Below are 72,089 nucleotides of genomic sequence, written 5' to 3' on the forward strand. Positions count from 1 at the left end.
CAATATTGTGTAGTATGCTTCTGAGGAAAATCCCCCCATATGCAAGCACAATAAATTTAAATAAAAATGTAATTAGAATGAAGTTAAGAGTCATGAGACATTTTGAAGATTTGATACAAATAAGTATGATAAATTTAGTTTTTGAAAAAGTTTTGCATTTTGGGTCCAAACACTGTAGGGATGAATTTTTACAATAAATAATGTATGCTAGGTCTCTTCCTTTGAGGCTGAGCATATACAATTATTTTGCAAAAGGCAGTATAGTCCAGGTGGTCCAGGTTGTTGGCATCAATTGTGCTGAACTTGGACATGTGAGTGCTCAATTTCCATATAAACAGACGACTGTTTCTTGAGCACACAAAAGGCTAACTCATGTCACAATGAAGTTAGATGTAGAAAAGTATGGAAATCAGTAGATGAGGATGATGGGACTGATAACAACAAGGCACTACTTGCAGGTGCGCACTGGTTACCAGAAATACAATCTTGTGCTTTTATCACATGAGCAGGTGATGCCATTTCATGTGCTTATGGAGTGACGTAGTTCCTATTCAATGTGTGCCAGGATGTCCATAGCTTATTTTCCAATAGCAGAGCCTGCCTACTGCAATAGACTGGTCATCTGGCTACATGGATAAGAATTATAACACTCAAGATATCCTTGTAAGGCCGGGATCACACATGCGAGAAACTCGGACGAGTCTCGCATGTTAATACCCGGCAAAGCCACCAGCACTCAGATCGGAGCGTGCGGCCACATAGCACTATATGCAGCCACACGTTCTACTCCCAAGTGCGAGTTTCTCGCATGTGTGATCCCGGCCTAAGGGATGGACCGTGACCGTGTAAATACTCCCCCCTTATTTATATTTGTATAAATGTATATTTATGTATGGGGGAATATCTTACCTTTGACTACTGCTATTGTGTATGTTTCTGCTTTCTATAAGAAGATGTTCATAGGGACAGTGTAGTACCTAAGTTTAGCCACAAGATGGGGTACATTATAGTTTCACTTATGCACTGTAAATAGTTAATTTAGGAGGGGTCACTGTACACAAGTCAGGAGGTTTTCCTGAGTTTAGTCAGTTGGGGCCTGGGCACCCATTTAGCTCGGGTGGGCTATATAGCCTGGGCATAACCAGACCACTTAACGTTATTAAGAATGAAGCCCAGCCATCCAGTACCAGTGGGTCTGAACACCGACAGCAACAGCAGTGACAGCAGTGGTAGCAGTGCAGCAGTAGTGGAAATTGTAGCTACAAGGGAAGTCACAGCATTGTAGGCAGGTCGCTCATCATGTGGCAGCTTATTGCATGGGCTGATGCCTTCAGAACCAGAGCAAAATGGCTGAAGGAACTCCCGAACGAAGTAAGTCTGGACATGGAGGACACTGAGAAGCCAAAATATACGGTCTGACCTGGGAACGTGCTAAGTGACAGAGAGAGAAGGACAGGGAAAGAGGAAGAGTTGCATTGCGTGAATTCTGATGTTGATGCTGTACCAAACATGGATATGCTGTGTGAGAAGATCAGTAAAGTTGTTTATTTGAAAGTTAAAATGGACTGTGGCTCATTTTGTATGAAACTGGACAGAGGAAACTTCCAACAACATAGTGAAGGCCCTGACGGTGCAGATGATGGAGCCACAGGTATGCAGAGTGATGGACAGTGTTTGCATGTGACGTGAGGCCAGGGTGTGCTAAAACAAATATTTTTCAGCCATGACTGCTGCCCTGGCCGACCCTCACACCTTCACAAAATAATTATTATCAACATGCAAAACTGCTCCCTGAAAAGCTTTTTGGCTGTATATTGGCTCTGCTTTTTAATGCAGTCTTTACCCTCCCCATCAGATGACATTCATTCCTCAGCACACCTATTTGGTTCCCAATCATCATCAGCCTTATCCATCACTTTTCTCACAGCTGTTCTATGTGGAAAATGGCTGTCAGCGCTTCCTATACTGTATATACAGTCCTTGTTCAATGCTGTGTATACAGTGATTGTGAAGGCAGAGATGGTAATGAAACATCTCTGCCATCTCTATGGGAAGTCTGGCTGTGTCTGACATCCGGCTCCTTGTTCCTGTAGCAACATCATCTTGCGCAGCCACTTATTCTGTAGAGTAAAATGTGGACAGTACAGACGTGTATACACATAAGGAAAAGGCTGACAGCACTCACTAAGGAACCCACTTGGAAAAGTAGCAGCAGTCAAGGTAAATGAGGGCAGCTTTCAGTCCAGGTGAAGAAATTCAAAAGCAGCTTTATTCCGCCATGAAAATACAATGTTTCCACCTATAACAGCTCTTTATCAATTATACAGGATATCACAAAGGGCTGGCTTATATAGTGTGGAGACACAGTCTGCACCAATCACCATTGAATCACAGCCCACAGATATTTTGCAGATTATATGCAAAATCACAGAAAAAAATACACATAATCTTTCTCAGTGGTGTAAGTCATATATATATATATAGTGAGTTCATTAGAAATTAACACCTCAATAGGTCAATATACATATTGTTGATAAAATATTGCAATGCATGATCAGCCAATAGAAAGATGGCATCCCTGTCCGCATGGATACCAGAAGCCAATCATCAGAAAAGGGGGGCCCATGTATATGAATAGTCCTATTACAGGAGTCCAATCAGGATCTCCTATAGGAAATTCGCCAAAATAATGAGCCCGTGTATCAGTCTATCATAGGCTTTCACACAGTGAAATCCTATTGAAGCATAACTGTCTGCAAACAGCAAGCTCCCTCTCATCTCACCACAGCCGAGCTGCGTGCATGTCACCATCTGACATCATTGTGGAGAGGTCAATTGACTCGTCACGTGACCAGACACTTCATGATGTACGGCCTTAGTGCGCTCGCGCGTTCAGCGCATAGAAACAAGTCACAGCAAGGGGCGTGATTCCGGCCATATCCATAGCAACGGTACCGCCATGCGGAAACTAGGGAGCAACCCCTCTAGGCCACATGATCTCAGCATAGAACGGACAAATAGCTCATCACACACATGGCCACCATAGTTCATAAAAAAACAATATATTTAAAAATTGAAGGAAGGGGTAGAACCAGACGGTAGGGGGAGAGAAGAGAACAACCAAAAAAGAAATGTCTATAATATGGAACAAAATAGCATGTTTATCAAAATATTCCAAAGTACGTCTTCAATCGATCTCACTCCCCATATTCTCTGGCTTTTCCTAACGGTAAGAAGACCCACTAAAAGGAAAGAAAAATAAGAAAAATTTGTGATTAAAAACAAACCGATGTAAGAAAACACAAAGGAGACTAAGTTAAACAGGTATGTAAATTATATTCAATGTTGAGACCTGTGGGTTGTAAAGTACCCAGTAGAGAAATCCATCTCAACTCCTCCTTAAGCATTTTCGACCTATCTCCACCTCTCCTCTGTACAGGAACACTGTCAATGACTCTGAATCTTAAAGGGAATCGGTCACCCCATTTTTGGCCTATAAGCTGCGGCCACCGCCTTCAGAGGCTTATCTACAACATTCTGTAATGCTGTAGATAAGCCTCTGATGTAACCTGAAAGATAAGAAAAACAAGTTAGATTATACTCACCGGGGGGGCGGGGGTGGTGGGTGTCGCGGTCCGGTCCGGCGCCTCGCATCTTCTAGAGATGACGTCCTCCTTCTTACTTCTACTGCGGCTCCTGCACAGGCGTACTTTCTCTGCCCTGTTGAGGGCAGAGTAAAGTACTCCAGTGCGCAGGCGCCAGAAAAGGCCAGAGAGGGCCAGCGCATGCGCACTGCAGTACTTTACTCTGCCCTCAACAGGGCAGATAAAGTACGCCTGCGCAGGAGCCGTGGCAGAAGTATGGAGGAGGACGTCATCTCTAGAAGATGGGAGGCGCCGGACCAGGCCACGACACCCATCGGACCGGACCCGGGACCGCCCCTGGGTGAGTATAATCTAACTAGTTTTTCTTATCTTTCAGGTTACATCGGGGGCATATCTGCAGCATTACAGAATGCTGTAGATAAGCCCCTGACGGCGGTGGCCGCATCTTATAGGCCAAAAATGGGGTGACAGATTCCCTTTAATTGATTCACTGAATGTCTATTGTCAAAAAAATGTTTAGGAACTGGTAATTCTGGTAATCCCGTTCTAATAGTACTTTAGTGCTTACTGATGCGGGCCTTTACCTCCATCGTTGTCTCACCCACATACACCAACCCATAGGGACATACAATCAAATATACAACAAAACTGGACATACATATGAATCTTTCTCTCAATGAGAATTTTTTACCCGTGTGAGGGTGATGAAAAGAATCACCCTTCAACATGTTTCTACAACATGCACTCTAGGCGGCATTTATCTAGTGGTGAGGTACATTAGTTGGAGCACAGAGACAACTTGAATAGAGGATGGCTTTCAATTGTGGATGGCAATTTGGAGTGGTAGTTAAAGGCAAGGCATATCAGGTGGAATGAAAGGCTCTGATCACATGTCCAGTAGTTATTTCCATTTTTCATCCATTTTGTGATTCTAAAAATGGAAATAAAATGATCTAGTACAGGACTAATTCATTTGAATGGGATGAGAAGGGACAAGACAGGTCTTCAATTTGCCACTTTTCCAGATATCATCCAGATCAAAAAACGTAGCGTACAACTTTTTTGTCCAAAAAAAAAAACAATAGGAAAAGGATCGGTTTTTTTTTAACATTGAAGCCTATGTTGAGTGGATCATAATGGATGGTCATCTGTTATGTTATTCATTAATTTGTTAATTCTTCCATTTTTTAGCATTGCACATGCCCAGAATACTAGATCTGTCTACAGACTCCTCTATCTAAAATGGATCTGCTACAGATGAAAAATAGAAAGCAATGTGTCCACTTTAAAAGGGAACTTTTTGTTTTAAAGACAGATTTGTTCAAAACCCTTAAGTGTTTTATTTTTTCATCTATTTTTGCTCTGTAACAAATCCCTTTTTTTAATACTTAATCGATTATTACAAACAGACGACAATTGGACATGTGAACAGAGCCAAACAAAAGTAGATTCAGATGCAGGTTAAAGCATACAGTGCTGTGCAAATTAATTGGGACACAGCATTTTTTTAAGTAAAATCGTACGTTGGTTACCAGTCAGTGATTCAAACCAGTTTTAACTGCTTTGAACAGGTGTGAGTGCCTGTTAAAGGCAGTTAAAACTGATTTGAATCACTGTCTGGTAACCAACGTACGATTTAACTTAAAAAAATGCTTTGTCCCAATTAATTTCAACAGCACATTTCAGCAATTGCTGGCAAACTGGAATGGCACTTATAAAATCGATAAAAAATGCAGAGCTGGAAAAGAGCATACCAGGGACCGGTGGCTGGCACTGGAGCAGCACTCATTTACTGGCAAGATGTATCACCTAGAGCATAGAAACAGGGGAAACAAAGTCTACTGAATAGAACAAGTTCAGGGTCAAGCCATGTCAGAGAACCTATCAGAGAAATCAAGGAATTGCAAGAACACCATGGCACTAGAAGAACAGAGCAAGGAATGCTGTAAAGAATTTGGCTTAATTTTTTGACCCCTTGCAAGACTTTGTCCACATCTGAGCTTTGGATTTCTGCTGCATATCAAATGACATTAAGATGACATTTTATGGAAGTTTAATCTACACGTTGATAAGAAAACAATATTAATATTAGAAATTAATATTGTTACACAAATAATCACTTCGGTGCCTCTTTAATTATTGTATTTTACTTCATATACATTTCTGAACTATATAATGACTTCTTGTGACATTAATTATATATTCTTTACAAGCATTATTCTCATATTTGCTTTATTATAAAATTATTGAATAGAGTAAATATTTTATGTTGCATGTTCTCTATTTTGTGTTACTTTTTGAGGGCCATTAAAATGCAACCATACATAAAATACATTCGTCATTGTCTTCCTATGAGAGTAATATAGGAGAATGCAGATGTATTCCTTTCTGTGAATTTGCTTTGTTTGATATATTGAAGGCAGTCTCGGTCTCCAGACTTGTTGAAGTTCTGTATCCGGGGGAACAGATAAATAGACCTCCAGGTGTCAATTTTAAGACAAAGGGAGTTTGTGTCTCATATGCCCTAAGCCTGCACCGAACAGAGGAAAATCGGCAACAGTATCAGAAAAGGTTTCAAAGAAAACAGTTACTATTCAGCTGCCCCAAAGATATTTGTTCTCAATAAGTTTAGCTGGACTATGTGGGAATGGCACACCTACCAATCTATAACTTATACAGATCCTTAAAATTTTGTAGATCAAAAATCTATAATTACATGCCGCAATAAAAAAAGCAAAGAAACAAGCAAAAAGATAAAAAAAATAGGAAATCATTGCTATTAAGTCACCTCTAGTCTTTTCTGTACACCTCCATGTTACTAGTATAAGTTTGCTATGGATCCAAATATTGGTTTTATTATGTTTCTCCCATTCTTTCTCCCAAAACTTTCCTTAAAAGTTCACCAATTCCCAATGCCCACCCAAATACCTCATTTTTTTTGCTTCAGTCAAAACATTTATTTATAAAATTAATTTAGAATGCCTTGACAAAGAAATTCTTTGATGTATAAAGCCTAATATGCTTTGCTAGGACCTTGGCAACAGAGTGCATGTGTAGGGCTAAATTAACCACAAGTATACTCCGCCAGCTGCGGCAAATGTAACAAACCCCCATAAATTAAAAATGTTGTCTAATCTTTGCTAATGAGTGCACCAGTCCTATGCCAACTGGACTACTGCTTGTCGGGTAGCTGGTGTGATCCTGATGATTGACAGTTTAGACCAGCAGCATGGCCGTTCTGCTAGTCTGAACTATATGCTCTCCCATGCTGCAAGTAAAGTCAGCTTTGTGGCTGCAGCATTGGAAGAGAGTAGGGACACTGAAGCTGGCTGGATCCAGTGATCTGGCCAGCTTCGGAGATGGCTTTCAAATTGTATAGCAAATAGCTTGCAAATGCACATTTCTTACCTAGGAAATTGACCACCACTGATAGACTACGGAGGTGGACAGTAACCTAGACAATGAGCAGTAAGCAAAAATATTATTATTATTTATTGTTATAGCGCCATTTATTCCATGGCGCTTTACATGTAAGGAGGGGTATACATAATAAAAACAAGTACAATAATGTTAAACAATACAAGTCATAACTGGTACAGGAGGAGAGAGGACCCTGCCCGCGAAGGCTCACAATCTACAAGGGATGGGTGAGAATACAGTAGGCGAGGGTAGAGCTGGTCATGCAGCGGTTTGGTCGATCAGTGGTTACTGCAGGTTATAGGCTTGTCGGAAGAGGTGGGTCTTCAGGCTCTTTTTGAAGGTTTCGTTGGTAGGTGAGAGTCTGATATGTTGTGGTAGAGAGTTCCAGAGTAGGGGTGATGCGCGAGAGAAATCTTGTATGCGATTGTGGGAAGAGGAGATAAGAGGGGAGTAGAGAAGGAGATCTTGTGAGGATCGGAGGTTGCATGCAGGAAAGTACCGGGAGACGAGGTCACAGATGTATGGAGGAGCCAGGTTGTGGATGGCTTTGTATGTCATGGTTAGGGTTTTGTACTGGAGTCTCTGAGCAATGGGGAGCCAGTGAAGGGATTGACAGAGGGGAGAAGCTGGGGATTAGCGGGGGGACAGGTGGATTAGTCGGGCAGCAGAGTTTAGAATAGATTGGAGGGGTACGAGAGTGTTCGAGGGGAGGCCACTGAGCAGGAGGTTGCAGTAGTCAAGGCGAGAGATGATGAGGCAAGGACTAGGGTTTTTGCAGATTTTTGGTTGAGGAATGAACGGATTCATGAAATATTTTTGAATTGAAGTCGGCAGGAAGTGGAAAGGGCTTGGATATGTGGTTGAAGGAGAAATCAGCATCAAGGATTACCCCGAGGCAGCGAGCTTGTGGGACTGGGGAGAGTGGGCAGCCATTTACTGTAATGGATAGGTTCGTTGGGGGGGTCACGTGAGACGGGGGAAAGATGATGAATTCTGTTTTGTCCATGTTAAGTTTCAGAAATCTAGCAGAGAAGAAGGATGAAATAGTGGACAGACATTGGGGGATTCTGGTTAGTAGGGAGGTGATATCTGGTCCAGAGATGTAGATCTGTGTGTCATCAGCATAGAGATGATACTGAAAGCCATGAGATTCTATGAGCTGTCCCACGCCAAAGGTGTAAATGGAGAAGAGCAGGGGTCCTAGGACTGAACCTTGTGGGACTCCGACAGATAGGGGGCGAGGTGAGGAGGTGGTGTGTGAGTGGGAGACGCGGAATGTCCGGTCTGTTATGTATGATGAGATCCAGGATAGGGCCAAGTCTGTGATGCCAAGGGATGAGAGGGTCTGTAATAATAGGGAATGGTCCACTGTGTCAAAGGCAGCCGACAGGTCCAGGAGGAGGAGGACAGAGTAGTGTCGCTTGCTCTTGGCGGTTAAGAGGTCATTGGTGACCTTAGTAAGGGCAGTTTCAGTGGAGTGGTGTGACCTGAAGCCAGATTGTAAGCGGTCGAAGAGGGAGCAAGAAGAGAGATGTGAGGACAGTTCAAGGTAGACGTGTTGTTCCAGTAGCTTGGAGGCATAGGGGAGAAGTGATATAGAGCGATAGCTAGATACAGAGGATGGGTCAAGAGAGGGCTTTTTGAGGATAGGTGTGATGGAGGCATGTTTAAAGCTTGAGGGGAAAACACCAGTTGTTAGTGATAGGTTGAAGAGATGGGTTAGGGTTGGGATGAAGACTGTGGTGAGGTTTGGGATGAAGTGGGATGGGATCGGGTCAAGTGCACAGGTGGTGAGATGTGATCTTGAGAGTAGAGTGGAGAGTCGATCTTCTGTAATGGTGGAGAAGTTGGTTTTGGAGGTGGAGGGCTGGGAAGTCAGGAGGAAGGGCTCTGGGGGTTGTTGACCAAAACTGTCTCTGATGTTATCAATCTTCTGCTTGAAAAATGAGGCAAAGTCTTCAGCTGAGATGAGTGGGGAGGGAGGAGGTGCTGGGGGACAGAGGAGAGAATTGATGGTGTTGAATAACTGTTTAGGGTTGTGAGACAGGGAGGATATGAGAGATGAGAAGTAGGTTTGTTTAGCTGTGGCGAGTGTGGTCTTGAAAGTAGTGAGGGACTGTTTGAATGCGATGAAGTGCTCGTTGGAGTGGGATCTTTTCCATCTGCGCTCAGCAGCCCTGGAAGCTCGCCTCAGTTCTTTGGTCAGGTTGGTGTGCCAGGGCTGTCTGTTGATTTTGCGAGCTTTGGTATGTGTAAGTGGGGCAGCAGATTCCAAAGCTACAGCTATTGTGGTGTTATATAGAGCAGCAGCGTCATCCACATTGTGTAAGGAATTTATATCTGTGAGAGGGAGGAGGGATTCAGAGAATGAGTGTAGGTCAAGGTGTTTAAGATTTCTGCGAGGGTGTGAAAGTTTGTGGGGTGGGGATTGTAGACATGGAGTGGAGAGGGAAGAGAATGTGAGAAGGTTGTGGTCAGAGAGAGGAAGAGGTGAGTTAGAGAGGTTAGATAGGGAGCAGAGGCGGGTGAAGATGAGGTCCAGTCTGTGGCCATCTTTGTGGGTGGCTGTAGAAGACCATTGAGTGAGGCCGAAGGAGGAAGTGAGAGATAGAAGTTTAGTGGCAGCTGAGAGGGAAGTGTCAGTGGGGATGTTGAAGTCACCCATGATGATAGTAGGGATGTCCGCGGAAAGGAAATGAAGTAGCCAGGTGGTGAAGTGGTCAAAGAAGGTGGTGGCTGGCCCTGGGGGGCGGTAGATGACAGCCAGTTGGAGGTTGGAGGGGGAGTAGATGCGCACAGAGTGCACCTCAAAGGAAGGGAGGGTAACAGAGGGTGGCAGTGGGATTGGGGTGAAGGAGCAGGTATCTAAAATATAAACAATCGGTTCAATCTTCAGACTAGAGAGGATTTTTTCATAAGAGGTATATTGTAAAGTTGCTCTTTTTCACAAACACTTTATAATTTTGCCCATTTCAAAAGTTGAGACAACTCCTTTAACCCCCTAAGGTATTTTCGCTTTTGCGCTTTCGTTTTTTGCTCGGCTTCTTCCCAGAGCCATAACTTTTTTTATTTTTCCCTCAATATGGCCATGTGAGGGCTTGTTTTTTGCGGGACGAGTTGTACTTTTGAACGACTCCATTGGTTTTACCATGTCGTGTACTGGAAAATGGGAAAAAAATCCAAGTGCGGTGAAATTGCAAAAAAATGTGCAATCTTACGGTTGTTTTTTGTTTTGCTTTTTTACTACAGTATGTTCACTAAATGCTAAAACTGACCTGCCATTATGATTCACCAGGTCATTATGAGTTTATAGACACCAAATATGTATAGGTTCTTTTCTATCTATGTAGTGAAAAAAAAATTCCAAACTTTGTTAGAAAAAAAAATTGCACCATAGCATATTCATTTTTCATGATCATGGGTTGGGTGAGGGCTTATTTTTTGCGTGCCAAGCTGACATTTTTAAAGATACCATTTTGGTGGAGATTAGAGTTGAGCGACTTTTGGTTTTTTAGGGTCGCATTTCGTTTCGTGAAACCCGACTTTTCCAAAAGTCGGGTCGAGCAAGATCGTCCGATTATAGGGAAAAGTCGGGGTCGTCCCGAAACACGAAACCCAATGTAAGTCAATGGGGAATAAAAGTCGGCAGTGAGAGGAGGACAGGAAACACACCTACAGTGCCCATTTGAATGCCAAAAGCATCAATTCTTCTTACTTAAGCTTGTCAACCTTAATTAACTTCATAATACAAGTTACGCACTGAAAAATGGGGGTTATTTGGCTAAAGTTGTGGGGGGGTAGGGCTGGCTCCAGGTTTTCATGTGCCCTGGGCGAAAGAGCGCCCCTTTAACACATACCACAACTCATCATGCTCCGATACGGCAGAGAAATAGCGGTATAGTACAATGAAAAATACTTCACTTTTTACATCTCATGACGAGGCCCATCTATTTCTCCATACAGAATCATTGGTCCCATATAATGTTTGAAACAATATATGATGAGCTCCACATAATGCTACAGTATATGTTGGTCCCCATGGATGAAGCTCCACTGTCTTATGGGCCCAAATAATGCTCCAAACATAATGGGCCCCATTTCTAATGCTCTAGTGTATAATGGGCCCTGTAAATGCTGCTCCAGTGTCTGATGTCCACCTTTGGAATGTTCCAGTGTATGGTGGGCACCATCTATCATTCTCCAGAGTATAGTGCTCCCCAAAAATTGCTGTCCCAACATTGAAAACAATCAAATAAGTCTCCTCGCTAGGGAATCCCTGTACTTGTCTGGACTCCTCGTCGTCCCCATCTTCCATCTCACTGCACAGTATTTCAACTTTGCAAGTGCTGTGATCCTGAGCAAGCAGGGGGGGGGCCCACTCGTTGGCGACGGCACTGGCACAGGGCCCCTGATAGTACGGTGGTGTGTCTGATGGCGGGTGGGCCGAACCTGCACTTTCATCTGCAGCTTCCTCTTTGTCACCGTGTAAGATGGAACTGTATATGGGAAGGGTAACCTGAGTTTCATCAGGGTCAGATTCAGGCCGTGTAGCGTGCAAGGGGAATGTAGTGGTCTGGGTCAATTTACCAGCAGATTCATCGAGCAGTGGCTGGGCATCAGTGCACTTGTGTCGCCCCCAGGAGTACGGTCGCCACAGTGGCATTACCTTCTTCCTAGGGAGTGTGATGTCATGCTTAGGAGCAACGAACGATCTCTCTAGCAGGTTAACTGATTGGGCGGCGTTATTCCCACGAGTCATGACCCTCCAAACAGCGTTCATGAAGGCAAAGTGTTTGTTTTACGTGGGCAGTATGGTTGCAAAGCTGAACCTTAAAGGAATGTCAAGAAGGGCACCACCAGGAGTGGAGCCTACGGTTAAATTCGACTCCACCTGGGAAACCTCAACCATGCCAGCTACAGAACAGATGCACACATTGCAAGCTTAATTCCGTTAACGAACGAGACTCCGTCATGCCCCGCGGTCCGAATCCGGCTTACTAGAGGGACACGTGAGGCTCTGGCACATGAGATTGGCCAATAACTGGTGTGTCATGCCATTACATGTCCGTGGCTGCATGTGCGCTACACTGAAAAGGCCAGCGTTTGTCGCTTACAGGTGCAGATAACCCGCTGAACAACGTTAGTGATGGGGATCACTGATGACAATTATTACCCGCGAACAATGATTTCCCAGTAAGTGCAGGTCAACCGCAGTTCCGGAATTAGGCCTAACCGTCATTCCTGAAAAAATGAAAAACTTACGTGTGCAAACCACAGGTGCTGTAGCTTGCTTAACAGCTCGCCAGCCGTTCTCACGCCCAGTATGGATTGCACGTGAGTGCACAAAGGTTAGAAAGGGTACCGTATCCCCGGATAACATGTATGGATAGCGTACACATTCAAAATATATGTCTGTACATCAGGAGGCAGGCTCAGACGGTGTTGGGCCCAGTATGGATTGCACGTGATTGCACAAAGGTTAGAAAGGGTACCGTATCCCCAAATAACATGTATGGATAGCGTACACATTCAAAATATATGTCTGTAAATCAGGAGGCAGGCTCAGACGGTGTTAGGCCCAGTATGGATTGCACGTGATTGCACAAAGGTTAGAAAGGGTACCATATCCCCGGATAACATGTATGGATAGCGTACACATTCAAAATATATGTCTGTACATCAGGAGGCAGGCTCAGACGGTGTTGGGCCCAGTATGGATTTCACGTGATTGCACAAAGGTTAGAAAGGGTACCATATCCCCAGATAACATGTATGGATAGCGTACACATTCAAAATATATGTCTGTAAATCAGGAGGCAGGCTCAGACGGTGTTAGGCCCAGTATGGATTGCACGTGATTGCACAAAGGTTAGAAAGGGTACCGTATCCCCGGATAACATGTATGGATAGCGTACACATTCAAAATATATGTCTATACATCAGGAGGCAGGCTCAGACGGTGTTAGGCCCAGTATGGATTGCACGTGATTGCACAAAGGTTAGAAAGGGTACCGTATCCCCGGATAACATGTATGGATAGCGTACACATTCAAAATATATGTCTGTACATCAGGAGGCAGGCTCAGACGGTGTTAGGCCCAGTATGGATTGCACGTGATTGCACAAAGGTTAGAAAGGGTACCGTATCCCCGGATAACATGTATGGATAGCGTACACATTCAAAATATATGTCTTTACATCAGGAGGCAGGCTCATACGGTGTTAGGCCCAGTATGGATTGCACGTGATTGCACAAAGGTTAGAAAGGGTACCGTATCCCCGGATAACATGTATGGATAGCGTACACATTCAAAATATATGTCTATACATCAGGAGGCAGGCTCAGACGGTGTTAGGCCCAGTATGGATTGCACGTGATTGCACAAAGGTTAGAAAGGGTACCGTATCCCCGGATAACATGTATGGATAGCGTACACATTCAAAATATATGTCTATACATCAGGAGGCAGGCTCAGACGGTGTTAGGCCCAGTATGGATTGCACGTGATTGCACAAAGGTTAGAAAGGGTACCGTATCCCCGGATAACATGTATGGATAGCGTACACATTCAAAATATATGTCTGTACATCAGGAGGCAGGCTCAGATGGTGACAGGCACAGTATGGATTGCACGTGATTGCACAAAGGTTAGAAAGGGTACCGTATCCCCGGATAACATGTATGGATAGCGTACACATTCAAAATATATGTCTGTACATCAGGAGGCAGGCTCAGACGGTGTCAGGCACAGTATGGATTTGACGGCCCAGATTACACAGCGGAGGAGCAGGGAGAGGTAAAGATTGCAAATGCTGGGGCCCTGCCCAAGCAAGGGGGGCCCACTCGTGGGCGTCGGTACTGGCACTGGGCCCCTCATAGTACGGCGGTGTGTCTGATGGCGGGTGTGCACCACCACCGTCAGAGACACTTGATTGCACTATGAGGGACCCTGTGCCAGTGCCCGCACCCAAGAGTCGGCCTACCCACCTGTCCAGGGCAACGGCACTCGCACGGTGTCGTGCGCTAGGTGGTGACCCCGGCCATGGGGGGGGAGGCAGCACAGTTAGGGAGTTTTAGAAAGTGGCATATGTTGATGTTGGACATTCAGCTGATGCAAAAGGCGAAATAGGTGAAGTCCCAGGAAGAGGTGGACCAAAGCAAGCCATTTTTCTGTCACCCTATGTGTCATCAGGGGAAGGTGGGACAAAATCCTTGGAAACCCATGCATGGTTCATTTTAATGAAGGTTAGATCATCCACATTTTGGGTTGACAGACGGGTCCTTTTTTCTGTCAGGATTGATCCAGCTGCACTGAAGACTCTTTCCGATAGCACACTTGCAGCTGGGCAAGCGAGCTCCTGTAAGGCATATTGGGCCAATTCAGGCCAGGTGTCCAGTTTAGCGGCCCAATAGTCAAAGGGGAATGACCTGTGTGGGAGAACATCGATATGGGAGGAAAAGTAGTTTGTAACCATAGTTGACAACTGCTGTCTCCTGTCACTTTCCATCGATGCAGTATTACCAGTTGTGTGAGCGGTATTTGAAAAATCAGTCCACAACATTGTCATGAAACCCCTGTCTCCAACGCCACTTCTGCTGTGTGCACCACGAACACCTCTGCCAAGCTGCCCCCAGCCCGTACGGCTCGTGTGAGAACCATCACCGCTGCTGTGTGCTGAGAATGCCTCAAGCAACCGATTTACCAGAGTTGCTTGTTTATTAGCCAATATTAGGTCAAGGTACTCCTGTGGCATGATGTTTTGTAATTTGCCTTTATAGCGTGGATCCAGGATGCTGGCCAACCAGTAGTCGTCATCGTTCATCATTTTGGCAATGCGTGGGTCCCTTTTTAGGATCTGCAAGGCATAATCTGACATGTGGGCCAATGTTCCCGGTGTCAATGATGCACTGCGAGTGCTGGTTGGAGGAGCACTTTCTGGCAAATCCACATCCCTCCAGTCACGCACAAACCCTGTACCAGACCTTGCCACGCCAACATTTTCACTTGCCCCACGAGATGCATCCTCCTCCCCTAAGTAATCATCCCCATCATCCTCCTCCTCCTCCTCTTCTTCCTCCACCTCGTCCAGGAGAGGTCCCTGAGCAGACAATGGCTGAATGTCATCAAGGATTCCCTCCTCCTCCTCCTCCTCCTCATCAACATTGGCTGCAGACGCCTGCTCCTTAAGGTGCGTCAAAGTTTGCATGAGCAGACGCATAAGTGGGATGCTCATGCTTAGGATGGCGTCGTCTGTGCTTACCAGCCATGTGCATTCCTCAAAACACTGAAGGACTTTACAGAGGTCTTTCAGCTTCGACCACTGCACACCTGTCAACTCCATGTCTGCTCTCAAAGTGCCTGGCCGTGTATCCTCCCACAAATGCATTATGGCCTGCCTCTGCTCGCACAGCCGCTCCACCATGTGCAGGGTGGAGTTCCACCTTGTTGCAATGTCGATAATGAGGCGGTGGTTGGGAAGGTGGAGCAATCGCTGCAGCTTCTGCTTACGAACGGAGTGTACAGGCGACCGGCGGATGTGCGCGCACAGTCTTCGCACCTTCTGGAGCAGGGCTGTTAACTCCGGATAATTTTTGAGGAAGCACTGCACCACCAGGTTCAAGGTGTGAGCCAAGCAAGGTATATGGCTGAGTTTTGAAAGGGCTATGGCTGCCACAAAATTACGGCCGTTATCACTAACTACCTTGCCTGCCTCAAGATGTACACTGCCCAGCCATGACTCAGTTTGTCGCTTCAAGTACTCGGCCAGCACCTCGGCGGTGTGTCTGTTGCCCAAACACATCATCTGCAACACAGCCTGCTGACACTTTCTACTAGCTGCTCGATAGGTGGACACATCGTGTGCAACAGTGGCAGCTGCAGATGGAGTGCTCGTACGACTGCGCTCTGTGGATGAGCTTTCGCTTCTGGAGGAGGAGGAGGAGGAGGGTCGAACGCCTACAGCCAACTGTTTCCTATACCGTGGGCTAGGCAGCACTGTCCTACCACCGCTGTCCCCTGTGGACCCTGCATCCACCACATTAACCCAGTGCGCAGTGATGGACACGTAACGGCCCTGGCCATGCCGACTGGACCATGCATCAGTTGTGAGGTATACCTTTCCGCTCACTGACTGCTTGAGTGCATGGACAATGCGGTCTTTCACATGATGGTGGAGGGCTGGGATGGCTTTGCGAGAGAAGAAGTGGCGACTGGGTAGGTCATAGCGTGGTACTGCATAGGCCATGAGTTCGCGGAAAGCTGTGCTTTCCACCAACCGAAAGGGCATCATCTCAAACGAGATTAGTTTGGCAATGTGGGCGTTCAAACCCAGTGTACGCGGATGAGAGACTGAGTACTTTCTTGACCTACTCATAGTGTCTGGGAGGGTGAGCTGGACTTGAGAGCTGCATATGGTGGAAGTAGCGGTGGACAGGGCGGACTGAGAGAGGGTTGATGATGGTGATGGAGTTGGTGTTCTTTCTGATGGCCTAGAATCAGTCTTTCGTTGATATAACAGTGGGATTCCCTGACTGCTGTGGCCTTGCAACGACACCTCAACATTTGCTGCTGTGCTAACCGGTGGGCTTACAGTGGGGGAAACAATGTAGCGTTGCTGACTACCTTCGTTGTGATCAGTTGCACATGTGGCACTTGAGGTTTGGTGTTGTGTCCACGCTTGCAAGTGCATGCTGGTTAAATGTCTAAGTATGCAACTGGTATTCAAATTTTTCAGATTTTTCCCTCGGCTAAAGGTCTTTGCGCACTTCTTACAGATAACCTTGGCCTGATCATGAGGATTTTGGTCAAAAAAGTGCCACACTGCACTCTTCCTACTTTGGCAGACATTTTGCGGCCTAGCACGCTGTGATCTTTTGACCCTCTGGACAAGCTGTCCAGCAACTCTTTTGATGTTTGGAACCTGTCTTTGGAGTGCTCCGGGCCTGCCAGATAACAGCTGTTGCGATGTCGATGTCTGCTGTGGATGCTCCTCATCTGAGCTATTGGAAGCAGCACCCTCTTCCCCCAATGGATGCCAATCTGGGTCAACAACTGGGTCATCCATCACCTCCTTTTCTATGTCATGTGCACCTTCCTCTGTGTCACCGTGTATGGTGGTATAGTGTGAGGGAAGGGGCACCTGAGTCTCATCAGGGTCAGAATCTGGCTCTGTACACTGCGAGGACAATGTAGTGCTCTGAGTGAATGTACCAGCAGAATCATCCATCAGCGGCTGTGCATCAGTGCACTCCATGTCAGATTCATCTTGGCCTGGGTAATTCACCATTTGACTTGATAATCCAGGCATGGTATGTGAAAACAGCTCCATGGAGTAATCAGTAGTATGGTCTGCGTCATCCTTCAATCTTGGTTGGGGTGAAGGACACAAGGAAAGGTGTGGTTCATGAACATGAGCCTCCAATGACGACTCAGTGCTTTTACTTTTTACAACTGAAGAAGAGGAGGCGATAGAGCTGGAGGCTGAGTCAGCAATTAAGACAAAACTTTTTCCTGATGCTCTGGCTTTAAAAGCGGTTTGCCAACTCCTACTAAAAAACTAAGCGTTCGAGGCCTTATGTAGCCAGACGATGACGCAGGCTCAACACCTCCTGCATTCGGTCCTATTTTGCTCTTGCCACTACCATCAGATCCACCACCAACACCATCATTACCAGCTGCCAACCCCCGCCCAATTCCTCGGCCTCTTCCACCAGCCTTCCTCATTTTTGGTAGAAATGTAGACAAAATCCAACAAACTATATAGTAATGTAAAACAAGGTACAAGGTGTCTATAGGACAGGGGAGATTTAGAATTTCTGCAGACACTTGTGGACACTGGACACTTTTGGATTGTGTGAGGCCCACTGATATCTGAGGGCTATGTGACAGGCTCGATGGCACAGCTGTGACAAAAGTGACGAGAGGATAAGGGAGATTTTGAATTTCTGCAGACACTTGTGGACACTGGACACTTTTGGATTGTGTGAGGCCCACTGATATCTGAGCGCTATGTCACAGGCTCGATGGCACAGCTGTGACAAAAGTGACGAGAGGATAAGGGAGATTTTGAATTTCTGCACTCACTTGTGGACACTGGACACTTTTGGATTGTGTGAGGCCCAATGAATATCTGAGCGCTATGTGACAGGCTCGATGGCACAGCTGTGACCAAAGTGACTAGAGGATAAGGGAGATTTTGAATTTCTGCAGACACTTGTGGACACTGGACACTTTTGGATTGTGTGAGGCCCAATGAATACACCAACCCCCGGAAGTGCGTCCCCCAGTCCAGCCCTTCAGCGCCGCCCACCGCTGGAGAGAGAGAGCGGGAGGAGGCGTGCGCGAGACAGGGGGCGGGGGCCAGGAGCCGCCGTGAGGGCGAGTGGACGACGGGCGCGCGCCCGGACGGGAGCGCGCAGGTAAGGAAACGCTGCGGTGCGCGCTGCTGCAGAAGGGGCATCGGCGGGCATAGCCGCCGATGTCACAGTACCCCTCTCCTTACGTCCTCCCTTACTGAGATTGGCCAAAAACTTTTTCAGAATCCGGGGAGCGTTGATATTCTCCAGAGGCTCCCAGGACCTTTCCTCGGGACCAAAACCCACCCAATCGATAAGAAAAAGGGTCTTACCCCGGACTCTTTTCATAGCCAAGATGTCCTTGACCTCGAAGACGTTGTCCGAGATAACAGGTGAAGGAGGGACGATGGAAACTGGTTGGAACCGATTCAGGACTACGGGTTTCAAGAGCGAGACATGGAAAGCGTTGGGAACCCGGAGCGAAGCAGGCAACCTCAGTTTGTAAGCCACTTCATTAATACGTTCAATCACTTCGAACGGCCCAATGTACCGAGGACTCAGCTTATAAGAGGGAACTCTCAGACGGATATGTCGAGTTGAAAGCCAGACTTTGTCACCTGGATGGTACGGAGGCACGTCCTTCCGTCTTTTGTCTGCATGTTTCTTGATTCGGTTGTTGGCACCCTTGAGCGCGTCCCTGGTCTCTCTCCAAATCTGCGAGAATTCTTTAGCAAGAGAATCGGCTGCGGGTACTCCTGTAGACGTGGAGAAAGGCAACGGAATACCTGGGTTTTGACCGGTTACCACAAAAAAAGGTGACTTGGTGGTAGATTCACTGGGATGATTATTGTGCGAGAATTCAGCCCAAGGTAAGAGCACGACCCAATTGTCCTGATGGGCGTTGGCGAAGTGACGTAGGAAGGTGGTTAACACCTGATTAATTCGCTCGACTTGCCCGTGGGTCTGAGGATGGTATGCGGAGGAGAAGTCGAGAGATGTACCCATAAGCCGGCAGAGAGCCCTCCAGAAGCGGGAGGTGAACTGGACCCCCCGATCCGACAGAATCCGCTGAGGAAGACCATGCAGCCTGAAGACCTGGTGGATGAAGATCTCGGCCAACTTCGGGGCGGACGGTAGTCCCGGTAAGGGAATGAAGTGGGCCATTTTGGAAAAACGATCTGCCACGACTAAGATGGTGGTACATCCGGCTGAGCGGGGTAAATCAGTCACAAAATCCATGGCGATCTGCTGCCAGGGGACCTCAGGAACTGGCAATGGGTGAAGAAGACCGGCGGGCAAAGTCCTAGCCACCTTGTTCTGGGCACAGATTGTGCACGAGGCAACATAGTCCATCACATCCTGGCGAAGCGTGGGCCACCAGTAATACCGGGACAGCAGCAAGAGAGTCTTTTTAGTCCCAACGTGTCCAGCAATTTTGGAGGAATGCCCCCAGCCCAACACCTCTGTACGTCTGCTTTGAGGGACGAAAGTCTTACCGGGCGGAGGAATAGCAAAATTCACAGGGGCCACGGTGATCATCTTAGTAGGCTCGATAATATAGGATGGGACTTCATCCTTCTCCGATGACTGTAACGACCTGGAAAGGGCATCGGCCTTGATGTTCCTATTACCAGGTCGAAAGTGAAGTTGGAAGTCAAAGCGGGAGAAATACAGGGCCCACCTGGCTTGCCGGGCATTGAGTCTTTGGGCAGACTGCAGGTAAGCCAGGTTCTTGTGGTCCGTGAGGATGGTAAAGGGATGTACAGCCCCCTCGAGTAAATACCGCCATTCAGCCAAGGCCATCTTAATGGCCAGTAATTCTCGGTCTCCAATGGAGTAGTTGCACTCCGCAGGTGAAAAGACTTTAGAAAAGAAGCCGCAAGGAACCAGCCGCCCGGATGAAGCCTGCTGGGACAGGACCGCCCCCGCTCCAGTGGAGGAGGCATCCACTTCCAGGACGAAGGGCCTGCTGGTCACAGGCCGATGCAAAATGGGTGCTGACGCAAAAGAACGTTTCAGAGCTTGGAAAGCGTTTTCAGCTTCAGGAGACCAGCTGTTGGGCTTCGTTCCCTTATGGGTCAAGACCGTGATGGGTTTGGTAACCGTGGAAAAATGAGGCACAAACTGACGGTAATAATTTGCGAACCCAAGAAACCGCTGGATGGCCTTAATCCCCACTGGACGGGGCCACTTGAGTACCACACTGAGTTTTTCGGGATCCATCTTTAGACCGGAATCGGTGACGACATATCCCAAGAAGGGCAGTGACGACTGCTCAAAAAGGCATTTCTCAATCTTGGCGTAGAGTTGGTTCTCTCGAAGGCGGTGCAAGACCAAGCGTACGCTTTTGCGATGGGAGGACAGATCGGGCGAGAAAACGAGAATGTCGTCCAGATAGATGACCACACAGGAATAGAGTAGATCCCGGAATATCTCGTTGATAAATTCTTGAAACACAGCGGGGGCATTGCAAAGGCCGAATGGCATGACTAGGTATTCATAATGCCCGTCACGGGTATTGAAGGCCGTTTTCCACTCATCCCCAGCACGGATCCGGACCAAATTGTAGGCTCCCCGCAGATCTAACTTCGTGAAGATCCGGGCTCCTCTCAGCCGGTCAAAGAGCTCCGGAATCAACGGAAGGGGGTAACGATTTTTAACGGTGATATTGTTTAGACCCCGGTAATCAATGCAAGGCCGCAGTGATCCATCTTTCTTCCGGACGAAGAAGAAACCCGCGCCCGCAGGAGAGGAGGACTTCCGGATAAACCCCTTGGACAGATTTTCATGGATATATTCCGTCATGGCAGAGGTCTCGGCAGGAGAAAGAGGGTATGTTCTACCTCTGGGAGGAACCGCTCCAGGAATCAGGTCGATGGGGCAGTCATAGGACCGGTGCGGGGGCAGGGAGTCCGCCTCCTTCTTGCAGAAAACATCAGCGTAGGCGTGGTATGGAACAGGAAGGCCGGGGAGGTCCGTTGGCCTAAGCTGAGAATGGGAACGAACCAGGGTACGTAAACAGCTTGCATGGCAGGTGTGCCCCCAGCGCAGGATCTCTCCGGAGCGCCAGTCGACAACTGGCTTATGCCGCCTAAGCCAAGGTAGTCCCAAGAGAATGGCGTGGGATAATTGAGGCAGGACATAAAAGGCAATCTTCTCAGAATGAAGTGCGCCAAGTTGTAGTTTTACTTCAGTGGTAACCGTGGTGATGAGCCCAGGAAGAGGTTTGCCATCGACGGAGGTGATTGCTCGAGGGTTACTTAAGACGACCACGGGAATCTGGAGTTTGTCAACCTCCTCCTGGCGGATGAAGTTGCCTGCTGCGCCCGAGTCCACATACGCCTCCACAGAGCCACGCCCCCGACCTGTAATAAGCAGAGCTGAAAGAGTAAGTGGGAGAAAGGGGGTCTGATCACCTAGGGGGCCCTCTCCTACCTGGCCTAGGCGGATGCGTTTCCCGGTCTCTCAGGACAAGTGCGTACGAAGTGATTGGCCCCTCCACAATATAGACAGAGTCCCTTAGTCATCCTCTCCTTACGCCGTTGTTCGGACAGCTTGATGCGATCCACCTGCATAGGCTCGGGGGCAGTGTTACTAGGGAGAGCAACGGTGCGCGGAATGGGAGCTTGGTATAATCTAAAGGGCCTCTTCTCCCTGGCTGACTCTCTAGCGCGTTCCTGAAAATGCAGGTCAATACGAGTAGCCAGGGAGATGAGATCTTCCAGGGTGGTAGGAAGGTCACGCCCGGCCAACTCGTCTTTGATTTTACTAGAAAGGCCTCTCCAAAAGGCACCAACCAGGGCTTCGTTATTCCACCCCAGCTCCGAGGACAAGGTCCGGAAACGGATGGCGTATTGCCCTACCGTAAGGGACCCCTGGCAGAGGTTAAAAAGGGCCTCTGTAGAGGAAGCAAGGCGTCCGGGTTCATCAAAAACCTTACGGAATGTTTCCAAAAAACTCTGGATGTTAGTCACCACCGGGTCATCCCTCTCCCACAACGGATTCACCCAAGCCAACGCCTCCCCCTCTAGATGGGAGATTATAAAGGCCACCTTAGCACGGTCCGTGGGGTATTGTTGGGGCAGAAGATCAAAGTGCAATCTGCACTGGTTTAAAAATCCCCTACACAATTTTGGGTCCCCACAGTACCTAGGCGGCTTACCAAGACGGGGAGGAGGGAAAGAGACAGCGTCCCGGGCTTGGGTAGAAGCGGCCGCAGAGGACTGCAAAGAAAGCAGCCGATCATCCACGGACGCCATATACCCCAAAATGTGAGATTGCGCATCGCGCTGCTGTGCGAGCTCCTGCTGGAGACTGACTAAGAGAGGTGCATGCGCTGGGTCAGCGGTTTGCAGGGCGGAGAGCCGGGTGTCCATGGACTTCATGAATGACATGATACGGGTCTGATTCTCTCTTAGGAAAAGCAGTTCCTTTTGAGTGGCAGCCGCGGCACCGGCGGGGTCCATGGCCTGATGATACTGTAACGCTGAGGAGAAACTACGTCAGAGAGTGGACCCTCTGGATCGCGGAACCGGAGCCCCTGGGCCGAGCACGCCAGGTGAAGACCGACCCCTATACAGGGATCGTTTGGGGCAGGACCACAGAGGACGGAGGCGCGACAGCCGGAACCAAGAGGGACGGCTCCATGGACAAAAGGGCTGGGGAGGCAGCGGACCGAGATACGAGCAGGGACAGGTAGCACAGGGAAAGACACAATACGGGAAATGGCAAGGGGAAGAACCAGGGCGAACTGGAGACAGAGGAAGGGCACAGGGGATGGAAAGGCAGCAGCGCCTGGCAGACTGGGGAGGACGAGGGGAACGAGGCTGAGGACGGCAGGGAGTATAAGGCAGAGAAAGGTAAAGCTACAGGAGAACTGTAGAGGCCAGAGGGTGCAGAAAACTACACAATCATCAGGCGTCCTCCTAACAGCGAGGACGCCTGAAATACACCAACCCCCGGAAGTGCGTCCCCCAGTCCAGCCCTTCAGCGCCGCCCACCGCTGGAGAGAGAGAGCGGGAGGAGGCGTGCGCCAGACAGAGGGCGGGGGCCAGGAGCCGCCGTGAGGGCAAGTGGACGACGGGCGCGCGCCCGGACGGGAGCGCGCAGGTAAGGAAACGCTGCGGTGCGCGCTGCTGCAGAAGGGGCATCGGCGGGCATAGCCGCCGATGTCACAATAGCCTCCCCTTGCACTACACACACAGTGACTGGTGTGTTGTGCAGGCCAAATCGCTAGCAGCAGAAGCAGTTTTTTTTTCTTCTCAGCAGGACAAAAAAAAAAAATTGGGATTGCTTTTAAAAAAGCAGTTTGCGGAGCAGTGGGTAAACAGCAATGCAGGAATGTCAGGAAGCCTTAGAAGGCAGCCCAACAACCAACACCACTGATACACCACTATATAGCCTCCCCTTGCACTGCACACACAGTGACTGGTGTGTTGTGCAGGCCAAATCGCTAGCAGCAGAAGCAGTTTTTTTGTCTTCTTCCCTGCCTAACGCTCTCCCTACAGAATCAGCAGCAACCTCTCCCTATACTGAGATCGGCAGAAGTAAGATGGCGGTCGGCGTGCACGCCCTTTTATACCCCCTGTGACGCCCACCAAAGCAAGCCAATCACTTGCATGCCCTTCTGAAAGATGGTGGTGACCCCTGCCTATGTCATCACATTGCCCACAGTGTCCGTGGATCCTGATTGGCTGAAAAAGAGCGCAAAACAAACTTTTGAAACGTGACTTTGGCGCGTAAGTCGCCGACCTTGTGGCCGACCTCATCCTAGGGTCGAGTTTCGTTTCATGAAACCCGACTTTGCCAAAAGTCGGCGACTTTTGAAATTTTTCGACCCGTTTCGCTCAACTCTAGTGGAGATACAAACTTTTGATTGCCCGTTATTGCATTTTAATACAATGTCGGGGCGAACAAAAAAAGCAATTCTGGCGTTTTTACTTTTTTTTCTTGTTACGCCGTTTAGTAATCGGGTTAATCCTCTTTTTTATTGATAGATTGGGCTATTATGAACGTGGCAATAACAAATATGTGTACGTCTGATTCTATTTGTTTTATTTTTTATGAGGCGAAAGGGGGTGATTTGAACTTTTATTGTTTTTTGTTTTTTAAAACATTTTTTTAATTTTGGCATGCTTCAATAGTCTCCATGGGAGACTAGAAGCTGCCATAACCTGATGATCAGATCGCCTGTATGAAGCAGAATTGCTGGCTTGCTATGAGTGCCAAAAACTGGCATCTACAATCGTAGAGGTCTGCAGGAGACCTCTGGCTGTCATGACAACCCATCGGCGACCCACGATAAGGTGACGGGGTCACCGATGGGCTGATTTTCAACGCGAAGCGCACCCCTGGAGCCCACATCAAAGGGAGGCTGTCCGACATCGGCGTATTATTATGCACAATGTCGGAAAGAGGTTAAGAACTCTACACCCACCATTAAAACGGGAGTTAGGAGGTTAATATGAATATTATCCCTGTACTGTGACATCACTGTTTGCATTTAACATGTGCACATTATCCCTGTACTGTGACATCGCTGTTTGCATTTAATATGTGTACATTATCCCTGTACTGTGACATCACTGTTTGCATTTAATATGTGTACATTATCCCTGTACTGTGACATCACTGTTTGCATTTTTCCAAATATAGTGACATCATTGTGTGCAAAATTCATCTCCTGTAACATTACTGTGAACATTATCCCTGTACTATGACATCACTGTGTGCATTATTATGGTAAAATTTATATTAGCAAGATTGTTACACTCTGACATCGCTGTGTGCATTATTCCAGTGCTGTGACATTTATATAAGTGCTTTGCCTGTACTGTGATAACTCTGTATGCATTATCTCTGTGCATTAGTGATATAAGAAGAAGAATGAGATAGAAATAATCATGATACTTTCATGTATGCTGGAACCCATTCTACATTTTGCTAGGGAGCTCTTTGCTCCTCAGATAAAACTTTGAAATGTCAGCAGTGCCATGCTCCTCAGTCATATACATGAAGATGTATAATTATACCAGTAACTAATAACATTACAAATATGCATTATGGAAGAAACCTCATTTTCAATAAGTCACCTGTGCCATACCCCTGATAGAGGTAGAAGAGAACATTTTATTTGCAGCTTTTGATCTTTAATTACTATAAATTAACAGCTGCCAGTTATATGGATGACGAAGTACATACATCTCTCCACTTGTGTATACATTGAAGTGAAGAGTTCTTCAATAGCATTCAGTCCGCTGTGACGGAGAATGAAGTTTTACCATCAAGATCTTCTGGGCTTCATTGATATTGTCAAGCAGGAAATGTCAATATATTGTCCTTCCTGCACTTCATGTCTAATTTCCTGCCCACTCCTCTTAGGACTCTCTTCTCATCTGACATTGTGAATAGAGTTACACTACAGATCATAAGAATAGAAAAGAGGTTCTCCCTCTATATCTAATAATATTCAAAATTGCTACTTTTCTTTTGAAATCCATTCCATTCAGGGCCAGATTTCTATAGATATGATATACTACAGGTTAGTATGATTGAATAGACGGGATTCCAGCTGCTAGGACCCCATCTATTAGCGACAGCAAAGAACCTGCTACTAGGAACCATCAATGTTCACTGAAAACAATGAATGCCCATCAGTTTCAATAGTTAGCATACAAAGAAATTCAAGGAAAGCAGCAGATATGTGACTTAGGCCGGAGTCACACTTGCGATTGCAATGCCAGAAACTCGCGCGAGTCTCTTGCATCAATACTCGGCACTGCTGCCGACACTCGAGACCGGAGTGTGCCGCTGCATGTATTGTATGCATGTAAGATTGTATCCCCACCAAACTGTAGCACAAATGTACTGAGCATGACGACAAATATATAACTAAGAATTAGCCTGTGCAAGAACGTAGAGTCAAGAGTTACAGGAGCCAAAATACAGAACAACAATCTAACTACAATGTTAAACTAGTAGCTGTCAGAAAGTATAAATTTGGTACAAGAAGTCTCAAAGATATGGCGTACTAAGTTAAACACAAAGTAAATGATAATCTATAACACTAAAGCTAACAACTGATGGAGATCTTTAATGCATAAAACTCTTCACATCAATATTTGCTGTGACCATCCTCTGTCTTCAAAACAGCATTAATCCCTCTAGGTACATGTTATGAATGAGTCACCGTAGGAGGCAAAAACAGAAATACTAGCTAAGTCCAGAAAACCAGAGAAGTTGGCAGCTATCGGATTGCAGACCCCTGAACCTATCAACAACAACTAGCAGTAGCCGTGGGGGGTTCCTACGGTGCCCTAGACCCCTTGATCACAGCCGGAGAACTAAATAGCCTAAAGACAGAAAGGGAAATCTAAACTGCCCCAGAGCAGACCCCAAAGCAATTGGCAGCCCCCAACATATAATGACGGTGAAGCAAGATGAAAAAACACTCACACAGAAAGAAAGATAGGCTGAGCAAATGATGGGGCCCAAGCTAACTAAATAGGACAGGATAGAAAAGCTGCTGTCTGCAATCCGCCAAAACCCTATCAAAACAAGAGCCAACAGGTTGATAAGGAAAAAAGCCCTGAAGACGCTAGGCTTCAAAAAGACTATATCAGTACTCAGGTTTTTTTCTGAAGACAGAGCAAAAAGGAATTCCGCTCACCCCAGCAGGGAATGGCAGAAATCCAGAAAAACAAGGCAAAAACAAAACCAAAATACAAATGCAAAAAGCAGAGCAGAACACTTAGCTTTTGAGGAGCAGGAATCAGACTGGTCTCCTAGAATCCCTCAGAGAGATCACCAGCAAGGCAGAAGGGCATCGGCTGCCTTATATCCAGTCAGCAATTCCCGTCACCCAGTCATCATCATCCTGCCCAGGTGCTTGGTAATCAGCCTCACTACCTTCCTTCACCAGAAGAGGGAGTTCATCAGACCTCAATGGTGAAGGGGAAAATGAACTCACAACAGTACCTCCCCCTTGAGGAGGGGTCACCGAACCCTTATCCACGCCACCAGGGCGATCAGGGTGAGCCCGATGAAAGGCACGCACCAATCTTTTGGCATGAATATCAGAGGCAGAGACCCAGGAATTATCCTCCTGACCATAACCCTTCCACTTAACCAAATACTGGAGTCTCCGTCTAGCCAAACGGGAATCCAGTATCTTCTCTACCTCATATTCCATGTTACCTTCAACCAATACAGGGTCCGGAGGTGCCACCCCAGGAACTACTGGTTCAACAAACCTCTTCAATAAGGACTTATGAAACACATTATGGATTTTAAATGTGACTGGAAGAGCCAAACGAAAAGAGACCGGATTAATAATCTCCAAAATCTTGTAAGGTCCAATAAATCTAGGCTTAAACTTAGGAGAAGCCACCTTCATAGCGATATTTTTTGATGATAACCAAACCATATCACCAACCTTAAACTGGGGACCAATGGTCCTATGTCGGTTGCAACCAATGAAATGCCTCCCTGATGGTATTGCCTGATTGATAGATAAATATCTGCTTGTATTTCGCAGTATTGAGGACATTGTTAATGTTGTCAAATCATCAACTCCATTTGCTGAAAGCAGCCCCAAACTTGTAAGGACTTCCACCATGATATATTTTTCCTGCAGATACTCATTACTGTACTGATATAGCGCCCATAGGAGACAAACTGCCTTCCGTTACAGTCTAATATTTTATATTTTGACTCATCAGTCCAGTGCACTGGTCGCCATTTATCTGCACCCCATTTGATATGTTTTTGTATGTAGTTGAAACCCTAGTCACCTGGCCTTGCTTCCATGTTAAATTTATGAGTTTTTGCCTGCAATCATTCCATGAAGACCACATCTGGCTAGCCTTTGAACAGTACATGGGTATAATTTGATCCCACTGGTTGCTGACAGTTCTGATGGCACTACTTGACATCTTCCTATTTAAAAGGGAAGTAGGCATGATGTGTCACTCATCTGGTGCACTAAGCTTCCTTGGCTAACCTCAATGTTGCCCATTTATTGGTGTCCTCAATGCTTATAAATACAGGCAGAAACTTATCCATCATGCAATATCAACAGGGAGGCATCTGGTTTGCTCAAAATTAATTTTGCGGCAGAACAATGACCCCAAACATACAGATAGTGTGACTTAGAACAGTAGTCCTGAAAGTGATTATACAGACCCACAGATTTTCACAGCATCAAGCCTGTTTGTAATTACATGAAGAGACAGAAGGATTTACACATGTCGGCATTTAAAGATCTGAGGTTAGTTTTCCAAGATGTTTGGAACAATTTCCTGCTGAATTCCTTTCAAAAGCTGTGTTCAACTGTATCTAAAAGAACTGATGATTTGTTGCTGGACACTCACACCAAATATTGATTTGATTTAGTTTTCTCTTTTGCTTATTCACTTTCTATTTTTTTCAATTGATAAAAATAAACTTTTAATTAACACTTCTGGTGAACTTTTATTTGGGAAGTCCTACCAATGAGAGACAGTCTTATTGTGAATGACAGAAGAATTGCAACTCAGGAATTACTGTTTTCTTCTCTCCAACCAAAATGACCAGCCTTGTGAAATCAATCGAAAAAGTATTGTTCATTTCATCTAAAGTAATTGTGACCTTTAGTTCTACTTCAATCCAAAAATTATTAATCTCCATTGTTATGAGATTACATGAGCTATCAGGAACCATATGGTCAAGCCTCAATTTTAATACCTTCACGGGAAGAAGACATTTTTAATAGTTTTACAACCCCGGCACCAAGCAGAGATAGATTTTATAGGTAATAGCAAACTCTACAAGATATTTAAATGCAAATCACAGCTTTTATGTTATGTTTTCAAGTGTCCTTCACAAGCAGCGGGTACAAGTAAAGCACCAGCAAAACAACTTTTACAATTTCTCTTGTGATTATTTTGCAATTGCTTTTTTCTTTTCGATTTTAATAAGAAAAACAATTTTCTGTTCTTCCTGTCACAAGTTCACTATTCTGAAATGCATGATTTTTTTTTTTTTACCATAAAAGCTTGATAAGTCTAATGCTGGATACCTCTGCAAAGTAACCATCATTCAAAACAAGGCACAATACCAAACTGGAAAAAAAATGTAAAAAATTCAGAGAAGTGTATGCAGAAATAAAAAACTCAGAAGTTACCATGGTCTACAAAGGATTGTAATACATTCTTCTAAATTCCACGGTTACCATACTAAGAGCAGTGCCATAAAGATGTGCATTCATTCCAGAATGAGCAGCACTGAAGAATTGTCCTTCTGTATGACATAACAAATCTGAGATTCTTTATTTGTATAGGTTTCTTTTTTCTCATCCAATAGTTGCTGTGTAACTTTATATAGAAATTTGAAATCGTAAAGAATGAGAATGTTTTTGGCAAAATTGTAGAACTTTGAGTCCTAATGTATTGGTGAATATTTAATTTGGAGGTACAGTTTAAGAAAATCATTTAAAAATATTTAAAGAACACTAAAGGCAAAGATGTCTCAGAAGATTAAAAAGAAAATGATAGACGAACATGTTAAAAGTAAAGGCTATCACACCATCTCCAAACAGCTTGATATTACTGTTACCACAGTTATACTTATTATTCAGAAGTTTAAGATCTGTAGAACTGTAGTCAACCTCCCTGGAAGTAGCAGCAAGAGGAAAGTTGATGACAAACTGAAGAGACGGATAATGGCAACGGCAACCAAAGAGCCCAAAACAACTTCCAAAGAGATTAGTGGTGAACTCCAAGATCAAGGTACATTAGTGTCAGATCGCAGATTCGTCGCTTTCTTGGCCAAAATGGACTTCATGTTAGAGGACTGGGGAAGAGACCACTGTTGAAAAAAAATCACAAAAAACGAGACTGGAATTTGCCAAAATGCATATTGATAAGCCACAAACCTTCTGGGAGAAAGTCCTTTCTCCAGACTAAACTGGAGCTTTTTGGCAAGTTACATAAGCTCTGTGTTCACAGACACAAAAATGAAGCATATAACGAAAAGAACATTGTACCTACTGTAAAACATGGAGGAGGTTCAGTTATGTTTTGGTGCTGCTTTACTGCATCTGGCACAGGGAGTCTTGAATATGTAAGGAATACAATGAAATTTCAAGACAGTAAAGGCATTCAGGAGTGAAATATGCTGCCCAGTGTCAAAAACCTTGGTCTGAGTCCTCCAACATAATTATGACCCAAAACAAAAAGATATAAACATCCAAGAATTGCTAAGAAAAAAAACATTGGTGTCAGAGAAAACTGCCAGAGGGGTTGCGCAGTCCCCACCATTGTCACCACTTTGTCACAGATGACACCAGGGAGATCCCACTGCTGTCACCAGTTTGTCAGGGGAATGCTACTCCGCTGCTGTTGTGAGTTCATTTTTCCCTTCACCATTGAGGTCTGATGAACTCCCTCCTCTGGTGAAGGAAGGTAGTGAGGCTGATTACCAAACACCTGGGCAGCTAGATGATGACTGGGTGGCTGGAATTGAGGACTGGATATTAGGCAGCCGACGCTCTTCTGCCTTGCTGGTGATCCTGCTGGATTCTTGGAGACCAGTCTGATTCCTGCGTCTCAAAGCTAAGTTTTTCTGCTCTGCTTTGTACTCTTCAGTTTTGTTTTTGGTTTGCCTTGTTTTTTGGGAGTTCTGCCATCCCCGGCCGGGGGTGAGATGAATACCATTTTTGTCTCTGATCTGTTGATCTTTTACTCTGTCTTCAGAATATACCTGAGAGCTGATGTAGTCTTTTGAAGCCTAGCGACTTCAGGGCCTGTTTTTCCTATCAGTCGGTTGGCTCATTTTGGATAGGGTTTTTGCGGATGGCAGACAGCAGCTTTCCTATCCTGTCCTATTTAGTTAGCTTGGGCCCCATCATTTGCTCAACCTATCTTTCTATCTGTGTTAGTGTTTTCATCTTGCTTCACCGTCATTATATGTTGGGGGCTGCCTATTGCTTTGGGGTCTGCTCTGGGGCAGTTTAGTTTTTCCCCTTTCTGTCTTTAGGCTATGTAGTTCTCCGGCTGTGATCGAGGGGTCTAGGGCACCGTAGGAACCCCCCACGGCTACTGCTAGTTGTTGTGGATAGGTTCAGGGGTCTGCAATCCGATAGCTGCCAACCTCTCTGGTTTTTCTGGACTTAGCTAGTATTTTGTTTTTTCCTCCTTCGGTGACTCATCATAACACGCTGCCTTCAATCATAAGGGCAATTACGCAATTGACTGATGAGGGATGGATGCAGACACCGCTGTTTCCACTACCAGGCTGGTCATTGGGGCAGCTCACAGTGCGCATATGGTATATACACCTCCGATTCCAGCAAATTGAATATATATTAATATAGTTTTGTATCATTTTGTATCATCTTTGTATATTTTCATAAATACTGTCTACCTTTTTAGATTAAATATATAAAATGTAATAGCTCTGTTCCTCTTGATCTGTAAGCCGCAGCCCTGAAGCCATACGCTACCTGTCACAGGTATTCAACTGGCCTGCATAAACGATTGGTGGTAGCAAGTGGATCCTTTAATATATACAGTGGATACAGAAAATATTCAGATCCCTTTAAATTATTCACTCTTTGTTTCATTGCAGCCATTTAGTAAATTCAAAAAAGTTCATTTTTTTCTGATTATTGTACACTCTGCACCCCATCTTAACTGAAAAAAACAGAAATGTAGAAATTTTTGCAAATTTATTGAAAAATAAAAACTGAAATATCACATTGTCATAACTATTCAGACCCTTTGCTCAGTATTGAGTAGAAGCACCCTTTTGAGCTAGTACAGGCATGAGTCTTCTTGGGAATGATGCAACAAGTTTTTTCACACCTGGATTTGGGGATCCTCTGCTATTCTTCCTTGCAGATCCTCTCCAGTTCCTTCAGGTTGGATGGTGAACGTTGGTGGACAGCCATTTTCAGGTCTCTCCAGAGATGCGCAATAGGGTTTAGGTCAGGACTCTGGCTAGGCCAGTCAAGAATGGTCACAGAGCTGTTCTGAAGCAACTCCTTTGTTATTTTAGCTGTGTGTTTAGGGTCACTGTCTTGTTGGAAGGTGAACCTTCGGCCAAGTCTGAGGTCCAGAGCACTCTGGAAGAGGTTTTCATCCAGGATATCTCTGTACTTGGCTGCATTCATGTTTCCTTCAATTGCAACCAGTCATCCTGTCCCTGCAGCTGAAAAACACCCCCATAGCATGATGCTGCCACCAACTTGTTTCACTGTTGGGATTGTATTGGGCAGGTGATGAGCAGTGCCTGGTTTTCTCCACACATACCGCTTAGAATTATCACCAAAAAGTTCTATCTTTGTCTCATCAGACCAGGGAATCTTATTTCTCATAGTTTGGGAGTCCTTCATGTGATTTTTACCAAATTCTATGCGGGCTTTCATATGTCTTGCACGTAGGAAAGGCTTCCGTCGGGCCACTCTGCCATAAAAGCCTGACTGGTGGAGGGCTGCAGTGATAGTTGACTTTGTGGTACTTTCTCCCATCTCCCTACTGCATCTGTGGAGCTCAAACACAGTGATCTTGGGGTTCTTCTTTACCTCTCTCACCAAGGCTCTTCTCCCATGATTGCTCAGTTTGGCTGGATGGTCAAGTCTAGGATGACTTCTGGTGGTTCTAAACTTCTTCCATTTAAGGATTATGGAGGTTACGTGCTCTTAGGAACCTTGAGTACTGTAGAACTTCTTGTGTAACCTTGGCCAGAACTGTGCCATGCCACAATCCTGTCTCTGAGCTCCTTGGCCAGTTCCTTTGACCTCATGATTCTCATTTTGTCTGACATGCACTGTGAGCTGTGAGGTCTTATATAGACACGTGTGTGCCTTTACAAATTAAGTCCTATCAGTTTAATTAAACACAGCTGGACTCCAATGAAGACGTAGAACCACCTCAAGTAGAATCTCAAGGAAATGGACATCATGTGACTTAAATATGAGTGTATGAGCAAAGGGTTTGAATACTTATGACCATGTGATATTTCAGTTTTTCTTCTTTAATAAATTTGCAAAATTCTCTACATTTGTTTTTTTCTGTCAAGATGGGGCGCAGAGTGTATATTAATGAGAAAAAAATGAACTTTTTGGAATTTTCCAAATGGCTGCAATGAAACAAAGAGTGAAACATTTAAAGGGGTTTGAATACTTTCTGTACCCACTGTATATATACAGCTCTGGCAAAAATTAAGAGACCACTTCACAGTTTTATACAAATCAGCTTCTCTACATGTCTGACAGCTATTCCATTCCAGTGTCAGTTGAATTCCAACCAGAGTACACCTCATTTTACTTAATGTGATCACATGAACGAAATCTTATTCAACGAAGGAAAGTATAAAAAACCTTGTTGTGGTGTTCCCAATCCTCTTGCAATAGGACAAGCTGATTGACAAAAGAAGTGCTAGTAATATCCCAAAAGTAACAGGAATGAAAAAATAACTTTTAACCATGCCAAAGGAGTTGAAAAGAAAAGTCTTGAGTGAGGAAAATAAGGGCTCAATTCTGGCTTTACTAGCAAAGGGATACAGTGAGCGTCATGTTGCCTCCATCCTTAAAATTTCTAACACGGCAGTCCACTACAACAAGGTCAAGCAGCAGACATTGGGGACAACAAAGCTACAGACAGGCTGAGGGCGAAAACAACTCTCTACTGACTGAGATGACCATCATCTTATTTGAATGTCACTCAGCAACCTCAGGATCAAGTGACCTACAAAAGGAATGGCAAATGGCAGCTGGGGTGAAGTGCACGGCAAAAACTCAAGTCATGTAAAGATAGATAAAAAGTCTATCATCAATGAGACGTAAAGGAGAGCCAGGCTGAAGTTTGTCAAAGACCATAAGGATTGGACCATAGAGGACTGGAGTAAGGTAATCTTCTCTTATGAGTCTAATTTTCAGCTTTGCCCAACACCTGGTTGTCTAATGGTTAGACGGAGACCTGGAAAGGCAAACAATCCACAGTGTCTTGCACCCAGTGTGAAATTTGGTGGAGGATTAGTGATGATCTGGGGATGCTTCAGCAAGGCTGGAATTGGGCAGGTTAATCTTTGTGAAGGACGTATGAATCAAGCCGCATACAAGGTTATCCTGGAAAAACAGTTGATTCCTTCTGCTCAGGAAATGTTCCCCAACTCTGAGGACTGTTTTCTCCAGCAGGACAATGTGCCATGCCACACACTAGGTCAATCAATGTGTGGATGAAGGACCACCACATCAAACCCCTGTCATGGCCAGCCCAATCTCCAGACCTGAACCCCATTGAAAACATCTGGAATGTAATGAAGGTGAAAATTATCAAACAAAGAAGAACTGCTTACATTTTTGTACCAGGAGTGGCATAAGGTCACCCAAAAGCAGTGTGAAAGATTGGTGGAAAGCATGCCAAGATGCATGAAAGCTGTGATTAAAAATCATGGTTATTCCACAAAATATTGATTTCTGAACCCTTCCTGAATTAAAACATTAGTATTGTTGTTTCTAAATGATTATGAACTTGTTTTCTTAGCATTATTTGTGGTCTGCAAGCACTGCATGTTTTGTTCTTTTGACCATTTCTCATTTTCTGAAAATAAATACCAAATTTAGTGATTGGAAATTTGAAGACATGTCAGTAGTTTATAGAATAAAGGAGCAATTTACTGTTTGCTAAACATATACCTATAAAGAGAAAAATCAGACAAACTGAAAATTTTGCAGTTGTCTCTTAATTTTTTCCAGATCTGTATATATATATATATATATATATATATATATATGTACACACTATATATATATGTACTATATACATACAGTATATATATACAGTATATTTATAAAAGGATCCACTTGCTACCACCACCAATCTTTTATACAGGCCAATTGGATACCTGTGGGCGTATGGCTTCAGGGCTGCGGTTTACAGAGCAAGAGGAACAGAGCTATTACATTTTATATATTTAAACTAGAAAGGTAGAAAATGATACAAATCATATATACACAGCACAAAACAATATGCAGTATGCAATTACATGAAAGTAAAAAGTTTTCTTACAGGGTGTGGCCAAAATATCTGTGGACAGGTGCAGAAATCCCATTGAGAGCTACAGAAATTGTTTCTTTGCAGTGATTGCCTCAAAAGGTTGTGCAACAAAGTATTAAGTTAAAGTACCATCATTATTGTCCAAGCCTTTTTCATTAGTGTTTAATTTATTTTACTGGTGAACCAACATTCAAAAGCGAAGTCTGATTGTCATTCATTAAATTTAATTAGAAAATGACTTTAGCTATTTCAAATTATTTCAGTGACCATGGTGGGTTCTTCTTACTTTAACAGAACGTTGTCCATGTATGTACATCTTCTTTCAATTTTATCAGTTTTAAAGCTATGACACTATGAAATAATACAATGAGGGAAGTTAGGAGACAGGTAAAGGTATGGCATCCCTCATGAATACACCAAGCTACTAAACACGAGTCCAGTGGATTGTGATAAATACTATTATTTTTTGTGATTTTTAGTATACCAATACTTCAGACTTGAGGAACATTTTATGTAAAATAAAGTGTTTTATATTATTATGTAACAGCACTTTGTTATTTTCCTTTTTAATGCTCCTCTCCATATTAAACCTGCAATTACATACCAACAAATTCTCCTGTACCAAGCAAGAATTACAAGGAAGCCTTCTGCAATCTGTATTGGAGAGAATCACCTATGTATGTGTACACATTGAGGAATTGCAGCAAATTTTTCTGAACTAAAAACAAGTGTGTGGGCAAGAAAAACACTGCAAAAATGCTTTGATGGTTCAAATCCACAAAGAAAAAATAAAGTCTGTGTATGAGATTTCAGAAATATCAGAAACTAGCTGAAGAGCCCGGCGCTGCCCGGGCATAGTAACTAACTATGGTTAGTTATAACAAATTATGATTATATCTATATATAAAGCTGAGTGTATAGCCCAGCCTACTCCGCATAGCCACATTCACGATAATATCCCACATCATCCCGTCAGCCAGAGCTACCGGACTACTACCCCTAATATCCCACATCGTCCTGGCAGCCCGAGCCACTGCACTACTACCCCTAGTATCCCACATCATCCTGTCAAAGCCACTAGACTACTACCCCTAATATCCCACATTATCCTGTCAGCCAGAGCCACCGGAAAACTACCACTAATATCCCACATCATCCCGTCAGCCAGAGCCACCGGACTACTACCCCTAGTATCCCACTTCATCCCATCAGTCAGAGCCACCGGACTACTACCGCTAATATCCCACATCATCCCGTCAGCCTGGGGTTAGAACCAGAGTGCTGAGTGGAGCGGTCCTAGCTTACATACCGGGAATCTCTTTAAGAGAGGCCTGGCATCAGAACCAGAGCGCTGAGAGATTTACCCTAAGTTCCATACCAGAGATCCCTTTAAGCGAGGCCTGGGGTCAGTACCAAAGTGTAGAGTGGATTTGCCCTCATTTCCATACCGGGGATCCCTTTAAGAGGGGCCTGGGGCCAGAATCAGAGCATAGAGTGAATTTGCCTTCACTTCCATACCGGGGATCCCTTTAAGAGGTGCCTGGGGTCAGAACCAGAGCGCTGAGTGGAATTGCCCTAACTTCCATACCAATGATCCCTTTAAGAGAACCTGGGATCACAACCAGAGCGCTGAATGGATTTGCCCTGACTTGCATACCAATGATTCCTTTAATAGAATCCTGGGGTCAGAATCAGAGCACTGAGGGATTTGCCCTAACTTCCATACAGGAAATCCCTTTAAGAGATCCTGGGGTCAGTACCAGAGCATTTGAAGACAATTGCCCTGACTTCCATACCGTGGATCATGTTAAGAGAGCCTAGGGTCAGAACCAGAATGCTGAGTGGAATTGCCTTAACTTCCATACCGGGGATCCCTTTAAGAGAGGCCTAGGGTCAGAACCAAAGCGCTGGATGGATTTGCCCTGACTTCCATACCAATGATCGCTTTAATAGAAGCCTGGGGTCAGTACCAATGCAAAGAGTGGATTTGCCCTCACTTCCGTACCAATGATCCCTTTAAGAGACCCTGGGGTCAGAACCACAGCGCTGAGTGGAACTGTCCTAACTTCCATACCGGGGATCCCTTTAATAGAGGCCTGGGGTCAAAACCAAAGCGCTATATGGATTTACCCTGACGTCCATACTAATGATCCCTTTAACAGAAACCTGGGGTCAGAATCAGAGCGCTTAGGGATTTGCCCTAACTTCCATACCGGAGATCCCTTTAAGATGGAAGATGTGCTATGGGGTGGAGGATGTTTGATGGGTATATGGGCACGGGACTATGGGATGGAGGATGTGTGATTAATTTCTGTCATGTGCTCTCTGGTCCTTTCTGGGGGCAGACAATTGATGGGAGCTTATGTTCCCGGGGATGCTAGATTTCTCCCACCCGGTCAGTGTCTGCATAGGTGTTGTCGTGGAGTCGGAAAACTGTTGCTCATAGAAACCAATCACAGCTCAGCTTCTTTTAAACAGCTCTGGTGAAATGAAAGATGCTTAGTAATTGGCTGCAAGGAAAACTGTTGCTCATAGCAACCATTCACAGCTCAGCTTCTTTTAAACAGCTCTGGTGAAATGAAAGATGCTTCATGATTGATTAGTGATACACACATACACTCATACATTCAATTTTATATATAAAGATGTCATTCACTTTTTTGGCACTGAAAACTGCAGTTTTACCCTTGAAAGACGCACAAAAAATCTGAGTGCAAAACACAGCATGTGAACAAGCCCATATTCTTTGGTCCAGCTTAACCTTACCTCCAGAAAGGGTCATCAATTTATGACTTGTTTACATAGAAGGCTTGTATCACTGTATTGTTGAGATGTATCCACGTTGTACAGTGTAAAAACTCTATTGATTGGCATTCCATTGTCTTGTGTTTATCTCTAGGCAATGATCGTGCTTGGCTCATCAGCATCAGTTCCCACACTGGTCCACGGAGCTTCCATTGTTTGCTGGCACTCATGGTAGATGACTAGATGGTTGTACAGCCTCCTCTTGTCAATAGAATAAAACAAACCAATTTAAAAGCTAATTTAGTAAATGGTAATAAGTCTTACAACTTAATTGAGAGAACTCATCATTTTCCATTGCAACTCCTATAAATTTGGCTGTTTCTAAAGTTTATTTTGTTTAGTTTTTACATATTTTTGTGCTGTTTTTTTAAAGAGAAAGATTGCCAGAAGATTGGGCACAATCAACATATATAGACAGCTTAAAGGGGCATTCCAACTATTGACATTGGAAGGGACCCTCAACTAATGAGAGAACTGGGGTTTGATATGCTTGTTTATTTCTGTAACCTCACCCCCATAGAAATTTATAGTAAGCATAGCATTCTTGCTCAACCTGCTCTCCCCACTTTTCTCTATTTTGCCCATTAAAATTGACACAAAGAGAATCACAGGATCCCCATTCTCCTAGCGGAAAAGGTGAGTCATGGACTATGGATATGCCATAAACGCCAGCGGTCGGAAATACCCCTTTATGGCTTTCTTCACAAATACTATTTTTTTGCTTTTTTTTGGCTTTTACAAAAACACCATTAGTTGGAGTTCTTTTTTTAACTAGTGTCATTTGGGTTGCGTTTCAATTTCAAGACATTATTTTTTACATAAAATACCTGTAAAAGTTTGTATCTTTTCTATAATATACGGTACCTAAAATTAAGAATTAAAAAAAAATACCTGTAAAAATCACCATTTTTTATGGGAAAATAGCTGAAAAAAATGTTAGCTCTATTGTATACTAGATTCTGGAAAAAAAAATTGCTTTGGATCTAAAAGAAGCACAAACGGCCATATTTATCAAGACTTATACTCCAGTCTGAAAAAGAGACCATAGGAGTAACTTGTTTCATATTTTTCATTTATTATGTTGGCGAATTTTAGCATCTCCAAAAGTCAGAAAATAAATCTACACCTCCTACCAACAGGTGGAGATTTGTGCCAACCTTTGAGACATTTTCTAGAGCAAAGATTAATATATTGGTCTAAAAATTGTTGGCTATGCTCTCTTCACGTATCCCATGCTTGTTTTTGAAACCTTTGGCGAGCATGGTATATAAATCCACTTTTGACTTTTTGTGGCTCAAAGTTTGCCAAAAACTAGGGTAATTATTCTCTGTAAAAATGTGGACTACTATATGAAGAAATTTCCACAATAAAAAAAGTTGGTCCACTGTATTAACCAGTTTTTGGCTTTTATTGACGTGATCAAAGGTCACGATTCATCATTTGAGGGGGTTTTTAAGTCACTTTTCTTTTTTTGTCTTGTGGTATTTGTAGACATTCTTCAACATTGTGTATGTGGTTCATAAATTTTGTGCAAAATAAGAAAATGCTCATTTTTTCATTTTAACCTTTTTTTGCACCTTTTAAGAGAAAAAAGTGCAAAAAAATAGGTCATTCATAACATCACTTTAAGGGTTGACTGGAGTACATTTGTACAACAATTTTGTGACTTTTTAAATATTCACAATTCATAAATTAGCTCAAAACATCTGGAAACTGCAAACCAAGACCACAATGTCCAACATAAAAACAGGCAAATACATATAAAACAGAGTTTGAAAAAGGCACAAAGATAAACAAGAAAAGGAGACAAATTGAAAACAGGCAAAAACAACCAAAAAGTAGATTAAAAATGCATAAATGCAATAATGAATTGTTTCTAAGTTTGTAAAAGTTGCAACGTGTATAAAAAAAATTTAACCCCTTAATGACCAGAGGGTTTTTTTGGCGTTTTCCTTTTTTACTCCACATTCTTCCCAGAACCATAAATTTTTTATTTTTTTGTTCAATATGGCCATAACAACCCCATTGGTTTTACCATGTTGTGTACTGGAGAACGGGAAAAAAATCCAAGTGCAGTGAAATTGCAAAAAAAAATGCAATCTCACAGTTGTTTTTTGTTTTGCTTTTTTACTATGTTCACTAAATGCTAAAACTGACTTGCCATTATGATTCACCAGGTCATTATGAGTTCATAGACACTAAACATGTCTAGGTTCTTTTTTATTTAAGTGGTGAAAAAAAATTCCAAATTTTACTAAAAAAATGCTCCATTTTCCGACACCCATAGTGTCTCCATTTTTCGTAATCTCAGGTCGGGTGAGGGCTTATTTTTTGTGTGCTGAGCTGACATCTTTTGGTTGCCCATTATTGTATTTTATTGCAATGTAGCGGCGGCCAAATAAACGTAATTCTGGCGTTTTGACTTTTTTCTTGTTACGCCGTTTAGTGATTGGGTTAATTCTTTTTTTATATTGATAGATCGAGTGATTCTGAACCTGGCGATACCAAATATGTGTATGGTTTTTTTTATTGTTTTATTTTGAATCGGGTGAAAGGGGGGTGATTTGAACTTTTGGATTTTTTTATTTTTTTAAAAACAATTTTTTTTATTTTTCTGCATGCTTCAATAGTCTTTATGGGAGACTAGAAGCTTCAGTTGTACGATTGGCTCTTCTACATACAGGTGATGATCAAAATCGCCTGTATATAGCACCACCGGGGATGGCGCTCATAGCAATCCAGCAATGACAAACATAGAGATCTGCAGGAGACATCTGGTTGTCATGCCGTCCCATCGGTGACCCGCGATCACGTAACAGGGGTCACCGATGGGCGGGATTTCCGGTGCACTTGCTGGAATCGCAAGTTAAATACCGCTGTCAGAGTTCAGAGTTCCACCCATGGCTGTCCCTGGCACAAATCAGCTGACATGTGCCTAGAAAGGGTGTGGGCTCAGTGCCGGAGCCTGCACCAAACAGGGGGAGTCCAGAAAGGGGTTAATATTGATGTATTATACTCACAAAAAGTGTAGAAATTGCACATGTTTAAACAAGCGGACGCATGTCCTGGGACTTTTAGAAAAATATATTTTTGCAGTTTAAAAAAATCCCTGTCACCAAGTGGTTTATCTTAAGAAAAAAGAGTTTACTCAACCTCCAGTGCTCAGTGTCCACTGCTGCTCCCGATGTATGTTATTTTCCGCAGTTCTGACATTACATAAATCAGTGAGCACAGCTGTTCATGCTGTCTACTCTATTTTACTGAGCTCAGTTATTAGCTACAGTACTATCAATGTGATGTCAGCGCTGCAGACAACAGCAGACACCAGGAGCAGTAGCAGAGACTCAGTGCTGTACCTAGGAAGGGTGAATAAGGAAAGTTTGGGTTTTTAACCCCTTTCCAACATCGGGCGAAATAGTACACCAAATGTCAGACTCTCTCCCTTTGATGTGGGCTCCGGCGCTAAGCCCACATCTTTTCTGGCTCATGTCAGCTGTTTTGAACAGCTGACATGTGCCTCTAACAGTCGTGGGTGGAATCGTGATCCTCCTGTGTCTGTTAACCTGTTAAATGCCGCTGTCAAACTCTGACAGCGGCATTCAATAAGCGTTTCCGGCAAGTGCAACTGAAATCCTGCCCATCGGTGACCCCGTGCACATTGATGCGTTTTTTACCGTGAAAAAAACGCATTGCGGTAAAAAACGCAGCATGCTCATTAATTTTGCGGATTTTTCTGCGGTTTTGGCTTCTTCCATGCGTTTTGAAACCGCTGGGGAAAAAAACGCATCAAAACCAAAAAACGCGCAAAAACCGCCGCGGAAAAATAGGTGCGGTTTCTGGGAAGGGAATCAGGTTTTTGAGCAGAAATTTTCTGCTACGTGTGCACTTAGCCTAAAAGTGTAATCTTCATTTTAATTTTTATTTCATAAATCAATAGTTCACATGAAAATAAGAAACTTTGTAATACATATATATCTGATCAGAGAATTCTGCTTCTTTCTTCTCCAGGACTGATCAGGCATTTTAAAAAATTCTCAATTCCCGGGTAAAATTTGTATTCAGTGAAGAGAGAATGTTACACTACTGAGATAGGAGATGACAGATTTGTAAGCCAAAACCGGGAAAAATACAGAAGTGGTGATGTGTTTCTATTATACTTTTCCTCTGATTGTTCCTCTGCTGATTTTGGCTTACAGATACTGATGTAAAATACTGACCAAATACTGAACTTGTGAACATAGCCTAAAAGCAGAGGTCCCCAACCAGTAGCTTGGGAGCCACATGTGGCTGGCGGTCCCATGAATTGTGGCTTGCGGCTGTCTGCCAGCTTGGTGCATTAGCTCCGGGTCTAGAAAACAGGTATGAAGAGCACATCTAAAAATGGTGAATTTTGTGAGTAGCCCTGCACAGAAGAGCAGATGTGGATGCACATACACTGGTCTTAGGGGATTATAGATGCTTTGGGTGTGGTACGCTGGAGGATGATACTACCTGTTAGAGGAGGTGCTCAAAGCTGGATGTGACAGAATACTGAGTGGGGGTATTGTGGGAACCCCTGGATCTCAGTGTACTGCTTTGGAGTGATTTCTGAGGAAAAGCTTTGGTTATCATTATACCTGTAATGGGGCCTTTGGTTGACACTACTTTGAAGGTGGTGAGAGCTGGATGTGGCTCGCGCCCCTCTCTCTGTGCTGATTGTGGCTCACGACCCTATCTCTAAGCTGAATGTGGTTCTCAAGGTCAGAAAGATTGGGGACCACTGCCTAAAAGAGCGAATTGTGATTGTAACATAATTTCGCAAAATACAATAAATTATTATAAATGTGTTCAAATTGGTTTTCTGAGTTATGAATTTATCACTTTTAAGTTTTATGATTTAGTTTTAGAAAACAAATTAAAAAAAAATGTCTGGAATTTGTGGCATCCTTGGCACGAATCTTCCGCTGACTATGGCATATATTTTACTGCTGCTGTCTTCTAAGTCACTTTTGCCATTTTGCTCTTGACAAAGGTTCCACATAATCCTGGTCTTATGAGTTTCACTAGAGAAACCTGCATTGACTTTAGGAAGTTACAAATGTCAGTGTTAACAGACTGAAACCAGGGATGAATCTCGACTTCTAATTAGCGGGGACAAGACAGTTACATAAAGGGTATTGTCCATATTATCCTTTGGATATTCCACATAGTTATATCATAAATATCTGATAGATTCAGGACTCACCTCTGAATCCCACACGTAGTGAAGTTTGGAGATCTCAGAGGCGGGAGAAGGATGTATGAGACATGAGTAATGCAGACTTTCTAACAAAAAAAAAAAACAAACAGAAAAATGCAGCATGAGAAAAAACATTTTTGAAATATTTTGGAAGTTATATCTCTGGGTAAATGTTTAGTGAAATATATAAATTCTGAAAAGTCAAAGAATACAAAAAATAATCATTACATTTCGTCATGTTACCTGCCGTCGTCATTGACACCCTATATGCACAGGTAGTACATTGGCATATCTCATACTTAATAAATATCTCATTCAATCCTAAAGCATTGTAAACAAAATAAATTAAATAATGTAAAGGATAAGTTAAAAAAATACTAAATTATTTAAAACAGTTATTATTAAATATTAAACAGAATATATACAGAACATATACATATTAGGCATCTACTAATCATTACAATCCAAGTAATAAGTACTTATGAAACATATAATTTTAAGCATTCAAAGAATGGTGTAATCAAAACAATGTTTTACATTATGAACTACATACCATATGCCATATTATGTGCCAAAAAATTATACCAAAAATATATCTTAAAATGCAAAAAAACATAAAAAAGATGTCCCTCTGATTGCATTGATCCATGAATTTGTTCATACAAAAACAGAAAAAAGTCGCAATGACCAAAGACACTTGTCTGAAACGTGTTTATTAAGATTTCCAAAGTTTTTTTACTGTATTGTTGCGACTTTTTTCTATTTTTGTATGAATAGATTTATGGCTTTTAATAGAAGGCTCTGATGTTGGAATTTCTTACATTTCCTATTTACCCATCCTGTGGCACTACAAGTTTCCATGCAATGGATCTTCCCATGGGTGAGCTGATTTTACATCTATATCTATCTATCTATCTATCTATCTATCTATCTATCCCATATCTATCTATCTATCATCTATCTATCTATCCCATATCTATCTATCTATCTATCTATCTATCTATATCTATATGTATATACTGTATATATAGTGTATTTGTGACCAAAATGATCTCTGTCTTTAAAAGGTTATGAATATATAAGAAATTTACCTGCAGTCCTATGTAAAGTGTGAAATTTTGATTCTCAGTCTGACAGTCACCCCTAATATATATATTCAAAGTTTTTGTTACATATAGACTTTAATAATTACTTGATCTGTATTTTACAATTAAATTGCTTAATGTAATAAATGATGAATGTAGCATATTATGCATCTCTTAAAGAAAGCCAATCCACCAAAATATATAAATATATGTGTCAAAATTAGCAAAACTTGGAATAAAACAATGATTTTTAGATGGCTGTTCCCTCAATTTACATAGAAATTAGGGTGAAAAGATGTCCTTTGTATAAAGTCTATGGTGAAAGAGGGAAAAAAGGAGAAAGAAAAGAATGAAACCAGTGGTCAGAGGAACAAAATAAGTTACAGACGGGCTCTTATCGGGATAATCTGGCCATTTTTATTCCCTCTTAGACAGCTTTTCTTATTCAGAGTGAAAGTAAATATGTCCCTTATCGACAGAAGCATGGCTCTTTTCAACAGGTCCTGGGGAGATAGTGTAAAGGCTGAATTGCTTGTACTATCTCACACAGGGCAGGTGGATGCAAATGAAATCTGGGTAGAAAATATCCTGAATAATGCAAAACCAAAGATTTCTATCACCCAACCATCAGCCATCATGAATAAAAGTGAATCAATCATTTTAGTTATATAATTTGTGGTTGTAATTCACTTTGATGCATCCCTTAGTTACACTGAAGAAGGAAAGGGGGAGAGGAGAAGGAGGTGGGGGAGGGTCATTTTAGAAGGGAATGTTGGTCACTGCATGCCACCCAGGATGTTATTCACAAGTAACAATTCCCATTATCTGTTCCACTTCGGACTAATCAGACAGAATATGTAAAGATGAATCTTGTTTCCTGTTGTCATTGGGAGGTAAGGGTTATCTCTAGGGAGGAGTGAGGATAAGTGGAGGTGAGAGGAGGGGGTTTCGATTCCCATTAGGGTCTTAAGCACTTGACTCATTCTGGTACTTAGCGTGCTGTAGATTGGGACGGTGTGAATGCGGTTAGTTTATGTTTGTGTGTACACGGGGTGGCATGTTTATATAAACAGCTCCTCTCTGTAAGTGACACTAATATTTTGCCTAGACTGGAGAGAGGAAGCAGCAAAGTGCGGACCACAGGCTAAGCCACCATACCCCACATACCTCTCATACTTTTGGATTATTCCTTCTACAAAGATGTCCTCTTCCAGTAGACTAAGCTTCACAGTCCGGAGAATTTTGGATTTACCGGAATATGATGGCAACGTTATCCCAGCAGACCCATCCTTAAGGAGCTCTCCTTACCCAGATTGGATGGAGAATGAAAGGAACCATTATATATGTAAGTTGGAGCTGGTTTAAAATTTAATATAGAATGTCATAGTTTTTTATACCAAAACTGTTGTTGGGTTTTTGGGAGAATAGTATGCCACAAAGGTATAACTTTCTACTATTTGTAATGACTTTTTAAGTTTCTCTAGCAATTATGATTTCATGTCTACTTTTCCTTGATTGCTTGACTTTTTCTTTTACTTACATAGTATGTTTTATTATTTTTCAGCCTCCGATGAGAGTGGCTCAGAGACAACTTTAGCAGACACCATGCAGAGGTCTGAAAACACATCTCACAGCCATGAATCTGAGAAGAAGAAGAAGAAAAGGAGAGTCCTCTTCTCCAAAGCTCAAACCCTAGAGCTAGAGAGGAGATTTCGCCAACAAAGATATCTCTCAGCCCCTGAAAGGGATCAACTAGCACATATTCTACAACTCACACCAACGCAGGTGAAGATATGGTTCCAGAACCACAGATATAAGATGAAGAGAGCTAAGCCTGAGGTGAGCAGCTCTCCTCCACCTCTACTAAAGCATGTTGTGGTACCAGTACTGGTTAGAGATGGGAAGCCTTGCCATACTTGCTCTCCAGTCAGCACTACAGACAAGTTGCCCCTTTTTCCCACAATGCCACCTACAGGAGCTTTTAGTTTTGTCCACAGCTACCACCATAGCCAACATATACCTCACCCGTCCAGTCTTTCCTGGATATGGTGACCAATGACACTTCAAGAAGATCTCAAAAACTTATCGAAAGGTTATCAAAAGTGGAATGCCGAAAGACTCAAATATCCATCTAGGCATAAAAGTGGGCCAAAAACTATAGTTCAGAAAATTGCAGCATGGAACTTTATAGTTTTATCAGGTGATAAACTCTGAAAGAAATTTTGTTACCTATCAGTATTGCTAATAGTTTACCTACCACCATATATGTAAATATTGAGAGCTTTGTATTTGTGTACATAGAAATGATATAATGTGTCTACTTCCATTTAACGGCAAATTAAATGTGTTTTATTTCCAATGATTTGTGTTTATCCATGTCGTCTATAAAGAGGTAAGTGGAGGCAGCTTCACCAATAACCTGAGCGATTTCAGCATCAATATTATTGAGTAAACTTTTATGTGGTTCTTCTATTATAACTATTCATTGGGATTTATACCCTGAGTATGAGGTAGAAAAATGGATCTGAATTTGGACATATTTTAATGTCACACCGCACAGGTTGGAAAGCCATAACTACCAGGAAAGCAGGTCTATGGTTACTTGCATCACAAAACTTATCCATAGTAATAGTACCAGCAAATGTTGAAACTATGAAAACATAATGCAGATAATGTACAGGTTTTTAAGAGCTTTTAAATATTTTTAGTTTGTTAATTTTCTTTATTAACTTTTTTTATTGGACACGTGGATATATGATTCCCTCTGATGGTCCTCACATGTGTTCCTTGAGAATCTTTTCAATGTTTACATTTTTTCATTTAAACTTTACACACTTAATATTTTTTTTCCTTCTGATTACATTTTCCTCATAATTTTGTCTTTCAATCCATGAATCTTACGTTTATTAATGTACTTTAATAATGATATGTCAAAACCCCTCAGTAACAATAATAATGATATGTAGAAAACCCCTCAGTAATAATAATGTCATAATAATGATAAGTAATAATAATAATGTGTCATAATAATGATATGTGAAATCCCCTCAGTAACAATACTTTTCTGTATTTGTATATGTGTTTTCGGTATATATATATATATATATATATATATATATATATATATACTGTATATATGTATGTATTATTTATGTAGGGTTTTGATCTGACATTTATATATATGCTTGAGAAAGGTTGTGTAATAGGACCGAAACGTCGCCAAATGGACTAATAAAGTCCACCCTTTTTGCCTAATACTGTAATGCTGCATCTTTTTATCTTTATGTATCTGACGGTTATGGGATTGTCGGTCCAAGAGGCTTGTACATGAGTTTTTTTAATTGATTGCAATTTTTTTGCATGTTGTGGTGCTTCATTTTTCTCTATGTACTGTATGTGTGTGTATATATATATACCGTATAGATATAATTTTTTCTAATGATTTAAGCAGCAAGGGAAACACGTCAGAGGAAAGGGTAGTAAAGGATAACAAATACAGAAAACTACCTTTCAAGAAAGTAAAAACTCCACCTCTGGGGACGATTACTTGTACTAATATTACTCATCCACTTTCAATGAGAATGTGCCTATATGAATAAGTGACTACCATATGCGCTGATCTATAAATACCTAATGTCTTTTAAGCAAAAGTTTCTTTCCCAGTCCCTTTTGGTTAAAAAGAAATGATCAAATAAATCTACTAATTCGAAGTAAAGAAGGTTCAGACTTGCTGAATTGTGCTCAACCGCCATCACTTTCTTCCTGCAGATTTTACTCATCTTTCCCATACGACACTACATGGTAAATGGAAATGCCATCTTTGGATGTGGCAATCAGGTGGTTTTCTGACAGATCCTGAGAAAGAACTGACGAGTTCCCATTGATGTTTATTATGGAGCACACTCAGACTGGGTCACGGTTAGCAGTGGGGAACCACAGGGTCAGTTTTGGGCCCACTTCTTTTTAACATATTTATTAATGACCTTGTAGGGGGCATAGAGAGTGGAATTTCAATATTTGCAGATGACACTAAACTCTGCAGGGTAATCAATACAGAGGATGACAATTTTATATTACAGGAGGATTTATGTAAACTAGAAGCTTGGGCTGCTAAATGGCAAATGAGCTTTAATGGGGATAAATGTAAGGTCATGCACTTGGGTAGAACAAACAAGATGTATAATTATGTGCTTAATTGTAAAACACTGGGCAAAACTGTCACTGAAAAAGACCTAGATGTATGGATGGACGACAAACTCGCATTTAGTGGCCAGTGTCAGGCAGCTGCTGCAAAGGCAAATAAAATAATGGGATGCATTAAAAGAGGCATAGATGCTCATGAGGAGAACATAATTTTACCTCTATATAAGTCACTAGTGTGACCACACTTAGAATACTGTGTACAGTTCTGGTCTCCGGTGTATAAGAAAGACATAGCTGAACTGGAGCGGGTGCAGAGAAGAGCGACCAAGGTTATTAGGGAACTGGGGGGTCTGCAATACCAAGACAGGTTATTACACTTGGGGTTATTTAGTTTGGAAAATCGAAGGCTTAGGGGTGATCTTATTACAATGTATAAATACATGCGGGGACAGTACAAAGACCTTTCTAACGATCGTTTTACTCTTAGACCTGTGACGGGGAGAAGAGGGCATCCTCTACGTCTGGAGGAAAGAAGGTTTAAGCATACACACAGATGCGGATTCTTTACTGTAAGAGCAGTGAGACTATGGAACTCTCTGCCATATGATGTTGTAATGAGTGATTCCCTACTAAAATTTAAAAAGGGACTGTATGCCTTTCTTGAAAAGTATAATATTACAGGGTATATACACTAGTTTCCTTAATATTGTGTTGATCCAGGGAGCTAGTCTGATTGCCGTATGTGGAGTCGGGAAGGAATTTTTTTCCCCAATGTGAAGCTTACTGTTTGCCACATGGTTTTTTTTGCCTTCCTCTGGATCAACATATTAGGGCAAGTTAGGATAGGATATGGGTTGAACTAGATGGACTTAATGTCTTCCTTCAACCTTAATAACTATGTTACTATGTTACTATGTAAGCATAATAGAGAAGTGGAGTAATATTTTTTTTTACTTTCTGAAAAGACACAAAAATCTATGTAAATATTTAGTTTCCCTATGTGGCCATGTTCAATCTTTGTACAACATCAAGCCAAGAATAGGATCATGATTTATGTTAAGATAGTGGAAAATTCTACACATCATGCACGCCTAATATTACATAAAAAAAAAACTTTGGAAAAAAATGTTGTGTTCACATAGATGTCATGGAGTTGGTTTCAGTAGGATCTGTTACTAATGTGATCCGGTTTTCGGTTTAGATTGGTCTGTCAGACATTTATTTACTTTGCGTATTTATATAGCATCATCATATTCTGCAGCACAACCATCACCGCTGTCACTATTGGGGTTCACAATCTAGATTCCTTATCAGTATGTCTTTAGAGTGTGGGAGGAAACAGAAAAACCCAGATGGAACCCACGCAATGTTGTCCATGGTGGGATGTAAACTCAGGACCCTAGCTAGCACTGCAAGGCTGCAGAGCAAATCACTGAGCTTCTGTGGTTTTTGTTATTATTTAATGAAAAAGGGCAGCAGCGTCAGAAAGATGAAAAAAAAGTTGTTTTTTTTAAATTGTGAAACAATTATAATTTTTCATTTTTACACTATTGCCATATAGGAGGAGTGTAGGCATATATATCTGCCAAATGGCATTTGTCTATTCAAAGATATTAAGAAGATTTCAGGTAATGTGACCTGTAAAAACTTTTTTGATCGTGACAGCCATATGAGGCTACAGGGAATAACATGGAGCACAAAGTCTGTTTAAAACTCCAGTCCAAACACTTTGGGGCAGATTCATCAGACAGTTTTGCACCAGATACCTGACATTATCTTGTATTTAGCAAAACTTTTTTCAACTTTTGATTTTTGTTTAACCAGTTAGTCCAACTTTTTGAAAAGGGGGCAGAACTTAGCTGGAGAGAGTGTGCCTGAGCGCAGCCCAACAAATTTGTCATAACTTATGCCAAAACAATGTTGCAAATTTTGGCAGAAATGGACTCCAGTCCTTGATGCTGAAAGGGTCCATGACTCTTAAATTTGACGCTTCTTACCCCAGCACACCCTGGATCAAGACTAGAGTGCAAAACATCCCCCTCGATGAATCGGCTCCTAGATGCTTTCTTCTAATTAAATGTTTTTCAGGAAATTTTGTGCCCAAGAGAAGTTTGGTATAAAAAAATAAGCCAGACTATACTCACTGACCCTGAGTCCATCACTGGGTCTCCACCGCTGCTCTCCGTGTCATTGGCTGCAGCGCTGCCATCACAACAACAGCACAACAGTCAATCAGTGAGCTCAGCAGCTTGTGCCGCCAACTCAGGCAGAGCCACTGAGCTTGGCTATTAGCAATTCCAGACACTGGGTGTAGTGGCAAAGACTCAACAGGGCACCTGGAGAAAATGAATAGCACTTTTTTATGCCAAAAGTCGCCAAGAGAATGAAGATTTCCTAAAGGGACACCCCTTTTAACCCCTTAACAACCACCGATACGCCTTTTAAAGGCAGCAGTTAAGGGTACTTAACAGCCTTTTAATGGCGCTGAGAAATAAGAGTATAGCACCCTCCAGTGTCAGAAAATCTCTGGGGTCTTGGCCACACGGGGTAGCCGAGACCCTGGAGAACATGATCAGCTGTTATTCACCAATTAACGGCGATCACAAAAAAAAGTCAGATTTACAAATCATTTCTCTCTTCTCTGATATGATCTAGTATATCAAAGAAGAGAGAAATGGGGTCCCTCAAATCCCCCAGTACCATCCCTGGACTCTCCTGCTCCATCTACCGACCCTCCGCATCATCTTCCTGGAACAAGATGGCTGCCACATGCGCAATGAGCCTGCTGAGATCTGCAGGCCGGTACCTGGCAACAATAGGGATTTTTTCCTATTGATTCCTTTTGATCACTGTAATTTTTTCAATTCTTTGCAGTTAGGGTTGGGGTTAGGTTTGGAGTTGGGGTTAGGGTTGTGTTAAGGTTAGGTTTGGAATTAGAATTGGATTTTTTTCGAGAGTAAAAAAAACAAAATGATGATGATATGACAACTAGTGTTGAGCGCAAGTACTCGCTACTCGAATTTGCATCGGGTGGTCGGGTAAGCTCGTAGTATCGCAGATGTTTTTTGGGGTGTGTCTAGCATCCGCAAAACATGCGGGGCAGGGATTCTGGCATGTCACTCGAGCACCTGCAATATTTGGTGCATACCCGAGCATCTGATGCAAACTGCGCTCAACACTAATGATGATGTATTCAATATGACGACCTAATGTTAGCAAATTCTGTGTCGTACCTGTGGGTTAAAAATGCTCACAAAATCCCTGATTTCCAAAATGGTGTCACTTGTGGGGGATTTCCATTGTTTAGGCACATCAGGGGCTCTCCAAATGCAACATGGTGCCCGCTCTCAATTCCAGCCAATTTTGCGTTGAAAAAGTAAAATGGCGTTTCTTCTCTTAATAGCTTTGCCATGCACCCAAGCAGTGGTTTTCCCCCACATATGGGGTTTCTTTGTACTCAGGAGAAACTGCACAACAAATTATTTGGTCCATTTTCTCTTGTTACCCTTGAGAAAATAAAAAAGCTTTGGTCTAAAGTAATTTTTTTGTGAAAAAAGTTAAATGTTAATTTTCCTTTCACATTCCATTAATTCCTGTGAAGGGTTAATAAACGTCTTGAATGTGATTTTGAGCACCTTGATGGGTGCACTTTGTTGAATGGTGTCACTTTTGGGTTCTTTCTGCCATACAGGTCCCTCAAAATCATTTCAAATGTGAGGTGGTCCCAAAAAAATATTTTTGTAAATTTTGTTGGAAAACTGAGACTTCGCTGGTCAACTTTTAACCCTTCTAAAAATGATGTTTCAAAATTGTGCTGATGTAAAGTTGACATGTGGGTAATGTTATTTATGAACTATTTTGTGTGACATAACTCTCTGATTTAAGGGCACAAAAATTAAAATTTGAAAATTGCAAAATTTTCTAAATTTCTCTCAACTTTCCGTTTTTTAGCATAAATAAATATAAGACATATCAAATAAATTTTACCACTATCATCAAGTACAATATGTCATGACAAAACAGTTTCACAATCAGAGGGATACGTTGAAGCATTCCAGAGTTATAACCACATAAAGTGACAGTGGTTATAAATTTTAAAATTTAGCCTGGTCATTAAAGTCAAAATTGGCAAAGGGGGGTAAAAGCTTTTTGTAAAATAATTATTATAAAGTTTCCGAAAAGTTGAGTTGTATGCCTCATTAGTATGAAGTATAAAAAAACTATATTGTGGTACCATATTAGCCACAAAAATCTCATGTAAATGCTTTTATGCCACAAAAAGAAAGAAATATTCTAGGAGTGATACCTTTATTTGCTAACCAGAAAAATGTTATTTGCAAGCTACCAGAGCACAGTGACTCCTTCATTGGGCATTTGTAAACCTGCCGGTAGGAGCCACTGGGCTTTGATATCTTGCAAATAACATTTTTCTGGTTAGCAAATAAAGGTATCACTCATAGAATATTTCTGTCTTCTTGGGGCTTAAAAGTATTTACATCAATGCCTCATTAGCATATTCTCATCCCATAATTCTATGGACGAATAACCCAAAATTCTTAGCTGTATGGTACACTACACGGCAGCACACAGGCTTTTGACAAGCCCGATGCTGTGCCATGGTTCTTCCATTTCATTATTTAGGAGAACTTATGCACATCAGTCTTTATATGAGGTTTCATTAAAAGAAACTTTTAGCTATTGAAAAGTAATTCAGTCTATCATTCCAAATTTTCAGAGCTCTGCTAATGACCTTTCCGCCTTGTCCACTTCAGTTATAACTTTCTGCTATGCATTACATGGTAGCATATTCTTCTTATAGCACTGGAGAAGTGGTCAGCAATATAGCCCCCCCAAATGCAGAGTCTGGGCTGTAAAACAAATAATGTATTGTGGCAGGTAGCATTTGTTTGTTTATATCCCAATATGAGGAAATTTATTGCGCTTGTATAAATGTCTCCCAGGGCCATAAAAAGACATGTCAGTGGTGTAATACAAGGCATTTACGTGGGAGGTGAAGCAGTGTATCTTAGGAGGATGCTTAGTCAACTGTGAATAGGACAAATTGTCAATGTAAAGGCTGAAATGTAAGAGGCGTGCATTTAAATGAGAAGGTCACAGAAGGGGGGCAGCTGACGAGATAGGGTTAGAGAGGTGGCATCCTCCCATTTTTCTAACTGTACTGCAGGGCTGTAACCCTGTAGATGTCACCTGGGACGAGAATTTCAGCTGCTGACCACCTTGTATCACATATGGAAGAGACCATATTTGGAAGGTCCTCCCAGGGAAGTCTTTCCTTAAATCTCCCATTGTCCCCCAACTTGAAAAGGTTTTTGTTGAGCATTAAAAAGACCAGGACAAAACAAATCCACCCTATTTCAATTGGAGGCTGTTAAATCTGTCCCCAGTGACAATTTTATGGGTTTTAGGTGGGACAATAGTATCTATTTAAAACATGGTGGCCTTCAGTGTGACAAAGGGATGGAATTAGATAGCTTAAGAAAGCCAATTAACCCTTTACTACATGATGGCTGTCCACTCTTAGATAAGACGAGGACACGTACAAGATCATACTCCGATGTTTGTAGACACATCTTCCCACTCTTCTGGACAATGCAGCATCTTCATAGACACTCCATGGAAACATCTGCAAACACAGTTGAGAATTACACTAAACTAAAAGGATTTGCCACAAGTAAACACTTCATTTACAAGAATGAAACAATTATCCAATTGTTTTCTTTTTTCTTTTAGTTTTTCTCATTTGCCTTCACGAATTTTAAAAATAAGGGTTTGCCGCTAACCACAAAAAAGATGCATTGCAATAATTGCTGTTGTATCCACATTGTGAGCAGTGATAATAGAAACATTGGGTACATTATGACAGGTCCAAGAATTAGAATTGCAACACTAGGAGCGCATTTAGACATTCGTACAAGACGGTCCAAGATAGGACTGCAATGCACGGACTGACCACAAGTCTTTCTATCAGCTCGTAACAGCTGCATAGAAATATATGAAACTGTCACACTTGGGTCGGGAGACTCATAGCCAGCCCGTGCATTGTGGTCCGATCTTGGACCGATTTATACCGACGTATAAATGCACACTAAGGTAGACTATTGTCCCTAAGACATCTGCGGGAGCCAGATTATGGGTTCCTAGTCCTACAACTCAGAGCTTGTTAGGGCTGCATTTAATACAATCACCTGATGTTAAATGTAAAATGTAAAAATAAAGGCAAATTTCTGAAGCAGTCTAAAAGGGAAAATGTCTTTGCTGCTCCAATCAGTCAATCACAGCAAAGTTTTCATTTTTTAAAAGCAGAAAACAATATGAAAGCTGCATTGTAATTGTCTGCTATGGGCAAAGTTCCTTTTTTAAACAGTCTTCATAAATCTCCCCCATTGTTCCAATTCTTCAATCATTCTTAAAAGTGACCTTAGATTTCCTTAAAGGGGTTGTATAGTCCTGGGGTTCGTTAGCAAGTAAGAAAGCAGTAGAAAGGAGAAACAGAGATAATATTAAAACTTAGAAAATAATGGCACAATTAAGGTAATGTCATCCAATGAAAGCTCCGAAAAATAAGATTTTACGGTGAGTGCTCAAAATCTTGTTTTCTCTATCACTTCATTGGGAAACACAGGAAACCATGGGACATCATAAAGCAGTCCCTGGGTTGGGGAAAAACAGCTACTCACACATCTAAGACCGGTCCACTGCTGCAAGCAGAACCTTCCTTCTCAGGCTGGCATCAACCCAAGCCTAGGTGTGAACTCCTTAGAACTTGAAGAAGGTATGGACGAAAGACCAGGTGGTGGCCTTACAGAGTTCTAATGCAGAGGCCTGATGGTGAACCACCCAGGAAACCCCCACTGTAGTGGGGTAGCGAGCAGTGACCCTGATTGTGGGTGGTCTTTTCTTCACTTGATATGCTTACTAGATGGCAGAACATATCTACCGGGCAATGGTGGCCTTGGGAGGGGAAGACCTCTACGATAATCCTAAGGAATAATGAAAAGAGAATGCGAATGTCTGAAAGATGCCGTCCTGGAAATGTAAAGATGTATAGCTCTGACAAGGTTCAGTTTGTGTAAAGACCACTCCAGAGGATGAGAGGGAGACCGACAGAACTAAAGGAGAACGATGTACTCATTGAGATGAAAAGAAGAAACCACCTTAGGAAGGATAGAACCATACGTAATCCCATCTAATCCTTGCGGAGCACAAGGAAAGGCGAAAGACAGGAAAGAGCTGCAAGTTTGGAGACTCGTCGGATGGATGTGGTCGCTACAAGGAACAAAACCTTCCAGTAAAGTAAGGAGAGAGAAGTATTCCTAATGGGTGAACTCTGAGGAACAGACAAGACCAAAGTGAGATCCCACGGCTCCAAGAGACGACAGGGAAAGGCAGAGTAAGCTACTCCCTGTTGGAAAGTCTTGATTTGGGTATAAGAAGCCAAGATCTTTTGAAGAGGATAGAAAGGACAGGACGGCCCATTAGAAGATCTTGCCAATGAAGGGAAATTTTTAAGGCGCACACAGTGCACGCTGTCTCAATTTTCTGGGGCTAGCACCAGAAGCAGGCAGAAGCGTGACTACAAGTATGCGATTTGCATACTTCCAGCCACGTTCCTACTAGACATGTCTAGCCTCGCTCAATTCACTTATCTTGAGTGAAGCAGAGCACGTCTCCTCGGCACGTGAATGCAAGTATGAAAATCGCATATTTGTGTTGGGACCAGGAACTGGCCCGCTCCAGGCACCATATTGCTGAAATGTGCAAGGTTTTCTCTGAAATTGTCTGGATGGGAGCAGATGTTGTTCTAAAAACTCTATATAATGCGCAAGTTTGATAGTGGATTCAGGATGTGTAAGCTGTCCATACCATAGGCACTAATTTAACGCTATACCACCAGAGATGCATACTTGTGTTCTATGCACTGATAATGTGGCGCCCCTGAGGCTTCAGTTGCCACAGAGGTACTGCACCTTCTCCTAAGGTGTAGTGCCCCACCATCCAGGTAGGGTGGGAACTCCAGACCACACTCCACACTTGCATTCCACACACAGGATAGTTCAGTGGGGCCACCTAACAGCTTCCGGCTGGGGGTTAGCAGAGCACCCCTCGTGGAACCCTGCTTCGTAACACGAGATGTGCTGGGAGGTGGGTGGAGAGAGATGATACAAAAGAGTGGGTAGAGTGAAAGTTAGTAGTTAGTTGGTTAGAGGAGAGAGAAGAGAGAAGATGGGTGTCTGAGGGACGTGCTGCAGCAGGTCCCAGTGATCTGGGCTGCTGGCACGAGAAAGACCAGAGAAAGAGACTGATAAGATTGAAAACTTAACCTTCCATAAGAGAGAGAGAGAGCAGATCGGAACGAAGGAGAATAGAAGGACGGTGGGAAGCAGGTTGAGAAAGAGAGAGAACCCTTCCTGTCCAGAGAGCGCAAAGGCCGGGGCCCGGTCCCCGAGGTTGATTGGATCTTTATGTTCGGCAACAGACACCGGAGGAGTAGTGAGCCGCTAACGCCTTGCTCCCATCATAGACTTGGGACACAACAGCAACTGAATAGAGAGCCGGGACGCAGGGAGGAGTCCCCGAAGCAGGCGACAGCTGTCTGTCATACAAGTAAAGACTAGGAACACCTAGAGAGAGGCATTCCAGGGTAACTAAGTACTGGAGTGCTTCGCACCTAAAGGCGCATTGGAGGAGTCATTCAGTAAGGTACATGTTGGCGGAGTGTGGAAGGGAGAATCCTATCCTGCCTGGAGGTTGGCGGGAGCCCTGACCTGGAGAACACAGTACGGAGGCAGGCAGTTGTGTGAACTGCAAACAGTGAGTAAAGCTTTGGAACCGCATACTCTGGTGTCCTCCAGTTATTCCAGCACCGCTACATCTGGGTAACATCTTCCATACCATTCTGATCCTCTCCTCATCCATTGCACCTATACTGCCCTGGGACTACAGCTCCACCTGTGGGGTGCTATACCATCTCTGCTGCACCACACCATCAGTCCCAGCGGATCTGTATGCAGCGTTGGCTTACCATCTTACTTGCCAAACACCACGGGTGGTGTCACGAACTATTCATATAAACTTTAACACCATTAACATCACCGCCATTGATATTGGGCGCCCAGGGCCACAGACCGGGTCACCGCTGCTGTGACACATTCCCGCCTTGACACCGGCCCGGTACCAAGTACCCCGCTGCCCTGGGTGTGCGAGGGTGACCCAATAACAAGCTAGATTGTCCTTCTCCTCTTGAGTCCACAGGAGACTGCATCCTTGGTTTCCATAAAGAATTTCACATTTTGTTATATTTGACCACAGAACAGTTTTCCATTTTTACTCAGTACAGTACATTTTAAATGAGCTTTGGTCCAGCGAAATTGTCAGCGTTTCTGGATTGTGCCAACATATGGCTTTCTTTGCATGATAGAACTTTCACTTCCATTTGTGAATTGCACGGTGAACTGTGTTCACAGACAATGATTCTAGACGTATTCTGAACCCATGAAGTGATTTGCACAATCCGTAGTTCATAAGCAGTCAATATTGACCGTCATCTTTGTCCCTTGTGCACATGGATTTCTCCAGAATCTCTGAATCTTTTGATGATATTTTGTACTGTAGTAGGTGGGATATTCAAAGCTTTGAAATTTTGCAGTGAGGAACATATTTCTAAAGTTGTTCACCAATCTGTGAACAATTGCATTTAAAATTGGTGAACCTCTGACCATCTTTGCTTTTGAGAGACTATGCCTCTCTAATGTGCTCTTTTTATACACAGTCATATGACTTATTTGAAAATTGACCTTCCAGCTATATTTCATTAGTACCACTTACTTTTCCACCCTTTTCTCAACCTTGCCCCAACTTTTTGAGATTTGTTGCTGCCAACAAATGAGTTAATTCTTTCAAATTAAATTAAAAAACAAATTCTAAAATTCACCTTCTGATCTGTTCTATATTCTGTTGTGAATAAAATATGGCTATAAGATATTTTCAAATTATTGCATTCTTGTTTTCTTTACATTCACAGTCACAATTTTTTGGGAACTGGGGTTGTACATATACATAGACACGCACACACATACACCAAGTTATCTTGCAATTTTGAGTAGATTTGTCAGGCAATTCGAGCTTCCATCCTCCGAAAGAGGAGGCAATCCATATGCCAGAATCTGGACGCTTGAAGTATCTTCAGGCACCTACTTAGTCCTGATGCCCATTTCGCTGCCTAAAGGTCCGGGGCAGCACCCTTTTCCCTCCCGAGGTCTGGCAATTCTCCCAGTTGCAGCTGAGCATGTGTCCTGGCAAACATGCCTGGGCTTTGATCTGGAAGCTGCAGCTCCCCCGCCGTTTCTTCTCCCGTGTGACTCCTCGGATACATCGGGCCTCTGAAGCTGTGGGCACCCGGGGCTCCTCCACATATGTGCCGCAGGGGTCAGCCAGAGCAGGTGTGGCCTGTGTCAACTCATGTGCCCTCGCTGCCAAGGACGACAGCAGAGTTGAAAGACAGGGCATCTCCGGTGATGACGGCGGGGCCACAGGAAGCCAAGGGGCAGAAGATGAGGCAGTGCCATGCCCAGTGACAGTCCTAGAGCGCGTCCGCCAGTGCTGGTGACCGCAGCCACCATGATCCCCTGCAGAGCTGCCTCCAGGGTCTTCCGGACTCCTTCAGGTTGCCGATGGGGCATCGCCAATTCCTCGTGCTCCTCAGTCTCCATGGGTTGTTTGTTCGACTGTTGAAACATGGGCTGCTCCTCCGACCACCAGGCCTCAAAGTGCAGGCCCATCTCTGCCTGGGCCACGGATCACCTCCAGTCCTGGTGGCCCATGCCGCCGCGAGACGACAATGTTTATTTTTTTGCATAGTCTCAGGTAATGGCGTCTCTCCTTCTGGGTTCCCATTTCTCCTGGTCAGACTGGGAGGGTGACAACTCCTTCTTTGCCCGAAGTCATTTAGGGCAGGCCTTCTTCACAAAGGGGCGTGGCCTTCTTTTTGGCACCAAGATGCTTCTTTGATGCTCACGACAGGCAGCCCCATTCTCGATTTTTGCGCCAACGGCTGGCATTTTTTCAGCAGCCGTCAGCACCATCTTTGTTCCCTTCTCCATAGTCACTGATCCATAGGGCCTAAAAATCCTTGCCTGCGATCTTGCAATTATGAGGCTGCAGAGGTCCATCCTGCCAACTACGCCAAATGTAACAAGGTGGCACGGGGTGGTAGTCCCAGCCGAGTCAACTAAGTCAGTGTACACCCCGCCACCTTGTACAGAAATAGACAGGACAGACACAATCCCAGGCACAGCTGCAGTCCAACAGGGAAACAGTTTAATACAAGAGATGAATAAAGCGCAAAATTAACTTCCTGCTCTCTCCCTAACGACATCCACAGCCGTACCCACAGCATCCACGGCGGCCGAAAGAGGAGGTAGTCCATATGCCGGAATCTGGATGCTTGAAGTACCTTTGGCGGGGCACATACGTAGTCCTGATGCCCTTTTCCTTCCCGAGGTCTGGCAAGGCTCCCAGCCGCAGTCGAGCATGTGCCCTGGGCAAACGTGCCTAGGCTCAGATCTGGAAGCAGGAGCTTCCTACTCCCTCAAAGCTGCTGGCTCAGCCCACCAAATTAACCTTTTACTTTCCTTGTTCTACATATACAGGAATACACAATAAATGTGTAATAACCTGCAGGTACTGAGGATGTCGCCACAGATTAGAGACAGACCAAGAGTTAAAGGGTTTATTTGCTGGGGATAGATTCTCCATGCAGGAAGGAGCAGTAAGGGGATTAAATGAGTAAGAGTAACAATATAAACAGCAAAATAGACTAAGAAAATGACTAAACAGTTATGCAGAGTTGAGACGGTTCGACTGGAATTAATATGACTTATCAGTCTGGGGAAAGCTTGATTGCAGGGTCTCTTTCTCCCATGTTGGCGCCGTCAACAGCAGCGCTTGCAGTCTCTGTAGTCTCCTCTGGATATAGCTGAAACCTCAGGGGTTAAGTCTCTGAAGTCTCTTCTCAGGGTGAAGATGGGACCTCAGGGGTTAAAGCAGTAGGCAGGGAGACGCTGCGAACCTGAGTCTCCCCTGCGCTAAGTCTCTGTATTTTACGCTGACAGTCTCTCTGCGGTAATGATGCTACGCACACTGGGAAGTCTCTTGGCCACACTCAGGGTCCCCGGCTTGTCACTGTGGTCCCCTGTACTGTGCGCTCGGGTCACTGTCTTTGCACTGTCAGGGGGAAGGTCTCCTCTGGTCACAGAGGCTACCGAATCCACGTACTCACATACAGCGCGCACTATGTCTCGTACTTCAGTCTCATAATTCTGACGGGGAGTTGTCTCTCTCTGGGATTGCGGTGCTGAAGCCTGCTTTCTCTCTGGCGCGCTCTCCCCTGTCTCTGGCACACTCTCCTCCATGCCTGGCGCGCTCTGCTTTTGCGCCCTCTGCCTGCACACCTTCCGGTCCACCGCCCCTTCCTCTTCCTCCCTGCCCCTTGCAGTCACATGGTCCAGTCCATCCAGGGCAGATAGTCTTCCTCCGGCAACCCTGCTGTCTGGCTAAGTGGTTCCTGATAAGGAGCAGGGAAGGTAACCTCCTTTGGGCTCTTCTTCCTCTTCACCCCTTACACATGGACACATTAACATATGGCTGTACATTGCTTGTACACACATTTCACAGTGCAGGAACAACAAAATATTAATAAACAGGTACACTGTCTGGGTACCGAATAAAGCACACGGGGCCAAGACATAGGAGAAAGAGGAGACACCACCTCCAAACACCTGCACGCTCACTCATCACTACTCAGGACACAATTCACTTGCTGGGGTTTTTATCTTCTCCATCCAGCTGTAAATTACAGGGACCTCCTGGAGTGTTTGTTTACTCAGTAAAGGAAAGTGGAGCTCTAAAAGGATAAGCATCAAAGATACACCATTACGGGTTTTGGCTTAAAAAATGGCCTCTGACTTTCATGTTTTAAAAACAATGTACAGTTTGACCTGGCGCAACATATCAATGAGTATCTTTATATCCAGCTTAATCTAAAAGCATTTCTGCTGCACTGATACAGTAACCCAGTATTTTACCTACATATTTGATGTTGAAGAATATAAATGGATATGCAAAAGTCTGAAGAGAGATATACAATGGCATCTGCCAGGTTTTTTTAACCCCTTACCATCCCATGATATAATACTACATTGTCATTTGTCTATTAATCAAGACCCTAACTGGTTGCCTGTTCACACGTTGCATTTTTTGCTGCATCTTTTATCCACAAGCAAAGCCTGCTCTCTTGGTAGTAAAGAAACTGCTCACAAAAAAGCAGGTTTTGTTGCGTTTTGCTGCATTTTAATTGGGTCTTGTGCATGTTGATAAATTTTAGCCCCCCCCCCCCAAAAAAAAAAAGCACATTTTAACTTCTCTAGGTTTTGCAAGAAAAACGCAGCAAAACCTGATACCTGTGTTTTTGGCTGCATTTTGGGATTTATACACTGCTTTTATGGGCGAAAAAATGCTGCAAATATGCAGAAAAAACGCTGAAAGAAGTAACATGCTGCAGTTTGCAAAAACACAGCAGTTCTCCAAATCAGTCAGGAAAATAAAACAAGGTGTGTGCATGAGATTTCTGAAATCTCATAGACTTTACTGGTACTGCAAGATGCAACTTAAAATTTGCATTAAAATAATGCAGCAAAAAAACGTGGCAAAAATGCAACGTGTGAACATAACGTAACACTGACAACGTGCCCGTAAGGCTGTAAGTTCAGTTCATAGAATCATAAAATGGTAGATTTGGAAGGGACCTCCTGGGTCATCTGGTCCAATCCCCTGCTCTAAGCAGGATTCACTAAATCATCCCAGACAGATTTCTGTCCAGCCTCTGTTTGAAGACTTCTAGTGAAGGAGAACTCACCACTTCTCGTGGCAGCCTGTTCCACTTATTGATCACCCTAACTGTCAAAAAGTTTTTTCTAATATCTAATCTGTGTCTCCTCCAGTTTCATCCCATTGCTTCTAGTCTTTCCTTGTGCAAATGAGAATAAAGATGATCCTTCTACAATGTGACAGCCCTTGACGTATTTGTAGACAGCTATTAAGTATTCTCTCAGTCTTCTTTTTTGCAAGCTAAAAATACCCAAATACTTTAACCATTCATCATAGGACATGGTTTGCAGAACGGTCACCATTCTGGTCGCTCTTCTCTGAACGTGCTCCAGTTTGTTAATGTCTTCTTAAAAAAGTGGCGCCCAAAACAGGACACAGTATTCCAGGTGAGGTCTGACCAAAGAGGAGTAAAGGGCAAATATGACTTCACGTGATCTCTTCTATTAATACATCCCTGAATTGTATTTGCCTTTTTTTGCTGCTGCATCACACTGTTGACTTATGTTCAGTCTGTAATCTATTAGTATACCCAAGTCTTTTTCACATGTGCTGTTACTTAGCCCTATTCCTCCCTTTGTGTATATGCTTTTTTCATTTTTATTGCCCATGTGTAGTACTTTGCATTTTTTCCTGTTAAAAACCATTCTGTTAGTTGCTGCCCACTGCTCCAGTTTATTTATATCTTTTTCAATCTTCTCTCTCTTCTCTAGTATTAGCTATCCTTCCTAGCTTTGTGTTATCAGAAAATGTAATCAGTTTACCCTCAATTCCTTCACCTTAATCATTGATAAAGATGTTGAAGAATACAGGGCCCAGGACAGAGCCCTGTGGCACCCCACTTCAAACATTCTTCCAAGTGGATGTGCAGCCATTTACAACCACTCTTTGGGTCCGATCACTAAGTAAAGCCAGTTATGAATCCACCTAGCAGTTGCCTTGTCCATTCCATACTTAGTCATTTTTTCAATAAGGATAGTATGAGACACTTTCTCAAATGCTTTGTTAAAGTCAAGATATACTATATCCACTGCATTTCTCTGATCCACCCAGTCAGTGATTCAGTCATAGAAGGAAATTAAGTTAGTCTGACATGACTTATTAGTTACAAGCCCATGTTGACTCTGGTTAATCACTTCATTCTTATCAAGGTACTTACATACATTTTGTTTAATAATTTGTTCAAATATCTTTCCTGGTATAGAAGTTAGACTCACAGGCCTATAGTTCCTTGGGTCCACCTTCTTCCCCTTTTTGAAGATAGGAACAACATTTACTCTTCTCCAGTCTTTGGGGAATTCTCCTATTCTCCAAGAATTTTCAAAGATTATGGAGAGTGGTTCAAAAATTTCTTCTGCTATCTCCTTCAGTGCTCTAGGGTGTAATTCATCTGGAGCTGGAGACTTGAAATCATTTAAGTCAGCTAAGTATTCCCTCACCATTTCTCTTAATGGATAGTGTGGATTCTTCTATTCCTTTAATATTACAGTGAAGATCAGTTGATCTTACATTTCCTTTCTGCGAGAAAACAGATGCAAAATATGAATTTAAAAGTTCGGCCTTCTCAACATCCTTTCTTACCATTTCATCATTTTCATCCTGTAAAAATCCTATAGCATCTTTGACTTTTCTTTTAGTTTTTACATATCCCCAAAATCCTTTTTTGTTAGCTTTAGATAATCTGATTCAGGCCCCACAGGTTCTGCAGACAGCATTATATTCTTCTTTAGATAAGCCTCCCTCTTTTCATTTGATAAACATGTCTTTCTTCCTTTTTGGTATGTGTTTAAGTTCTGTGTTCATCCATCCTGGTTTCCTTACATGCTTCCTATTTTTCCCTCTTTTCGGAAATGTTAATGATTTTGCTTTGAGAATTTTTCAAGATTTTCCATCCTTTCTGGACATTTTTGTCTTTAAGGATATCCAGCCATTAGATTCCTCCGATTCTCTTTCTGAATCCCTTAAAATCTGCCTTTCTGAAATCTAACCTTGAGGTCTGAGTCTTCACAGGTCTTCCTCCTCTAGTTATCCAAAATTCTAAATTAGCATGGTCGCTACCTTCTAGGGTCCCAGCCACTCTTATCTCCTCAATCATTTCCTCCCTGTTTATAATTAGATCCAAGGTATCAGATCCCCTTGTTTTCTCACATACCTTTTGGAAGATAAAGTTGTCAGCAAGAGAGAATAAGAATTTGCTTGACCTGTTACTTTTGCCTGAGAGCGATTCCGAACAAATGTCTGTCATCTCCCATGACCAATATGTCATATTTTTTTGAGAACTTGGCCATTTGAATCATAAAGAGTTCATCCATATCTTCAGCTTGCACAGGCGGCCTGTAGTAAATGCCTACAATAGTGTCCTTTCCCTTGTTCTCTCCATGTATTCTTAACCAAACAGTTTCCACAGAACTCCCAGTCTCTGAAGCTTGGATCTCTGTGCAGATATACACTTTTCTAACATACAGTGCGATACCTCCTCCTCGTTTATCAAGTGTGTTTTTGCAAATAAGTTGTATCCTTCTAGCCTTGTATTCAAATCATGTGTATCGTCCCACCAAGTTTCAGTGATTCCAATTACATCATATTTCCATATTTCTTTTCCTGCGTTAGTAGTTCCAATTCTCCCTGATTGTTGCCCATGCTTTGTGCATTTGTATAGAAACATTTTAGTTTGTGATTGATTTCTCTTTCGCCAATATTTTTATTATTTAGATTTTTTTGTCTTTGTTCTTTCTTTCTTTCTTTCCGCTTCTAATATCAGAGTTCTCAATTGTATTTGTCAGGTGTATGGATTTTTTTGGCCTTTTGCATCCCTTCACACATTGTTCAGGTTTAAAGCTCTCCTGGTGAGTGTAGCAAGGCGACTTCCAAATACATGTTTTCCAGTCTTCGTTAGGTGCACCCCATCTCTAGAAAGCAGTCCTCGTATAGGTAATTCACTCCGTGATCCAGAAATCCAAATCCTTGATGACGGCACCATCGATGTAGCCAGTTGTTCACCTACAGAATCTTCTTCCACCTCCTTGTTCCATGGCCACCAATGGGAGGATGGAAGAGAAGACCACCTGCGCTCCCAGTTCTTTCATTTTCTTACCTAAGTTTTCAAAGTCACTGCAGATGGCTTCCAGGTCTTTTCTTGCAGTATCATTTGTCCCCACATGTATTAGCAAGAATGGGTAGTCATCTGTAGGTCTGAAGAGTCCTAATATCCTGTCAGACACATCTTTATTTTTTGCACCTGGAAGGCAGCACATTTCTCTTGAGGTTATATCCGGACTGCAGATAGCGGCCTCTGTTCTTCTCAACAGGGAATCCCCCATGACCACAACTCTCCGAGGAGACCCAAGTTTAGTTTTCGCATTGCTGTCTCTATACAGGCTATAAAATATGGCCATATGAATCCAGCCTAAGACACTGCAATACAGCAGAATTGCAGATGACAGATTAATCCTTTGCCTGTGCAGTCGGTTTTCATTTTTACATTTACATTTATTTATGCCCTTCTTCCAAAAGCCATAGCTTTTTTCTTTTTCTGCTGAAGTACAAAGACTTGTTTTTTTTGTGTGACAAGATGTAGTTTTGAATGACACCATATAATGTACTGAAAAACTGGAAAAATTAATCCAAGTGAGAAGAAATAGTGAAAAAAATGAATTATTATTATTTATTATTAATATAGCACCATTTATTCCATGGCTCTTTGAATGTGACAATGTAACTTGCAAATTTCACAATTGCTTTTTGTGGTTTTCTTTTCATGGTGTAAAGTGTATGGTAAAAATGACCTAGCCGTAAAATTAGTCTTAAAATTTAATAGACTAATCTTCTAAGGACGTAACTATACCTAATATGTTTTTTTTTATTTCTTTGTTTTTAATAAAAGAAAAGAGGCATGATTTAAATGTTATCTATTTTTTTTAAATATATATATTTTAAAACTTTTTACTTTATTTTTTGTCCACTTAGGGGACCTGAACCTGTGATAGTCTGATTGGTTATACCATGTACTGCAATAACATAGTATTGCAGTATGTAATAATAATCAGGATTTCCTACAAGATTCAGGCTGTTATTTAACCTCACAAGAATACCAAGATGCACAAAGCACAGAATGAAAAATGTGCAAAAATACCTTGCAGTAAGACATATAATAGTAGTCAGCAAGTGCTGATAAAAAGATAACAAATACAGGGTATTTAGTCGATACTTTTTTTGCAAAAAAATGTATGCCAAGCTGCTCCACCTCGTCAAGGTAACCCCTATTGAAGCAGTCCCTGTCTAATATATTTAAAACCTGAACATGTGAACAGTGTTTAAATGAGCAGGATTAAGACAGGCACTTACCAGTATGGGCTCATGGCGTGAGACAGCTCCTTTTGTGCATGTCACACAAGAGAGGGGTGGGGTCTCTCAAGTCTTGCATAAGCATGAAAAAAACTGGATCAAAAAACATGTGACATGCAAAAATGTGAACAAGTCGGTAGGACAATATTCACACCACCAACTGACTGAAACACAAAGCACAGAATGAAAAATGTGCAAAAAGCCTTGCAGTAAGACATATAATAGTAGTCAGCAAGTGCTGATAAAAAGATAGCAAATACAGGGTATTTAGTCGATACTTTTTTTGCAAAAAAATGTATGCCAAGCTGCTCCACCTCATCAAGGTAACCCCTATTGAAGCAGTACCTATCTAATATATTTAAAACCTGAACATGTGAACAGTGTCTAAATGAGCAGGATTAAGACAGGCACTTACCAGTATGGGCTCGTGCGTGAGACAGCTCCTTTTGTGCATGTCACACAAGAGAGGGGTGGGGTCTCTCAAGTCATGCATAAGCACGAAAAAAACTGGATTAAAAACACATGTGACATGCACAAATGTGAACAAATCGGTAGGACAATATTCACACAACCCACTGACTGAAACACAAAGCACAGAGTGAAAAATGTGCAAAAATACCTTGCAGTAAGACATATAATAGTAGTCAGCAAGTGCTGATAAAAAGATAACAAATACAGGGTATTTAGTCGATACTTTTTTTGCAAAAAAATGTATGCCAAGCTGCTCCACCTCGTCAAGGTAACCCCTATTGAAGCAGTTCCTGTCTAATATATTTAAAACCTGAACATGTGAACAGTGTTTAAATGAGCAGGATTAAGACAGGCACTTACCAGTATGGGCTCGTGGCGTGAGACAGCTCCTTTTGTGCATGTCACACAAGAGAGGGGTGGGGTCTCTCAAGTCTTGCATAAGCATGAAAAAAACTGGATCAAAAAACATGTGACATGCAAAAATGTGAACAAGTCGGTAAGACAATATTCACACCACCAACTGACTGAAACACAAAGCACAGAATGAAAAATGTGCAAAAAGCCTTGCAGTAAGACATATAATAGTAGTCAGCAAGTGCTGATAAAAAGATAGCAAATACAGGGTATTTAGTCGATACTTTTTTTGCAAAAAAATGTATGCCAAGCTGCTCCACCTCATCAAGGTAACCCCTATTGAAGCAGTACCTATCTAATATATTTAAAACCTGAACATGTGAACAGTGTCTAAATGAGCAGGATTAAGACAGGCACTTACCAGTATGGGCTCGTGCGTGAGACAGCTCCTTTTGTGCATGTCACACAAGAGAGGGGTGGGGTCTCTCAAGTCATGCATAAGCACGAAAAAAACTGGATTAAAAACACATGTGACATGCACAAATGTGAACAAATCGGTAGGACAATATTCACACAACCCACTGACTGAAGCACAAAGCACAGAGTGAAAAATGTGCAAAAATACCTTGCAGTAAGACATATAATAGTAGTCAGCAAGTGCTGATAAAAAGATAACAAATACAGGGTATTTAGTCGATACTTTTTTGCAAAAAAATGTACGCCAAGCTGCTCCACCTCGTCAAAGTAACCCCTATTGAAGCAGTCCCTATCTAATATATCTAAAACCTGAACATGTGAACAGTGTCTAAATGAGCAGGATTAAGACAGGCACTTACCAGTATGGGCTCGTGGCGTGAGACAGCTCCCTTTACAGCTCACTTTAAACCTCGAGGTCCTGATCATTGCCACGGGGACTCGATGTGCAGTGCATCATAAGCAACTTTCTCTATCAGTGAAGAGCTGACAGTTTCTACAACATGGGGATGCTGCTGCATCTCCATGCTGTACAGGTGAGCAGCTTGCAAAAAATTATTGTGCCATAGAATGGCAAAGTAATAAAGTAAATAAAAAGTAAAAAAAAAATTGGAAATAATTTGATATCTAATATATAAAGCTCAAAGTGTGTATGTATGTGTGTATGTATGTGTGTATGTACAGTATGTATGTGTGTGTGTGTATGTCCGGGATAGGCATCCGCACCATCGCAGCTACAGCCACAAAATTTGGCAGTCACACGTCTGGACCCCGAAAGCATCCTAAGCTATGTTGTGAGGCGAAATTTTAACCCCACGCGTTCCAATTCACCAAACAATTTTGCCCCTATCTACATAATGGGGAAAAGTGTGTGTGTGTTAAGCCCCGCCCCTCATTATGATGTCATAATGCCCCTATCTGCATAATGGGGAAACAGTGTATGCGTATCAAGCCCCGCCCCTCATTATGATGTCATAATGGTTGCCATGGCGACGCTGATTCATCATAGGTTGCAAGCCCGTCGCTCATTATGATGTCATAATGGTTGACTATGGGATGGAGGATGTGTGATGGGTATATGGGCACTGGATTATGGAATGGAGGATATGTATGACGGGTATATGGGCACGGGACTATGGGATGGCAGATATGTATATGGGCACGGGACTATGGGATGGAGGATGTGTGACGGGTATATGGGCACTGGACTATGGGATGGCGGATATGTATGATGGGTATATGGGCATGGCACTATGAAATGAAGGATGTGTGATGGGTATATGGGCACTCGACTATGGGATGGCGAATATGTATGATGGGTATATGGGCATGGGACTATGGGATGGAGAATATGTATGATGGGTATATGGGCATGGGACTATGGGATGAAGAATATGTATGATGGGTATATGGGCATGGGACTATGGGATGGAGGATATGTATGATGGGTATATGGGCACGGGCCTATGGGATGGTGGATATGTATGATGGGTATATGGGCACGGGACTATGGGATGGAGGATAATTATAATTTGTTATAACTAACCACAGTTAGTTACTATGCCCGGGCAGCGCCGGGCTCTTCAGCTAGTATATATATATATCTAATATATAAAGCTCAAGTGTGTGTATGTACATGTGCATGTCCAGGATTGGCATCCGTACCGTCGCAGCTACAGCCATAAAATTTGGCACAGTCACACGTCTGGACCCTGAGAGTGTCCTAGGCTATGTTGTGAGGTGAAATTTTAACCCCGCGCGTTCCAATTCACCAAACAATTTTGCCCCTATCTACATAATGGGGAAAAAGTGTGTGTGTATCAAGCCCCGCCCCTCATTATGATGTCATAATGGTTGCCATGGCGACGCTGAAGTCATCATAGGTTGCAAGCCCCGTCGCTCATTATGATGTCATAATGGTTGACTATGGGAAGGAGGATGTGTGATGGGTATATGGGTACTGGACTATGGGATTGAGGATATGTATGACGGGTATATGGGCACGGGACTATGGGATGGCGGATATGTATGATGGGTATATGGGCATGGGACTATGGGATGGAGGATATGTATGATGGGTATATAGGCATGGGACTATGAGATGAAGGATGTGTGATGGGTATATGGGCACTCGACTATGGGATGGTGAATATGTATGATGGGTATATGGGCATTGGACTATGAGATGAAGGATGTGTGATGGGTATACGGGCACTCGACTATGGGATGGTGAATATGTATGATGGGTATATGGGCATGGGACTATGGGATGGAGGATGTGTGATGGGTAAATGGGCACTCGACTATGGGATGGAGGATATGTATGATGGGTATATGGCCACGGGACTATGGGATGGAGGATAATTATAATTTGCTATAACTAACCACAGTTAGTTACTATGCCCGGGCAGCGCCGGGCTCTTCAGTTAGTATATATATATATATATATATATAAATAAAAACAAAATATATTGTATCTATAAATAATTATTTGTATGAAAAAATGAAAAAAATGAAAGTACACATATTTGGTGTCGCCACATCCACAATAACCCAACCTCTAAAACTGTCCCACTAGTTAACCCCTTTAGTAAAAACCATTAAAAAAATAAAAAAACAAGGCAAAAAACAATGCTTTATCATCATACATCCGATATGAAAACGTCATCTTGACCCGCAAAAAACAAGCTGCCATACAGCTCCATCAGTGGAAAAATAAAAAGGTTATGGCACTCAGAATAAAGCGATGCAAAAATAATTATTTTTTCTATAAAATAGTTTTTATTGTATAAAAACCACAAAACATAAAAACTATATAAATGTGTTATCTCTGTAAGGGGTACAGTTTTTAGAATGCTGTGACATCAAGTGTGAGGTGGTCCCTAAAAACGGTTTTGCAAATTTTGTTGTAAAAATGAGAAATCACTGGTCAACTTTTAACCCTTATAACTTCCTAACAAAAAATGTTGGTTCCAAAATTGTGCTAATGTAAAGTAGACATGTGGGAAATGTTACTTATTAAGTTTTTGTGTGCCAAATCTCTGTGATTTAAGGGCATAAAAATTCAAAGTTGGAAAATTGCGAAATTTTTTAAATTTTCACCAAATTTCCATTTTTTTCACAAATAAACGCAAGTCATGTCAAACAAATGTTACCATTTTATGGAGTACAATATGTAACGAGAAAACAATGTCAGAATCACTGGGATCCGTTGAAGCGTTCCAGAGTTATTACCTCATAAAGGGACAGTGGTCTGAATTGTAAAAATTGGCCTGGTCATGAACGTGCAAACCACCCTTGGGGCTTAAGGGCTTCATTGTGCACAAAATAAGGGTCAATGAAGTACCCTACTTTTTTAAATTTTGGAGTGCTGTCTATTTTGACTTAGGCTAGTTTCACACTTGCTTTTTTTTGCAGCGCGTTTTTCCCGCAAAAAAACGCATTGAAAAAACGCATACAAAAGCATACAACTGCTGCGTTTTTTTCAAGCATTTTTATGAGCATGCATGAAAAAAACGCAGCGTTTTTATGCGTTTGTATGCGTTTTTAGTGCGTTTTTACCGCGTTTGCGTTTTTTTCCAACATTAGGTGGCCCCTCACACTAACCCAAACCATGACTTTACTAACCCTAACCCTGACCCTAACCCTAACCCTGACCCTAACCCTAACCCTGACCCTAACCCTTAACCAAATCATACTTAACCCTAACCCAAACCCTAAACCCTAACTAACCCTAACCCTAACCCTAACCCTGACCCTAACCCTAACCCTAACCCTAACCCTAACCCTGACCCTAACCCTAACCCTAACCCTGACCCTAACCCTTAACAAAACCATACTTAACCCTAACCCTGACCCTAACCCTAACCCTGACCATAACCCTAACCCTAACCCTGACCCTAACCCTAACCCTAACCCTAACCCTGACCCTAACCC

General features: G+C 42.9%; 1 protein-coding gene and 1 long non-coding RNA gene across 3 annotated transcripts; one reads left to right on the forward strand and one right to left on the reverse strand.

Moving 5' to 3' along the window:
- Window positions 1–2,247: 2,247 nt before the first annotated feature.
- LOC141058004 (uncharacterized) lies at window positions 2,248–43,468 on the reverse strand. Of its 2 annotated transcripts, none has more exons than XR_012222071.1 (3): window positions 43,387–43,468; window positions 38,124–38,363; window positions 2,248–3,242 (listed from the first exon to the last, which is right to left on the reverse strand). It is a non-coding gene; the product is annotated as an uncharacterized lncRNA (long non-coding RNA). The 2 variants fall into 2 exon arrangements; XR_012222072.1 differs by lacking the exon at window positions 2,248–3,242 and adding an exon at window positions 5,281–5,414.
- A 2,006-nt stretch (window positions 43,469–45,474) lies between these two features.
- Window positions 45,475–46,824, forward strand: NKX2-8 (NK2 homeobox 8). The gene is made up of 2 exons (XM_073554133.1): window positions 45,475–45,810; window positions 46,030–46,824. The coding sequence occupies exons 1-2, from the start codon at window positions 45,666–45,668 to the stop codon at window positions 46,515–46,517; spliced, it is 633 nt and encodes a 210-aa protein (XP_073410234.1). The 5' UTR covers window positions 45,475–45,665; the 3' UTR covers window positions 46,518–46,824.
- Window positions 46,825–72,089: the final 25,265 nt, after the last annotated feature.

Source organism: Dendrobates tinctorius, unplaced genomic scaffold (genome assembly GCF_039654945.1).
Source record: "Dendrobates tinctorius isolate UK_male_01 unplaced genomic scaffold, ASM3965494v1 ptg000208l, whole genome shotgun sequence".
NCBI lineage: Eukaryota > Metazoa > Chordata > Amphibia > Anura > Dendrobatidae > Dendrobates > Dendrobates tinctorius.

Coding starts and splice junctions, on each gene's coding strand:
- NKX2-8 (XM_073554133.1), top strand. CDS start 45,666: ATGTCCTCTTCCAGTAGACTAAGCTTCACAGTCCGGAGAATTTTGGAT. Junction 45,811..46,029: donor TGAAAGGAACCATTATATAT/GTAAGTTGGAGC, acceptor ATTATTTTTCAG/CCTCCGATGAGAGTGGCTCA.